This window comes from Acipenser ruthenus, chromosome 10 (assembly GCF_902713425.1).
Source record: "Acipenser ruthenus chromosome 10, fAciRut3.2 maternal haplotype, whole genome shotgun sequence".
In the NCBI taxonomy this organism is placed as follows: domain Eukaryota; kingdom Metazoa; phylum Chordata; class Actinopteri; order Acipenseriformes; family Acipenseridae; genus Acipenser; species Acipenser ruthenus.
In genome coordinates this window covers 36,986,663-37,037,502 of record NC_081198.1, presented here as the reverse complement: position 1 = coordinate 37,037,502, position 50,840 = coordinate 36,986,663, and the positions used below count along the sequence as shown (strand labels likewise).

The window sequence follows — 50,840 nt, the reverse complement described above, 5'->3', positions numbered from 1 at the left end:
CAGCGGGTGAACATGGCACACATGCCAATGCATGCATTATAGTTGAATAAGTAACAGTGTATTTAAGGGCTTAAAAGTCGTTGTCGAGCTGTGCTACAGGATTTAACATAGGCTTCAGTTTTTTCTGGTTTTATTCTGAAATGTATTTAGCACATCCACTGCAGTTTAATTTTCTGTCAGATTCATTCAGTCGTTCATAATAACTTCAAACTGATAATTATAGTTATAAAGGCTGTAATGTATATAAATGTGTGTGTGTGTGTGTGTGTGTGTGTGTATGTTTGTTTGTTCAGGGGTCAGGGGCCCGCAAGTGTATGTTTGCCTAGGGCCCAGTGATGGGTTAGTCCGACCCTGGTTATAGTATATTTGCACGGTGGGCTACAACCAGCTGAAACTAAGCAAATCCTCTAGCACGCTTCACGCCACCTGGGAACGCGCACTGTAACTCACCACCACTCACATGACCGACCAGCCTCTGCATTTGCAGAAAGAGAGCTCGAGAGCACTTGCGCGCTGCAGCATCAGTACCAGGCTCATCAATCCTGCTTGCAGCCACCGCCTTCCAGGCAACCCTCTGCAAACTGCAACAAGGCTGCTCAGGGGTTATTTTTTACTGGATAGAAATTACGATTTGCAACAGTAGTAATACATTATATCACATTTCCTACAAAAATGGACCACGAACTCTTCACAGCGCCAATGTGTTGAACCAAACGTTTTACAGTCCAAATATGAATCATGTATCTGATATATCTGCAACATCTATTTGCCAGCATCCTTTTCTCTTGGTTCCAGCCATTTGGTTTCGCGTCAACGGGTATGTATCAATCACCCTGTTAAGCATTTTTTAATGTTTCTGATTCTGTTATAATTGTGCAAAAATGTGCGCGCGTTATAATGCTTTTCCAGCTACTGAACTTGCCATTCGATGCTTGCTTCATTGCGTTTTATTTATTTATTTATTTATTTAGCACAGTGTTCATGTGCAGACAAAAAAAAAAACCTTGCTCTTGATTATGATGAGATGCAATCCAGGTTTTATTTAACAGAATATATAAGGGGGTACAATGTATCTTCTGTGCACGATTCTCAAATGTATCAAAATCTTCTGAGGATTCTATGTTTTGCTTATATTGATTTTTATTTTTATTGAAAAATCAATTGTATTTTTTTCAATATTATGATAAATAAAATGCATGAAATTCTAAAGATGGGCAGAGCAACATTGACATAAATCAAAGAGGTCCGTAGGCTGTATTTTCTAGAATTTTGGGATAGGATTTACATTTTAAGGTACGTTGCTTATACAGCAAGTTACGAGGAAGATACAGCTAACATCAAGCAAAATACAATGAAAAGATAAACAGGCCTTTCACTCAATTATTTGCAGATACATCTAGGTTGTACTATGGATTGGGACAATTAGCCTACTAAAAAAATATTTGTCACGGCATTATGATTAATATCTTATATAGAAATATTACGGGCATGTGTCGCGTTTTAAAACTGTAAGATATACACGATTAAACTGGAATGTACAGTGTGTATCTACGACCTGTGACACACTAGCATTATTGATCCTGTCAAATGCTACAGCATAGAATAAGTCATAATTAATTTACAAAACATATTGTTAAAACCGACAAATATATCTGCAGACGATGTGTCTATAACATTCCGCATTTAAATGTCACTTATAAATTTGCATGCAAATGTCACGTTAATTATAACTGTACGCAAACTAAACATTTGATATTGGTTGTCATGTTTTTAGCATCATCTTGGCTTGAAAATGACACCGTTCGGGACGCAGTATCAACACCAGCAGTGGGAGATGGTGCAGAGACATACAACAGCAGCAACAGTAGCGAGCATAAAGTTGAACGTGAAATCACATTCCCCTCCAGACTGATATATTACCTTAACGAGGACTCAGAGAGCACCTACCATAATCTGAACACTCGGGCAAGAAATCAACAAAAACAAAACCAGGTTAGTCATACGTGTGTGTGTGTGGGTGGGTGGATGGGTGTTTGGTGTATATATATATATATATATATATATATATATATATATATATATATATATATATATATATATATATATAATTTTTAATTAATTAATTTTTATTTTTATTTTATATTTGTCTGAATTTTAAAATAGCCAAATGTGTTTTAAAAAACTTAAAAAACAAAACAAAACAAAAAAACAACAAGTGTGTAATGTTTGATTGTTGGAAGGACATGTATGCCTAGTGGTTAGTTGGAGATCCTGATTTGAGCATAATAGCATAATATATTTTTGGCTTCAAACATTATTTGATTGTAAACTACAATTGTGCTGTGCTGTGTCGCTTGTCCCTTTGTTAAGGATGTAAAACATTTGAACGTTTGATCAGGCAAGATGCAGACACGTGTATTTAAACTGCTTGTACTGTAAATTAAATTTAATGAAAATATAATATCGTTGACTGGTGGAATGCTGATATGTCAATTTATATGTAGGAGCGTAATATCTTGCTTGCATTTTCTTTATAAGCAACTCACCAAATTTTCAATGAAAATACATAATTTGACCAGGTATGTACGCACTTACCTGTGTAAATGCACTGCTCATGTATGCACAGTCTATTCTCAGCTTCTCTTGTACTATGCTACTATTGAGTATGTTGAGCTATCTATACAGTAACAGAACATACTGTATGTTAGTTTCTAAGGGATAAGAACTAGGTCATATGAGTTTATTATGTGTATATTTACAATACTTCTACAGTAGATTGTATTATGAAAAAGACATACGTTTACTTCTTTAAAAAAGTTTAGTTTTCCCATTTTAGATTGCACATAGCAATGTTGTTTCTTGTACACAAGGCACAGATCTATATGAGTGACTGCTACAGAGTTTGTCAGCTATACAGGTTGGCAAAACGACAGTTTTAAACTGTAACCATAAGCAGAAAGTAGAGGTCATTCTAAGATAAACAAGGGGGCCACTTTGGGCTGCTGTGGGAAAAAAAAACCAAAAAAAAAAACCATTGAGCCGATTTGAAGGATATTATCTATCAAAGGTTGCCTGTGGAAATGCTGCATTGTGCAATTTGTAATGTTATCTCAAGGATGACAATCCCACTTAGAGAGGAATGGTGGGCGTATTGTTAATTCAGCAGATACACCATATTGCAGTGAGGGTACTAGAATCTTGGAGCTCAATTACTGGTGCCACTACCATCTGCCAGCCTTCATAGCTCAGGGGGTTATTTTTCCCCAAAGCTACAGCAGCAGAAAGCTGTGTACACTTAAAAAAAAAACCACTTTAATATGCCTGTAGTATCCTGCTCATATTGTAATAGGAAGCCACTGTACATTCAAATTAGATAGGAAACATTTGTTGTATAAATTAACTATGGCATGACATATAACGTGAAATAGGACTTTGATTTTACAAAAAGGGGTATCATGCATTTGCCATTGTTTGCCATAGTTTTAATATGCTTCATCAAATCTCTGTGCTATACTATGCTTGCCTATGCTAGACCACATTTTCTCAATGCTTTATTACGCTTTGATATGCTTTTTACCAACTTTTATAAGGGCTTTATTGCCAAATGTTGCTTTCATGCAACAAACAGTAACAACTGCATTTGTAATACTTATTGTAAGTGTCTGTCTGTTTTAGGTTTTGAATGTAATTATATTTTTTATATTTGATCACAGCACATGTAGTGTACACACACACATACAAACACATGCGCATATATATATATATATATATATATAGAACAGCTCCAGCAATGCTGGAACTCCCTGTCATGCTTTTAAAGTCATTCTTAACAGACAGGGCCCCTAAGAAAGCAGACGAGCATGGCAAAGCCCTGACTGTCTGTATCAGCAGCTCTTGCTTCGTAAGGAATCATGAATTATTTCTTGACCTTTATTCCAGGAGGGAAATGGGAATTAACAGGAGCCTTCCGATGTGCTGGCGATGCAGTCTGTCGAGCAGGAGCTAAGTGTCAGACTGCTGGGTAGAGTCTCTAGGTGCCTCAAATTCCAAGTAGTTTTTTTAAGGCAGTGTAATTTTTTTAACAGATTTTTCAGAAAATTGGCAATGTGTGAGTCCAGTTCCAAGTTCTGTCACATTATGCAACAATCAACCTAGTACACCCCCCCCCCCCCCCCCCACCCCCCCGCCTGACCCATTCCCTCCAATTACTCTACTGTGTATGCTACAATCTTGGTATCCAGACTGCGTTAATTTTGCCTAATGTTTAGTATACATTTCAAAGATGTCCCCCCCCCCCAATGCAGTATCTTGTAAAATAATCTGTTACACTGGTTACCATAACAACGAGGGACATTTATAGCTGCAATTTCACTGATGCTTGAGTATAAATGGCCAACTGTCACAGTAGATTTGCGACAGTTGGCAGATACTGCATGTAATGTTTCAGGTGTGTTGCCAGCACATCATGTGGCACCAGACAGTACATTCTGACAATAACCTTTCTTTCGTCATTGAAGACACAGAAACAGGATTTTTTTCTAGTGCTATTTGTATTCCTCCTGCTGCACTGGGGCTCTAGTAACTGAATTGAACCCTTATAGCCATCCAACCCTTATAGCTTGAGATCCTCATATCATTCTGTGAATAGTGCGTGAGTCACTGCTGTATAGCTTACAAATCCTGCTGTTATAAAAAACAGTGTGTGGAAAAGCAGTACAGGTATACTGCAGGTGTTACATTTTGTATGCAAGTCAAAAGTTTTTTTTCTTAATGGTTTTACCAAGGCTGGGTAAGGGCGTCTGCTAATAAATAAATAATAATAATAATAATAATAATAATAATAATAATAATAATAATATATTTATAATTCATACATATTCTCTGTTTCTCTGCTGGTTTTCTTTATTTGACCTTCATAAAATGTGACTGTGTCCTGGCACAGTAAACCCAGCCATTATAGATTTCACAAAGGTTCTAAGTGTAAACTTACTTTAAAAGACCAAAATAAACTAAAGACACTCACACAACTACTTTACCTGTTTAGATTAGTGATTTGTACTGATCCTAAATTGTTCTGCCCTAAAAATGCTTTGTCATGTCTTTTTCATGTTTTTGATACTTCACTAATAACTGTTTGAATAAAAATAATGTGGTGACTGTCATTTTTTTCAAACACTTAAGTTACTTTAAATACTCAATACACAAGTAGTTTTGGATCAAATCAGAGTTTAGATCAAGTGGCAATTGAGCTCTGATCTTAAGAGGGCTTGACTGCATTAGGTAACTGTATATGTTTACATTCAATTGTCAAAGGCAGGCCTGTCTTACATTGGTAAGGAGGAATGCATTGCATTGTGACTATTCTGGCATTGGATTTCAGAGGGTTCCACTATGGCAGGCACACTGGAGATCATGCCAGTATTGTAATAGTATTTAGGTGACTTATCCATTCCTTTTTTTCTTTTCTTTTTTTTTTTTTTTTTTTTTTTTAATTTAGTCGTTGCCAATAATTTTTATTATTTTCTCCCAATTTGGAATGGCCAATTATTATTTGAAGCTCAGCTCACCGCTACCACCCCTGCTCTGACTCGGGAGGGCGAAGACGAGCACACGCTGTCCTCCGAAGCGTGTGCCGTCAGCCGACCGCTTTTTTTCACACTGCGGACTCATGCAGCTACAGCGTCGGAGGACAATGCAGCTCTCGGGCAGCTTACAGGCAAGCCCGCAGGAGCCCGGCCAGACTACAGGGGTCGCTGGTGCACGGTGAGCCGAGGACACCATGGCCGACCTAACCCTCCCTCCCCCCGGGCGACGCTCGGCCAATTGTGCGCCATCCCCTAGGAGCTCCCGTCCACAGTCGGCTGTGGAACAGCCTGGACTCGAGCTCACGATGTCCAGACTATAGAGCGCATCCTGCACTCCACGTGGAGCACCTTTACTGGATGCACCACTCGGGAGCCCCGAATTATCCGTTTTTGTTTGGGAGCAGGACTCCTGAAAGGAGCAACTCAATATGTTCTTGGATAAGAAAAAGTGATGTGTTTTCTTGGTGCTGGGTCAGAGGCAGCACAGTGTCAGCAGTAAAAAGCATAACAGCGGTAAAGTAATACCATTGATTGACTGATTCATTTATTGACAGGTTTTACCAGGATACAACTGACTTAGACTAGAAAGCTGTATTTTCAGTGTTAACCCGCGGCCAGTGTCAGCCAGCTACAACATAAAGCAAATCAGAAACTTAACAGACAAGCCAAACTTCACGCAGATAGCCGGTAAAACAATTCACAGAAACACAGAAAGATTGTGATAGAACTGTAATATATTACAATCTTGATAACTTTTAATGATACTAAACTAGGAAGAAGGAACTCAGAAGGTTAATTAAGGATTTTTGTTTTATCTACACTGTACCTGTAAATGGATTTGTAAATTGAAACTACTTTATTTAAGCACTTGGAAAAAAACTAGTTCAAATTGTACTTACAGCAGTGATCTTGATACATTTGACGCTATAAGTTTTGTATCACTTTACCAGCACTATGATTACACATTGGAATTGGTTCCTGTTCCCTGGCTGTGGTGTAGAATCCATATTACTTTCAGTTTCAGTAGCCATATACTGTATTTCTTAATTATAATCTCAGTAGTGAGTAATGTAATATAGTATAGACATACAGTATGAACTGAGTAATGCCTCTTTTTGTTTTTGTACCAGGCTGTACATCTCGCCCAAGCAAGTTTTCAGCTAGAGGCCTTTGGCTCCAGATTTACCCTGGACCTGTCATTAAATAAGTAAGTATGGTCTTCTAGCTACACACTCTTAAACTCTGTTATTTGTTTTGTCTAAGTAAAGGAAACCGGTGACTGCATATCCGACAGGTCTAGACATATTTGCTGTTTTAATCTGTTACAGCTTGTGTTTCCTTTAGGTGTACCTTTAGCCCCAAAAAGAACAAAACAAGTGATTTTACTAACACATGCTTTTTCTTGTATAGCAGTTAACGGGGGAGTTTCCATGTGTGGTTATTTACATGTGAAGTTGCGATGCGCATGCACATTTGGGAGAACAGCTCGAGAGGATCAGGTTTGTGGTCGAAAATAACGACCACAGAGAGGGATTACGTAAATCTCATTAACTCGTGAGCATGACGTAAAACACAGGAAATCCATGGCCATTTTTCACATGGAAACCCGCATTTCACGTGAAAACGTCCACTGCTCCCAATCCTGACAGCCTTGGGAGCACACGTGGAAGGTGTCTGGCACAGATCTCTATAATCCTACGTCTCCACTGGTTTTCAGCCATGGTGGTCTGCAATAACTGGGTTGGACAGTTTCATTATACCTCCGGATTAATTATTTTCTTTTTTCTTTAATTAATAAGCCGTGTGATAAATTAGTTGAAATATTATTCACAACTAACAATATTCCACCCCACCAATGGACATTTGAAAAACTATTTGGACAAGAGCAGTAAAACACATTATTAAGCAACCAGGCATGAGGCATTTACAAATCACAGCTGTATTACATGAGCTTAACACTGTGCTTTAGAGTTTCACTCAAACAAGATGTCATCTGACAACCATGGATTTCCAGATGAGATTCTCTCATGTACCTGTTCTCTGTGCATGGAAACCACATTTTCCCGAGCTGTCTGAGAAAACAGCACAAGAACTCTACGTTTGGCTAATTTGCATATCAACCTCCTTTCCCCTTCATTTGTATGATGTCGGATGACAAGAGGTTCTTCTTGGGTAAAATAAACTGAGCCAATGGAAACCTGAAATGTGTAGGGTCATTTTTCATTTGGCTCGAGCACAAATTAGAACACACATGGAAACTCCCCCAATGATGCTAGTGGGTTATTTTGCTTGCCTTTCATTTCAACTTGTGTGAAGTTTTGGAGGTCTCGACTTCAAAGGACAGAAGTCAGTATCACAAAAGAACCACAGTTGGTATCGGGCACTAGATTGTCTCAGAAAAAAAACAAAAAAAAGATCGTAAGATATGTCTGCTCTAACCATTTTAATAGGATACACATTGCTTAGAAGTGATTCTTTTTTTTTATAAATAAACAATATATAGTAGTGCATACATGTGTTTTTTAGTATTGTTATTAATTTAAACATTTCCAAAATGTGCAGTATTTTGTTTGAAAGTTTTGTAAATTATTTTAGCCCACAATATATACTCAAAAGATAAACCTCTACTTTGCAGAGACTCCACGGGTCACTGGATTGCGAGCCTATTTAAAAAAAATTATGCTGATATTTGCAGGTTTTGAAATGATAACAGAATGGAGCAAAAAAATAGTAAATGCAGGTTTTTTTCATTCTAAGGTGCAATTTGCTAAAAAGACGTTGTCTTTTATTACAAGTTTCATAACATTGCCAGTTTAATGTCACTTACTGTAAATGGGGCAAATGTTACACTGGTGTAAATAGCTTTGATAAATGGGGACCAAAGGACTCTGACCGCATTTTTATGATCATCAGTACATCGACACTTCAGTAAAGATGGGCCGTTTGTTGCTAAAGTGTTTTAGATTAGAGTTTAAAGATTTCAGACACAGACATTGTTCCATGTTAGTGGTTGCTCTCACAGCAGTTTAAAGACAATGGCGGGCTCATTTCATATGTCAATGTGGTTCTGTGGGAACACTCATTTTAATTCATTCTTTTTTAAGAAACTGCTTTATTGTAAATCCAGGAGTTGGTCTGGATTTTCTGAGATCATTCCACTGTTTACAAAGACGGTTCCTAAGTAATTTTGTGGCTGCAGCGATTATATGCCAATTCTGCATCATAATCATAAAAAAACTCTTAACCAGCTATGGGAATTATGTCAGAGGATCGCTAAAACAACACATCCAGGATACTGCTCCACACTGCCAGGAAGCCATGCCTTGAGCAGGTAGTACTAATTTCTGGGACTTTTTGAAGTTCAGCATTTTTGATTTCCTGCAAACAAATGTCACTGCCCAATTTACTACATATTTTGGAGAACTCACTTGAATAAAAAAAAGCAGCAAAGAAAAAAACTTTCAGAAAAATAATCATTTAAGCCGTAAGTCTGACACTTACATTTTCAGTTCTAAACATGTACAGTACTGTACATTTATAAACCATCTTGCTGTTGGTAAAAGTTTTAAAATCTTCTTAAGCCATGTAGCCTACCATGCAATCTCTTCAGATATATTTTGTGTATCTTAAAGGTTGTCCGTAGCTTTTCATTTAAAAGGCTAATGTACCAGTCTGGCTGGTGAGTTGACTTTCTTAGGCAATTTCCTGGGATTTATAATTTATTTGTTATAATGTGTGATCCAGCAATATAAAATGCAGGGCTCTGCTACCCTATTATTGAGTTATTTTCTCTAAGTCTGCCTTTAACCAGCTTTGAGGTGCTTTGAGTCTGGAGAATCCTAAATGCCAGGACTGAACAGCCTTCTTCGTTCCATTCAAATCACTTGACACTAAACACCACGTGACCCGAACACCACGTGACCTGAACACCACCAACATTTAGTCATTGGGCTCTCACAAGCAGACTGCCAGTTATGCTGAGTTGTGCCAAATTGTGTCATGCACCTTTCGTGAAATAAGTTGCAGAGGATGATGTTCACAAAAACAGATGCACTTAACCTTAAAAAGTCTATTTTTTTCAGTTTCTTTGTTTCATTTACTTGAAGGTTATGAGATAGCGAAGGTTTTAGCTTCATGTTCAGCTCCAAGCAACCCTTCTACATTATTTTCAAATAAAATGTTCTAGACAAGCACAGAAGCACAGCCTTAAGCAAGAAACTGACTCATATGCAGATATTGTCACAAACAATTATTTTGTACAGCTATTGGCATGCCATTATGTATATACTACCAACAGGCGTGCAATAAGAAGCTGTTTCTTTAAATAGAAAGGGCAATAAGGAACATATCATTTAAAATAAGGAGGCCATTGTCATCCTGCTTTTTCACTAAGAATACATTGATTTAGCTGGTAACTGCCAGAAATTCAGCTTTTTTACAAAGTCAGACAATTGAACTTGACAAGTGCGTCTCTTAACATCTGCGTATAGTTTCTAATATGTGACCATCTCAGTGAAAGTAAAAATTCAAGTGGTATCAAGAAAATTGCTACTGCAGAGGCTTCCTGCCATGTCATTCATTCAACATTGTTTTCATTAATTATAAAATATAAGGCTTATTCTGCAGATAATGGCCTGTGGAGATTTGGGTTAGTTTTTTTTTTTTTTTTTAATCACAGCGGCACACCCCTAGTGGTCATTTTTAAAAACAACTCACCACAGAAATTCAGTATTCAGGAGAATGCTACTAAGCTTTATAAATATTGATCTCAGCAGAAACAAAGCAGAAAATGATGAAGGACACACATGTAGGTTTGAAATAAAATATTAAGAAAATGCAGATATACATGGAGACAGGGTGTCGTCATGCACACTTTTAAGATAATAGGAAACATAAAACATAATACCATAGAAATGGAAATACATTAGACCAAGTTTTGTGTAGGCTAAACAAAGGTTAGGTAGAAAGTACAATATTGTAGCGTGCATGGGGGAAGGCAGCAGTAGGGCTGGTAGGTGACGTAATCACACACGAAGACATAAGCCCGATATACACTCCTTGCAAAGGAGCCGGCTCTTTTGTACAGGAGTATCGGCGCTATGCTTTAGTGTGAGAGGTCCCGGGTTCACGCCCACCCTCCGCCTGTGTGTGGCTTGCCTCACCCTGTGTGATGCGCCCGCCTGTGGGAACTGAGGTTCGCTACAATATTAAAGAAGTTGCAAGAGCCTCATTAAAATGCATAAGATTTGCTGGATCTTTGAAGCGTGACCTGTGAAATGCAATTCTGTGAATCTAACAGTGAACTAAGGTCAGATTCAAACACTCTTGTCTTGAAATCATTGATTAATCTGGGTCCTCTGCTGCTGCTTTTGAGTGTGAGGACTGCGCTGTGATCTTGATTTGCTTTGCCTTCATTGATTTCAAGTAAAAATAGCACCTTTCACTGTCCTTCACAGACGTGCATTCTGCTTGTTTCTCATGTATCCAATGTTCCAAGTTAACAAATAATACAACCTCATGACCACAACTGAAGCCAAATGTACAAACACTTGGTAAGTCACACTTTTTTAAACAGATAAAAGTGATTAACATTCCTGGCGGAAAGTATTTATTTAGCAATTATTGAGATCAATGATATTTTTCTTATCCCTCGTATATTTAATAACATTTAGGGGTAGATGTACTAAGATGGGCCATTCGCAGCGCAAACTTATTCGTTTGACAATTCGCAAAGTACACGTTTTGTTGTATGTACTAAGAAAAAATATGTTAATGAAGAGAGCCACAATATACTAATTGAACTATTATTTGCGTCGTCTTAGCGAGAGTTGTTTGACATTTTTTCAATTTTTCCTATTCCCTCTTTGTGATGCCTGAGTATTTTTAGCATTGTGTTTTTCACAGGCCCTGCATTTTTTAACTGGACTGGCTGTTTTTTCATTGAAAACGGTCTCACTTGGGAGCTATGCCAGTTCTATTTTTGTAGCTTCGCTGATAGCTCCTCCATGTTTGCCTGTCCCTTGAGGAATCATGTGGACACACTGCACTTTCTTTGCAGCTTTAAGAACATTTGAGCTCACAGTTCTACACTTTATTGTTTAAAAGTTTAATGATTTTGAAATGTAACTCTGTTCTCAATAGGCAATTATACTGTACATTGGAAAAGAAAGAAGTGATCAATTTTAAATTATTTAAAAAAAAAATGGTATCATCATGACATAGTATATTATTATTACAACCTACCAAGTAATGTAATACTTATACCTTTTTTTGAACAATTACTTTTATTCTTTTTCCAATTTTCTCCCAATTTTGGAACGTCCAATTATTATTCAACCTGGCTCACCGCTGCAACACCCGAACTAACTTGGGGGAGACGAAATTCAGCACTTGCGTCCACCAAAACAAGTGCCGCCTGGCCACCCACAGGGGCTGCTGGTGTGCGGTGAGCCAAGGACTCCCCAGCCGACCTAACCCCTACTCCGCCCGGGCAACGCTTGGCCAATTGTGAGTGGTCCCCTGGGAACTCACGTCCATGGTCGGCAGTGGCATAGCTTGGATTCGAACTAGCAATCTCCAAGATATAGGGCACACCTTGTGCCACTCGGGCGCCCCATGTAATACTTATACCTGATAAAATATTTCCTTTTTTAAGTAAGAGACAGTCAAGTCCCTATAAACAAGTGTGTTGGGCCACAATAGCTTGACAGGTACAAGTTTGAATAATGTTGCAAAAGTAATTTATTTTCTTGTTCTTATTCACAGTGACCTGCTATCTTCTGATTATGTGGAAATCCATTATGAAAAGGGGAAACCAGTCTTGTCAAAGGTAAGACTTTATTTGTATGTTTTTCAGGGGGTAATAATCTGTCTTTAGATTCAAAAAGCATTCATTTTAGATTCATTTCATTTTTTCAATTTATTGTATGCAGATTGGGTTCCACCATCGATACCAGAATGATTGCTTTGGTATTTGTAATGCATGTTTGGAAGGCAAAATATGCTAAATTAATTCAATTGATAGTGGCTTTCTGAAGAAAAAAAAAACATGCACAATGGATCTATTTTGAATAAAAACTTTTATAGTTCATCTAGAAAAAAACGAACTGTTGGAATTTCTCAAGGAGGTTACTACTGCAGGTTGTTCTGGAAGATGGTGCCAAGGATACATGCTCTGATCACTAATGGGATTTTTCTCCCAGTTCTGCTTTCAGTTTAAGACCATTCAATCCATGAATTAGATTTTCAGTTCTATTCCTCCACTCTGTAGTAATGTATCTCAGTACTGTGTCAGGGGAGGTTGTCTTAAATAACCTCATAAACAAGCAAGTACCAATGGAAATCTCTGTGGGCTCAAAAGCATGGCAATCTAATTACTGGTATAGGGTGTGGTGATGAGCTCTTGGCATAAACTCAAACACAAACCTTACTAGAGAATTCAAATCCATGTAGCTACGTTGCTGTAACTGATCCCAAATCAGAAACCACTGAATGTGTAGTAAATGACTGTTGTATAATCAAATAGAAAAGCATACCGGCACTGTGGAGGAATACAGTAAAACCTGTCTAATCCAGCCCCTCTACAAACCTGCATTCTGTATCATTCGTCATTGTTTTTAGGTCCAGACCAAATCCCTATTGAAATGATTGGTGTGACACCCTCTACAATCTCTTTTTAAGTCTCTTCTGTCTAAAATCAATGTAAATGTGACTGTGTAGTCCAGCTCACACAGGTCACAATAATTGGTTTGTTTCCTTCTTATTAAAAATAATAAGTCAGTCTTCTTCTGGTAATCTTCAATCTAAAGAGTTTAATTCAGGAGCAAAGCAAATCCAAATACAATACAGAACGTAATCACATGCAGAAGCCTACAGGTAAACCTACAGGTCTCGACAGGTAGTACAGGTTAAAGACATTAATGTACAGGGCAGTTTATATCCCACGGGTAGTGGAAATCTCCTACTTTCACCAATGAACAGAGTTGGCCCCTCCTTTATTGGAGGCGTGCCAGCCGGCCCCCGTGAAGGCACGTTTTGGCCAAAGTTTTGTTGATTAGAACCAATTTTATTTGGGTTGATTGTGGTTTGCCGCTATGCTCGAATCCACTTTTTAAGTAGAAACAACTCATGCGTAAACAAGGGTCATCTGCCTGAGTTCACAACTGCTCTTTGATCATGACTCTCAGTTATGCAGGCACCTTTTGCCTACCGAGCTACAAGGACAGGGCAACGCTAAGCAGTTAGATTAAAACAAAAACAAAAGCAAGCCTCTACGTATCGACTCGCATTCTAAATTGTGCAGTTGTTGAACAGTAAATACTGTAAACGTCCACGCAAACATCTCTTGGAAGAAAATTTGCACTTATCAAAAAAGCTAAACGTTTACCAAAACCAACACAAAAAGAGCAAGGTGAAAAATTCAAAATCGCAAGGACAACCGTTTCAGACATTCTGAAAAGAAAAAGTGCCAACTTAAGCAACACGAAGAAAACAACTACAGAAAGCACCTAAATCTAGACAGCCTAAATCCTGCATGCAGGCTGAACAAGTGAATATCTTGCTTCTGGGAATGGTTTTAACAGGCCTGTGCTCACAACAGGTAAAGTTTTTGTTGAGGCATTGTTGTGTTTGAAGTTTGCAGAGTTAATTGTGTTTATTATACTACACATGTACTGTAATAAAGTTTTTTTAAGCGTTCAAATAGTTTTACCTTTTTTTAGGTACCGGTACAGTATGAGATTTTTTACAGTAATCCAACACACTGTTTAATCATGATGCCAGATTGTAAAAGTACTGTACCTCCATTCAGAATGTGTGCTAATATAAAAAAAATATATATTATTTAATTTGAAATACAAATGAATAGAAAAAGTGAACCAGAACATGTAGTTAGAGGTATACCTTCAAAGTATTATTAAATTAAAATTAAAATGTAATTTTTTTTTTTTAATTAAAATGCGTAGCTTTTTATTACCCGTTTACATGGTTAATGTTAAAGAATGGTGTTTGTTCTTTCACTTCTCTTTTGTAACCTGTATGAATAGGATTTGTTTGGGGATATCTAAAGAAGAAAAAAGCTTGAGCTTGGAGCAAAGAGACATTAAAATAAAAAAAAAGCTTTTTCAAACAAACTTTATTCACAACTAGTAATTACGCAAACCAGTAAAAAGCTAAACTGGTGTACTGTATGCTCCACCAGTACATTTTTTGCAACAAATATGCTTCTATTTTTAAAAAAAGATAAATCTTGTAAATCTAGTCTAATACTGTACTCTGCAAATGGTTCTGGTAAATAAATCTTAACAGAACTGTTACCAGCAATGATAACACAGTGGAAAAATACTGCATAGGGGCCCTGTAGGATAACACAACCGCGGCACTGCAATGGATTGTGGGTATTGGTTTATGCAACTGTGATGCTATCAGCTGATAAACCAGTGTAGTGCCACTGCATTGCCATTAAAGATAATTTGGTTAGGGTACGGTTAGACATATATTAAGGTCGCTGCCAAATCTGCATGACAGTATTCTACAGATTTTACAGAAGACTTTCCCTATATAGTAGCTGACATTCACAGACCGGTGTTGATCTCTTTGTCTGCAGGTCTCTCTGCTGCTAATCTGTCTTCTGCTTTCTTTTCCTATTGTTAGCTGATTTCTGGCTTCAGTCCCTATTCCGTTTTTGGGATAGTGGCATGCCAGGTCAGCTTTGCTAATTAGATATACAATACGGAGGAAGCTCTAGGGAGTGTGAAGCAGTGGGTACCTCTCTGCATCCTCACTTGCTTCAGCAGCAGTACTGTAAAGCACCTTCCTATAGGGAGTTGACGAGAGCACAGTTGATTAAAATTGCAGTACTTTAACTAACAAGTATGAACAAGCTATTTTTTCCCCCAGTTACATCTGACCTATTTGTCACTGATGGCAATAACCGTCACTTTACCATTAGTAGGGGGAAAACTACTAAAAAGCAAAACGGAGGAAAGGAAGGTATTACCGTATTTGCATAAATGAACTGTGAATTAAAAATAAAAAGATGACAAGAAGATTAAAATGTGTAATTGTCTGTAAACTAAGCACTGTAACGTGAATCAGGATGGCTGTAAAACAAGGGGGACTAAACCCAGGACTTGGTCTTCCAGGCTTTTGACTCTGGTTCCCTGACGCATATTGAATTAATCAATGAATATATATATTATATTAAACACTCAAGAACAATTTCTGCATATTTGACATATAATCCAGCGTCCCAGTCAGTTTAAGGAGTGGAGAATATGGATATTTACTAAGTGGTTCCGATTAAAATTAAAACACATAATTGTCATTAACCTCCTAGTAATAAAGGTAATTGTCGTTGAGTGATGTTGAACTAAATGAGCAGCGCTGTCAGTAACAGCTGTACAGTTTATTATAATTTTTTTCATACAATGATACCTAGTAAATGTATGCAGCTGTTTTTTTTGTTTGTTTTATTGTACTTATATATGCAATTTGAATAAAAGATGTGCAATCCTTGTATGTCTCATTTGGAGGTAAAAACAGAGGAATGTAAAGATGCATAATGATTGAAAAAATCTTGGCTTGTGCACAACTCTAGCAGTGCGAGTGAGGGGACTGCGGTTGCTGAATCATGGACTGCTTTGTTATATATCAGAGAGTGGCTGACTCAGCAAAATGCCTCCTCCGCAATATACAGGGAGCCGATTCCCACCTCCCTCAGGGATCAGATGGGAGAGAGAGAGAGGGAACAGAGATGGAGATTGGCTGGAGGAGATTTTTTTTTCCTGCTTACTAATGTGTAAGGTGGGAAGGCTGGACAATGAGAAACACCTGCCAGAACACTGTCAGTATGGTGCAGGGCCACCATGGGTAGCACTGATTCAGCGTTGTTCTGGAGGGATACTCACACTTTCCTTAATGATTACCATCTCTGATTTCTTCAGGGAAGTTGGGGGTGTAATGATCCAGTCTGATACAGAAGCATCTTCTCACCAAGTGCTTCCTGTCACTCCTCTGTGAAAGGGGTGCTGTCTTGCTCGTCGTGACTGAAACTCATGTATAACTGGGAAATGCAGCTTTTCTTTATTTGAGGATACACATCAGGGATTTAATTTGCATTGCAGATGAGTCGGACATGTGCTGTACATCACAGGTGTTTGTCATCGTTGGCCATACAGTATATAATTGTTTTTATGGTTGATGTTGATTATATGTATAGTAGTACGTAACTAAGTAAATTCACAAACTAGATATTTTATAGCCAGGTGTAAAATTATTAGTTAAGTAAATTCTGCTCAGCACAGCTTTAACATAAGGTCAAGGTAAACTCGCAAAAACTTTGAAATCATAACAATTACAGATCCTTCTTTTATAAATCCTGCATACAGTTGTAAATCTCACTTAAGAAACGTAAAATATATATTTTTAATTAACTATATTAATTAAAATGGATTGAAATGTGCATTGGCTGCCTGTTAAGATGATGACTGCTTTTAAAATCTTGTTGTTGACTTATAAAGCCTTGAATGGTATGGCTCCAAGTTACATTTACTAGCTATATTCCTGTGTGTAACTTGTGATCTGCAGCCTCTGGACTGTTAAGAGTCTCTCTAACCAGGCTCCGCTCTATGGGCGATCGGGCATTTTGCAGTTACACGTCTAGGCTTTGGAATGCTCTTCCCTTTGAAATTAAGGACTCGGGAAGTGTTGGTACTTAAATTGTAACTTATATTACTTAAATTATTACTTTTTAATTTTGACTGTTATATGTGTCTGTTGTGATTTTACTTGTAAAGCACTTTGAGATGTACCACATGAAAAGCGCTATATAAATTAAAGATTATTATTATTATTATTATTATTATTATTATTATTATTATTATTATTATTATTATTGTTTTATTTAAAATAGTAAGGGTTAAAAAGGTAAAGCCTGCTAATGAAGGGGTTAAATATAAAACCACAGAGTTCTGTAAGAAGCAGAGAAGTTATCTGAGATTATCAGCAAACAAAACAATGTGTCCAAGTCCATTCTGCATTCACGCTTAACTCCAATAACAGAACTTTTAATGTGTTTTAAAAGGTTAACAAACGCATTTCTTTTTTTGTTCTCATTTATATATTTTATATGCTGTCATGGTAACGCGCTTCCTGTTTTCACAATAGGGTGGGGAACACTGCTACTATCATGGTCAGATCAGAGGGAACGACATGTCCAACGTGGCTGTTTCGACCTGCAATGGACTCCAGTAAGTGCAAATTCAAGAGTTTCGCTTCCTTATGTGAATCAGGCTGGCTTAACCTTAAATTAACTTTGAAACTGAAACCAGCCTGTGCTGTTATTTCCAAACAGCTGTCTATATAATTGTGAAATAGCAGTAACGTAATAAAAGACACACGCCTGATTATATCTGGGTTCTGTACTCAGCTGGCTATTTAATTTGTACCTACTGGTCTCCGGTCCAATTGTTTTTAAAACTCAAAACCCACAGTGTTTTACTTCCAGTGACGATGCAAACCACACACAAAAAAAAATGTTACAGGTAAGTTGAAAACAATCGGAGCATAATTGCTGTTTAGGGCTGTTTGTGTGTAACTTTGAAAAAACATCACTGTAGTTGGTATAAACACCTGGACATGGTCTCGGGCCTTGTACACTTAGTCCTAAAGTTATGGCTTAAGTATATTTCAGTCATGCACGGGTAGCTATGAAGTCAGTCTGTGCTGCTGCAGTGGAACAGTCTCTATAATACCTGACTGGTGGAGGCACCAGATGAGGACAACAGCAGCCTTTGTTATTTGTAGGTGCCGCTGTTGTGGAAACTTGTACTGTAAGTACTGTTGCAATGACTGCTCAGTATCGCTACCATTTATCTCCAGGTGGGCTTCCATCCTTGGAATGTAATTAAAAATGGCAGAACGCAGCACTTCGAAAGGGACACACAGCACCTCTTGATAGATGGTGTCCTTCAGTGCAGAATGATTTTTCCACTACATCAGCACAAAGTAACCTTGTAACTACCCTATATTATATTAAACAGAGATCATTTTTCAGTTTTAAAATCTCAGGTGTTAGAACCATTAAACCAGCCTTGTTACATGATAACTTAATGTTAGGAAAAATTTATATTCTAAACACACTTTATGATAACAACCAAGAAATGTTTTACAAAGAAACATCAAAATAGACTGTGTAAAAAAGGCTTATCACACAGTATGTGAGGTGCTTGCAATAAGAACCACTTGCAAATCTCATGCAAAGTAGAGGGGGCAGAAAGAATTTAAATAAAATGTGAAGGGACTTAGAAGTTAACCCAAGAGATGTATCGTGTATAGAAACGTTTATTGTTAAGCATAAGCATTGGAAGGTAAAGTAGGTTCAGTCTTTAACGGTATACATCTATGCCTTGCCAGGCTACTGGCTGAGAGTATTTCTGCTGAATGCTTCAGACACGGTTTCAGTTTATCTGTCTTCTCTTTTCACAGTGGCATGTTTGATGATGGTACCCACACGTACCTAATTGAGCCATTGCAGCAGATACACCCACAAGTAAGCATTTTTTAAAAAAAAATTATTTCGCCCCCACACTTGTTTTGAAATTGCAAGCAACTTAGAAGGGTAAATGTTTAAATTAGTTTCCACGTGCATTGAATTGACAGTACTGTTTAAGCCCTGGCTGCCTTCAGATCTGGGGTCTGTGTCGTCCCATGACAGTGAGGTAAGCGTGTTGAAGTGATTGGAGCTAACAAGATAATTCCATCAATGTTACCTTCCATTCGCTACAAAGTTGTGAAAGGAACACGTTACAGCAAACATTCATATTCATTTAAAAACATGGCATCTGGCTCTGCAGTACAGTGTAAAGTGAGCTCTCAGGAAATCTGTTACACTAGCACTTCCTAGGTCATTCCACCTCAGCAATGTCTTCCGGGTCAAAGCCTATTACTGGCTGAAAGCCATTTAGATCAATTTTGTAGACTCCCTGTTGCTAGCCAGATAATGTTTCAGGCTGAGCCAGGCTAAACAGACCCTGAATGCCAATGAGCACTTAATAAAACAAATCCCCTGTTTCTTCTACCATAATATGGTGAAACATTATTTTTATTCTTCAGACATCAGTACAGCTGATATATTTAATAAATGGCAGCATTATTATGTAGACTCGCTGTACTGCTGTCTGTGTTTATAATCATCTGTATAGGAAGTATTGTAAGCAGTGCCACAGTATTACCAGTCAATCATAAAATGGTGTAGACAATGAGGGCCACTTATTAACTGCTTGCGTCTATGTTTTATCCTATGTCAGCTTTTTTTTGCCTCTCTTAAGACTATGAGTAAATTAATCATACTGACAGCTGCATTAATCATGCAGTGCCCACATTTAAATGCAGTTAAATATAGCAGCTGTTACGTGCAGTTTAGACGCGCTTCCTTTCAGTAAGACGCTGTTCCTTTTCACTGTGTTAAAGTTGAATAATTCATATTTTATACATTTTTATGCACGTCATAAGGTCCTGATATAGATAGGTCCAGGTATTAAAAATACATTTTTATGGCGTAGTAAATGAAACTTGTTTTCTCACCCTTTTGTCACAAATGTATGTCTGTTACATTTCTGTTTTTACATATATCTAGAGAACCACTTATCCTATTGTGAACTTGGTTACATCATTCTTTACCAGTATGATTAGACTATATTAGACTCTGGATATTTGAAAGAACCTGTCTGTGTGTTCATCCATCCATGTGTTTGTCATCCTTACATTTTTACATGTCCATACAATAGATGTGAGTCCTGGTGATCTACTGACACTGACACTGAAAGCTTTATTTTAGTTTTGGTGGTGGATGTATGTTACTGACAATAATGTGGCTTTCTTCCTTATTGTCCAGGAGAGCTCAGCGAGGCCTCACATTATAAGAAAGACACCGGGTGTCCATTCTGTGGTGCAGTTAGAAGATCTGGGTAATTTTTATTTTTATTGTTATTATTATTTCTTAATAATATTATTGTTATTTGGTCGAAATACATACCTCAAATACAGCAAGGTACCAGTGGTTCTGCTTTTCACCATAATGCCATTTCTCTTGTAGAAAGGTAGTGTTTATACTGCAGCCTTTTAACTATGGCTCTGGGCAACTGTTACGTGTTTTTCCATTATGCATATATAAAGCATTCAATCTGAGATACCAATTCACATAAATTATGCCTGGGGAATGTTATGTCTTTGGTCACAAAATCTTCTAGTCTAGTTTCACGTTCCTTTTTTCGATAGTCTTTCTTTTGGTGGGATCTATTTCGAATAGTTCCTTAAGACAGTTCTTATATTCAGAATGGCTTCTTTCGAGTTCTGTTGTGTTATTTCACTGACAGCAGCTATCACTAAAGGGGTTATGTACATGGTTTGCTTTGGTATTTCCTTTATTAATTCTAGAGCCCATGCCACTTCTAAAAGTGACTTGTCTCCTGTGATACCACATTTAGAGCTCCTCAATACAATATCCTGCAGAAAAATACTATCATAAAAACTCATTTTATGCTTAATGGATGCCAAAAATGCAAGTAAAGTTAAACACAGTACAATAGGCAGAGGTGGAAATAACTTCCACTCACAGCAGTTTGATACCCTCCAGATTTTACTTTGATCTAAATAAGCCATACTTCTAATTAGCCATGCATTATAAGCAGTGGTGTAGTCAAGCCGGAACGCGCCAGTACTTTTTTGTTTAGGCAGAACCTTGACTTAAGAATTAACTTAAGAATCTTTACTGATTTATTATGAAAATGCTTATATGGTGCCCGACAGGTCTAATTTCAGTGCCTGGGCACCAATGAAGCCATCTATTTTCCGTGTGGAAATCAAATCTTACCACTGGAACAAAAAAAATCATTGTCCGGTTCCCTACATACCAGTTTTCATGGTACAGTCCGAATCAGCAGCTCTGGTAACCCGTGCGTATTTGAAATGTTTGCAGAGTCTCAAGAGTCCACACAATTGTCTGATTCAGACAGTTGTCCTTGTGATGCAATGAAGAGAACATTAGGAACTTCTATTACAAACTAGTGCTACTGTAAGAAGGCTAACACTTTTTTTTAGTAAAAATGCTAACGAAGAAGACAGCTAAAGTACATCCTATGTCTGTGGACATAAACACGGGTTTAAAGCTGCTTTGTATATCAGTCAGTGCAGACACCTGGAGACTGGAATCAACGACTGCCCTTGTAACTGGCTTAGTATGGCACTTTGGGCCCTGGGGGTAACGCCATTTTTTTTATCTGATGAGATGGATCAAATGCGGTAGGTCCAGGAGGAAAAAAATGTATTCAAAATGTAGTGTAACATTAAATTGTCCAGAACTGTCGGCAGATAGTGTTTAAAAATACATTTAAAAGCAATTCTAATTGTACTGATACAGTTCTTAAATTGGTGACGAATAAAAAATAACTGAGCATTTGTGTGATTCGTAATTTTATTGGATGCAGAGCTCCAGAAAAGATGGGGGGAGGATGTGATATGCTACAAGGCATCGTGGTGATATGAAGTTCTGCGCTGGAGATGACCTCATAATCGAAAGGAATAGAAAAAAAAAACATGCATGATAAAAATAGCCAAAAAAGAAATAACCAAACCACCAAAGACAAGCTCTCAGACATTTTGGAGGATTTCTTCCTGCTTGTTGGGAATGCTCTGGGGAAGGGTAGCTTGGCGTTCAAGGCAAGCAGCAGACAGGAAATGCCAACTCAGGATATGCGGTTCAGTGATGCAGAGGCATGCTTTTATTTAAACGATAAATCAAAATACAGAACAAAAGTCACCTCTCTTCCAGGCAGCTATCATCTCTTCCCAAGCTCCAAATGATCTGAGGAGCTGTCCCCAAACTTGTCCTTCTTACATCAAGGCAAGCTAAATCGGCAATCAGTTATCCAATGTAGCCTATACATGCCAAATTAAACACACGCTAAAACATTTACATCTCAAGGGTGACTGTCCTGCCACCGTCTGGCTTGATTGTTGATTGTCTTAAATTTTTTTTACTATTTTTATTTGTAACACTTTGTAGTTAATAACCCACTTCATTAACACTGATTCATCCTTCATGCCACATAAAAACAGGAAATTTGGCTAATATAAATATATATTTTGAAAAACAAAGAGTCACTTTCACAATATGTAAAAACAATTCAATTCCACTTGAATGAATTGCAGTTGTCTATGAAGAGATGGGTTGACTGTCAGTGTTGAGAGAGTGTTTCCTTTTATTAAAGCCAGATAAAGCTCTGTGGGGATATAATATTAGAGAGGTGTAAGATAGCACTTTACGCAAACAAGTAGGAAATGCAGAACAGAAACAGGAGAAGAAACTCCTAGCCTAGTTTTTAAATGTAATTTGCTTTTCTGAACTTCCCGTATCTTGCTAAATTTTGCTACTACTATAGTATTTTTCTAAACCAGTACGAAGAGAAGGAAAGACTATAAGTACATCTAGTGGGTTAAGTGGAATGAAAACCAATGGATTTTAGCATGGAAAAATGCATTCAGATGGAAAATATCTTGCTTTGTTGTTAACCTCATTCCAAGTAGCTGAGTGCTGTACTCTTCTCCTGTTTCCTTCCTAGAGGACATTTCTTAGAGGAGTTGCGGATCCCTGCAGGTGGAGCAGAAACGTTTACATAAGAAACTGCAGTGCAGATAGCAGCAAGTAGAATGTGCGAAACTGAGTTTCCTAATTTAGTCTATCATTTTTTTTTAAATTCCCCTCAGCACCTTTATAGCACTACACAGCAGATTTGTATCATGCTGACTCCATACTTGCCAGATGTAGCTCAGTGTGTGTTTTGACAAAAGGGCATAATGTCAGCATCTGGTAAGCAGAGATACAGTAACTGATACTGTAAAATTCCATGTTGCAAAAAATGTAGAATGAGATACGGACGGCCACACAATGTTCATGCAGTACTGTGCTGCCACTCCTGAAAATTGAAGGGATGCACATCGGTTGAGGAAACTGAAGAAATACATGGCTAGATGATGGCTGCTGAGGATCACTTATTAATTTATTCACATCAGCATCTATTCTTAACCACCACAATATGTTATTGAGACAGGGGAGACATTATCACATTGCTGACACAAGGAAACACAAGAATAGCCGAGAACAAATAGATTTAGCGACACTGGGGTGCGGCAACAAAAGTGGTGATATTCAATCAAAAGTTACAGAGGCTCACTAAATATGTGTTTTAAATGAAGGGATCATTGACTGTAACACCATTTTTTTGGCATAATTGCAATTGCAGTCGTAAGTTTGTGGCGTGTTCTTTTAAAGTCTGGAGTTTGATTTAGTAGTACCTACAAACAGGGAAATAAGTCAGGTCATATATTTAATTTGTTTGTATGAATCACCCCCTCAGACATCTCAGTCAGACAAGTCTCCACTAATATTGTTAAGTGAGTTTATGATGAGTATTGTTTACAATGTGTTTAGTTTCATCATTAAATGTAGTCCAAGATGGTCCTAAAAGTCAGCCAAAGTATTGTATTTGCACAGTTATTTTACAGTTTGGACCTACCATATTTTACAGTGATTCACAATGTTTGCCTGTGATTTACCATGATTTCATTTCATTTTATTCTTTTACTACAGTTTACCATAGTCAACATTTACTGGGGTGGTTTGAGTCATTGACCAGTCAGGCAATAAACTTACAATAGTTACGGTAGCACTGCTCTGTGGTATCAAGCTACCTCCCTTAGAGGGTTTCTAGTTTCAGCTGACCACCGGCGTGGTTAATTCAGGGCACCGTTGCTTACCCTTAAAACTATTATTGCGAGAATGGCTCAATCTGTCTTGAGGATGGCTTTCATTCTTGGGATAATATGTTAAATGACAGAACAAAGAATTCGAACACAGAAGTATCTTTTAATAGATGCTGCCCTTCAATTCCGCCATGTAAAGTGGCCAAGTGACTTTCCAATATGTTGTGGCTGCATTATGTTTTCACAGTGTTTGAAGGGGACGCTTGGTTATAACTTTGTTTTGTAGTGTTCTGCCATTATTCTGAGCTGTTACTTAAGGATTACATGTACCACATCGCATTTCATCAAGTTGTTTTTCAGAAGGCTAATCAGTAAATCAGATTTTACCAGTATCTCTACTAACAAACAGGAATGTCATGTCAAATACACTATTTTTGTTATAGCCTTGAAAACCAAGGTTATAGGAAAGGCTCCTTCTTTAGTTGGTTAAGTGTATGGCATTTCCCTTTGAATGTGATCGTTACCAAGTGGCTTTCACCGCATATAATGTACTGGAATTGTAACCATTTCCTGTGTTTGTTTTCAGGGGACACAGAGAAGGCAGTGTCTCAGTTGGCTCTCTTTAATGATCTTTCTTGGCTGAGGAGAAGGAGGAAGCGAGCTGTAAGTACTGTGAATCCACCCAAAAAACAGCTGTGGCTCATCCCAGTGGGTGTATGTCGTTCAGATCAAATTGATTGAGGACTTAGGGTATATATTTAAAGTGTTTACCCTAGTCTTTTACGTAAATTTTTTGAAAGGAGAAAAAAAAACTGCTAATTTTTTGCATGCCTTTATTTTGTGAATGTTTCATCTTTTCTCTGATGTATTGTTTGAACATTAAATAATATATTTTTTTCAATTATTAAAATAATTATATAACTCTTGAGCACCCAACCATACCAGTATTCATATCTGCAAGCTTTGTTTATCTTTTAAAAAACTGTGTTTTTTACCTCTGTACACCAGAAATTCTCCCCTGAAGAGAAGAGTTGCAATCTGTGCAGACTTGAGTCACGGGCCAAACTCATCAGGACAAGAAATGCATGCACCAATAAATCACAATGCAGAATCATTTGTTTCAGGTTTTTAAAAAGATGAACAAAGCTTGCAGTGAGAATACTGGTATGGTTGGATTTTCAGTAGTTATATAATTATTTTAATGTTTAAACGTCCAAAAGGATACTAAATAATACATCTGAGAAAACATGCACAAAACAAAGGCAAAAAAAATGTTACTAAACTTTCATGCCTATCAATGTTCACTTTAAATACTACTATTCACAGTCTTGTAAGCACTCTTAAACTCTCTGCTTACTTCTCAGTTTTGCATCATTTACTTGAAGACTGGCATAAACTCTTTGAAAATGCGGCCCTTAGTTTTTGTAAAATGAAGGTGTTTTTGTCATTTAAAAAAATGAGAGACTGAAGTACGGTAATAAATATGGCCCTATTTTTTGTAGCTGAATACAACATGACAATCTCAATCAATTATTTAAAAAATATATTTTACATTTTACTCAGCATTACAACTGCTATTGATCAAAAGCTCAGTGAGACACTGGCTTGGCAGCCATGTACTGTCTACTGAACACATTCTTCCAGGAGCATTGGAAATCAATGGACCAAAGTTTAATACTTAACAGGAAATATTTACCGTATTGCTGAGGCAGTAACTTTTAAAATCAATAGAAGGAATGCTTTCCACTGGCATTTTTTTATTTTTTATTTATGGTCTCCACTATGTTCTTGCTCTAACAGTATGTCTCTTTTAAAATTGCATTCAGTAGTCTTGTAAGCCTTTAGAGAGTAGAAGAAACAGCTTCCAAGCTTGGAAGGTTCCTGTTTTCGGATGGGATTATTAAAACACTATGGGACACATTATTAAGCTTTTGCCCCAGCATAGAATAAAAGTGAAAAAAATAATTTTGCAAGTGAGCAACAGATGAGTAAAACTGCCCCAGTAATGCTGATCCTATTGCAATCTTTAAAATTTCCTACATTTTATCATGAAGTAGGAAAGGATCAGGGTACACACAGGATTTCTAGGAATGCAGGTTCGGTGCCACAGCCTTTCATACTTCAACCACATGCTTAATTTACCACAGTTTATCATGGTTTGCCCTTTTTTTAATACACTTCCCCATTCCTCTATGGGCTTTACAATGCTTACCTATGCTTTACCATGCTTTCAGTAATCATTATTATTAAGCGTTTACTATGGGAAACCTTTAAAAGGGAAACTGCTTCCAAGTTATCACTCATCACTTTCAGCAGAGAGTGAGCATGTGGGGTGCACTGGACATAGCAGGCTGATACCATAGCAGTTACATAAACTGATAATTCCTCATGCAATTATTATATTTTTCATTCGTTTTTTAATAGGTGCCTCGTAATGTTTTTGAAGAAATGAAGTACCTTGAACTCATGATTGTCAGCGATCACAGGACGGTGAGTCTCATAAGAGCATACGAACATAAGAAAGTTTACAAACGAGAGGAGGCCGTTCGGCCCATCTTGCTTGTTTGGTTGTTAGTAGCTTATTGATCCCAGAATCTCATCAAGCAGCTTCTTGAAGGATCCCAGGGTGTCAGCCTCAACAACATTACTGGGGAATTGGTTCTAGACCCTCACAATTCTCTGTGTAAAGAGTTTCTCCTATTTTCTGTTCTGAATTCCCCTTTATCTAATCTCCATTTGGTACCCCCAGTCCTTGTTTCTTTGTTTCAGGTAGTCAGTCCCTTGGGTCAACATTTTCAATACCTTTTAGAATACTGAATGTTTGAATCAGATCGCAGCATAGTCTTCTTTGTTCAAGACTGAATAGAATCAATTCTTTAAGCATGTCTGCAGATTACATGCCTTTTAAATCTGGAATAATTCTGGTCACTCTTCTTTGCACTCTTCAGAGCAGCAATATCCTTTTTGTAGCGAGGTGACCAGAACTGAACACAATATTCCAGATGAGGTCTTACTAATGCATTGTAAAGTTTTAACATTACTTCCCGTGATTTAAATTCAACACTTTTCACTATATATCCGAGCATCTTGCTGGCCTTTTTTATAGCTTCCCCACATTGTCTAGATGAAGACATTTCTGAGTCAACATAAACTCCTAGATCGTTTTCATAGATTCCTTCTTCAATTTCAGTATCTCCCATATGATATTCATAATGCACATTTTTATTGCCTGCGTGCAGTACCTTACACTTTTCTCTATTAAATGTCATTTGCCATGTGTCTGCCCAGTTCTGAATGCTGTCTAGATCATTTTGAATGACCTTTGCTGTTGCAATGGTGTTTGCCACTCTTCCTATTTTTGTGTCGTCTGAAAATTTAACAGGTTTGCTTACTATACAAGAATCTAAGTCATTAATGTAGATTAGGAATAGCAGAGGACCTAATACTGATCCCTGTGGTACTCCACTGGTTACCTCGCTCCTCTGGTTACCTTGCAGTAAGTCTAAGATAAAAAAAAAAGTTATTTTATCAATGTTTTCAACAATTTAATTGTATATATATATATATATATATATATATATATATATATATATATATATATATATTCTTTTTTTTTTTTTTTTACTGAATTTAATATTCCCTATTTGAATGGCATGGACTTACAACATTCAGTTTTAATGCACTGGATAACCTCCCTGTATCAGCTTTAACTTTATTAGTATTGCGTTAAACTGATCTACAAAATTGATACAGGCTGCATTGTTTTCCCTCTAAATGTAATATTTCCCTAGATGAAGCAGCAGAGGGAGCTGTTTTCATTCTAATTTAGACAGAATTGAATTCCGCATGCTGCACAGTCCTGGTATTTAATTGGAATATCCACAAGAGGGCAGTAGTTACACATTCTCATTGTAACCTGCTGGTTGAGCAGATACAGAGCAGGCTAATAAGCTGCTGTGACGCAATTGATAAGCAGGGGTCCTACAAATAGAAATAAAGAGTTTGTAAATGTGTTCCTAAATAAACCACTACAGCAGTAAATGTGTGTATGCCTGATGTCCTTTGTTAAATATATAGTATACAGTAAAATGCTTTTGTGTTTCTTTTCTGCAGTACAAGAGACACAAGACCAGACAACACACTAACAACTTTGCAAAATCTGTGGTAAACCTTGTGGATGCTGTAAGTAACATTAGCTGTACAGGCAGATGCAGAATGAAATGCATAGCGTGGGGCGAGAAGTTAGAATTTAGAACCCCAAGGAATAAGTCGTCATGTTGCAACATCCATATTGAGCTAGTACCTGAAAGGCCTCTATTTCATGGATCTAGACATCAGATCTTAATACCACTATTGTTTTAATCTTTAAAAAGGCCACTTTGGGAAAACCCAGTATCTCTTAACAGTTCCTGGCAGTCTCTTTGGTGTATTTAATGTTCTATTTGAACAGTGCTGGTATTTAGATCAGACCTTTCCTGTGGTAAACTGTTTAATCAGTTCTTTAAATTACATTTGCCTTGTCTATTCAAGTTAGACATGATTTGGTAATTATGTCTTGGTTGTCTTTAATTAATGGAAAGCATCTACTTATAGTTTACCAGATGGTCTTGTACCGTATTTAGGGTATCTTTTAAATTTAGATTCTAGTCCATTTTTAAATCCTTTAGTTTGATACAGAGTATTTTGTACATCCTTTGGGTAACACACGTATGCGGATCAAATAGTCTTTGATTTGTTTGCTGTGTACTGCAGATAAGTAAAAAAAAAACACATAATAGAAAAACCCTGGAGCCTTCATTGAAATCTCTGGAAAGATTCACCAGTTGAACGGAATGGGATTTTATTAGACAGGGAAATCTATGAAGAGTTTGGCTGAAGGGCAATATGCCATAATTTTACTTAAAAAAAAAACAAGCTAAGCAACAGAGGTACTCTTTAGCCACGTCCCCCATTTTACAGAATCAAAGCTGAAAATGAGTACAGCTTTCACCAGCTCAGTCTAAAGCAGCCCTCAGACAGCAGTAAGGAAGATATTGTTTGATGTCTAAAGGTTTTTAATCTAAGCATATCATCCTGCTGAGCCTGATGTTTCATGAGGGTCATCAAGAACAGCTCATTTAATTGAGAGCTTTTCAAATTCCTGATTGCAGCACCCACACCCAACCACTTAATTGAATTTCACTATCACTAAATATGATGTGGTGTGTGAGGTTCTTTTGAACACATTGGGATATCGTTCACAGAACCAAGATCATTTTTTCGTCCTCAAAACTCGAAGACACACTAATGCACCAATATGTTTTTTCATGTAGTCTATGATAGTAGACATGTAAGGGTATTGAGAATTCAACTCACTTTAAGCTTATCAATAGGATCCATTTGTTCTGTCCTGCAGTCATTGTAAACCTAAAGATTATGCTGTTTAAAAATTAAGAAACTAACAGTTTTATGGCCAACACATACTCTATTCCTAACAGATGATCTTGAACAGCTACCTCTGAATGTCTGCAAAGCCGTGGACTGAAGCCACAAAAAAATAAAACAACAATCTCTACAAAAATGTTTGCTAAAATGTAGATACAGTACATGTAATGATACAAATGTTGTTGTTTTTTATTTACCTTCACTAATGACGATCTGTTTTTCCCATGTGTCCTTTCTGCTTTGGCCCCTGTGTTGTGTTTCCACTTGCGCAGACTGGCCTGACTCTGGCACGCTTCTTCTCTCACACCCAGTGTTCTTCTCCTGTCCCTGTACTGTCTTTGCCGATAGGTGTTTAAAGAACAGCTCCACACCAGGGTGGTCCTGGTTGGTGTGGAAATCTGGACGGACCGGGACCAAATCCCTGTCGGCGAGAAGCCCATGGAAATGCTTCGGGATTTCTCCAAGTACAGGCAGCACAGTATAAGACAGCGTGCAGATGCTGTTCACCTGTTCTCGTATGTACTAATTCTATACATGTTAATCTGATCTGTCGTCACCCCTTCCGGTTGTCATGCCATACGAGGATGTGGGGGTTAGGCGCTGTTTCCATGATGACTGGCTGTCCACTGTGGGCAAAAGGCTGGCAAACACTCACCACCAAAGGTTATTTAATCAAAATACCAGCGCCCTTAGAGCACCAAGAATGTGCGCAGTAGTATATCTAGTGTATTTACACCTGTAAAAGTATGGAATTTAGATCCCATACTGTAGCATTAACCTTGTGGTCGACCCGCCCTGCAATTACCATCATGTTGTTCTGTGATGAGGTTGCCATCCAACAGTAATACATACTGAAATCTTACTGAAATCTTACATTTTCCTGAGCTGTGTGTGGAATTGCTGATCATTACAAAAGAAGAACACAACAGTTCTTATTTGCATTCACTATTTTAAAGTGTTACTAAAAAATACAACACACTACAGATCATCAGTAAAAGCAGGGAATCAACAAGTGTTTTTTTTTTCTAATAATAATATAGCTGCTTTTATTTTAATATTCTGTCACATAAATATCTGTTTTTATTCCAGAAATGTGACGTTTCACTATGCAAGGAGTAGTATAGCCTACTTTGGTGGGATTTGTTCTGCGAGCCGTGGTGTAGGAGTGAATGAGGTGAGCATTCAGAAAGTTATGCTTTACTTTTGTTGCTGTGCATGGTTTCACTGCAATAGACGTAACAGATGACGCGAGTGTAGATCTCACACTTAAAATGTCAACGACAAAGCATTCTGAGTGTGTAAACCACAACAGGTTCTAAGTCTTCCATGACTACCTCTAATCAAGTTGAGACTGCACTTTCTCTTGTGCTCGTTGCATTACAAAACAAAGCGTGTGCGAGGAATAATGTACAATCTCAACCTGATTAGAGATCACCAAACACTTTGAAACATACATCACGTAAACAGAGACGAGACGGACAATACCCACATTGTGCATGTTTTATTTTATGTCGGATAGTATGATGTGACTGCATCAATTTCTATATAAATACAGTAACAATAAAAAAAAGTGTTTAAATTAAAATAATCAATTCCTTTCTTTGAACACCAGTATGGTTCAACGTGGGCAATGGCAGCTGCATTATCCCAGAGCTTGGCTCAGAACCTGGGGATCCAGTGGGACCCGGCTTCAAGAAAAAGTACAGTATCCATCTTTACCTTACTCAGTGTGTACAGCTATAGAGATACAATTAACAGGAAACAGTGTTACTTCTGGGTCTGTTGTATCCTATTGCATATCTGCCTGCTCAGCACTGGTCTATTCATTTGATCTAAACAGTGTATCTTATAGCACATTCGATTTTAGTGCTATGGTTTAAAAAACGCACTATTTAAATAATGTAAACACCTCTGTTTTGGTTTTACCTCACTGCCACATCTCTAGGGACCACTGTAAACCTAACAGTAACGTTTGCTTAATAACCATTTCAAACCATTTAATACAGTGCAAATACCGGATATCTTTCTGTACTAAATCTATCCAGAATCTCATGTGACCCATTGCTGTGGATCTTTACCTTTAGAAAGTGCACTTTGCTTTATCGGAAGTGACAAATTTAAACGCATATTACATATGCTTGTCAGTTTCCTTTTTACAATGAAGTGTTAATCAATATGTGTTTATTTCTAGTTTTGTAACTTTAACATATGTCTTTCTTATTAATTAAAAACCATGGAGTACTTTACACTTTTCAGTTAAAACGCTTTCAAAAGAACCCTTAGTGTCTTTTATTGTTTGTGCAAACATTATTGTAGGTTTCCTATATTATCTTTGTCAGAGGAAATGTTTGCTGTTTATCTTAAAACTTACCAGTCCAGGAATCAGAATACCATTTCTTTGTCTGTTATTTATCAGCTGTAAACAAGCATTTTTACTTTCATTCTTGCAGAGGAGTGTGGGTGCACAGAGTCTTGGGTTGGATGCATCATGGAAGAAACAGGGTAATAGAATCTGTATTGTGTGACCAAATCATGCAAATGACAGAAGTCTGTATCTGGATTTCTTTCAGGTGCATTGACAGTCAGTTGAAATTGCAGAATGATGAATTTTATTTAGAGCATCGCACTATGTAAACTGATACCAACAATATAAGCTTGTGTTATGTGACTGTAAACCATCTACAGCATTTTATTTATATGAAGGGATAACCTCTTTTTGATCCTCTATTTGTTTCTATATTGAATGTTTAAAGCATAGCATATCAATCAGATACAGAAAATTACGAACATTATGGCAAGCATCTTACATGTGAAATTTATACTCTTGAAAACATGATTGCATTTTTAATTAGTAGTATTACACAAAATATATATTACATGTTTACCAGTGTTCTTTACTGGTCTTGTCCCAGTTACATTTCACCAGTCAAACTTCCACCATGCGAAAGAGCAAAGCTAAGCAGACTACATTTGGGGGCTGGTTCGTGAAAGTGATTTACAGTATAATCGTAAATCTCGAAAAACTACTCACTTCTAAATCTTTTGTAGTCATTTTTGTATTACTTTAGTATAAATACACGTTAATTTGGATTCATATGTTGTTTTTTTCTGACTTTATGTGAACGAAAAGTCACAAATTCGCCCGTTTTCTCATTTGAAATAGGTAAATTTCAAAATATCACTGTCCTGGTCACAAAAGCAAAGTTTGTGGGGAATAATAGCCATTTTCTATACTTTTGAGGCATAAGCAATTAGGAAATAACACTTACTACCCAGGAACCAAAAAAAAAAAAAAAGAAATTGTTACACGGTGTTACTATTAATACACATGTAATCCTGGGGAAAGTGTCTTGTCAGTACTGTTAGACAACAGTCTGCCAGATTCTGTTTTTTTAATATACTTTGTTCATTTAGTAATTAACTAGAATTCACTGGAATGAAGCTTCAGAAAGGTTTCATGCAGCTTGTTGAGTTCTGGTATATAAGTATTGCTGAAGCCTTGCACTGAATATTAATTAGAGTTAATAAAAGGCTACACTTTGAAATGTAATCTGTCCTTATTTATAGAGTGCAACACACTCGGAAGTTTTCCAAATGCAGCATTTCAGATTACAAGGAGTTTTTGCAAAAAGGTGGAGGATCCTGCCTTTTTAACAGACCTACAAAGGTGAGCTCATGAAGCAAGTAAACATGTTGAAAGGCTGAAACCCGCCCTACCCATCAATTTAACCGCTTCCCAAATAATTGTTCTCAAGAGATTATACATATTTTCTCATATTTTTTATTAAAATCAAAGAAACAACAGACTGGTTCTGCCAGTACATTTTTCAATACATCAACCCTGAAACATACATGAAAACTTTTACTATATTGAGCAAGAAAATGACCTACTGCACTTATTTAACTGCAGAAAACTACAGATTCTATTCTTTTTATCTACATCGTCTGTATATATTTTTTTATTTAAAACATGTCCATGCCAGGATAAACTCATTTTCAAGAGTGTCCCAGAGGTATATTCTGAAATAATTATTAAAAAACGAGTAAAAAAAAACCCAGTAAAATGTTTTCTCCATAAGGTTGACGAGTGCTAATGTAGCTTAAAACCGTAGTGGATTTTAAAACCTTAGTTAGCTTGGTTAGTGCTTTGCAGCCAGTGTGGTTCATTGACAGGTATCTCTTTCTCTTCCAGTTGTTTGAGGCGACAGAATGTGGGAATGGATATGTGGAGCCGGGGGAGGAATGTGATTGTGGTGTGAGAGTAGTAAGTACAGCCTTGGTTACCAAGAACACATGATAAGCTAATGAGTACCTTGAATTTGCTGGCCCCCTTTCCCAGACTGGCGTCATCATCTTATGTACGTCTCCTCATCTCATCACAACCTGTATGTGCCTCAGGCAGCCGCTGTTTTAGCCCCACGTACGCCCCATGGTTTTCTTGTTATTTGAAATCTAACATGAATGAACTCTCAAAATCCTGAGATATTTTCTTTCTTCCAGGAATGCTATGGTGATTGCTGTAAGAAATGTTCTCTCTCCAATGGAGCCCATTGCAGTGATGGGCCGTGCTGCAATAACACTTGTCTTGTAAGTAGTAAAATAGGCACTACGGAATATGCATGCCTGAGTTATATCACTGCTGCATTGAGGTATTTTTATACACTACAAAACACTGGACTGTATACAGTGTTGTCCCTCATGTTTTACAAGGGCTCTATTTCGAATCTAGTGCAAAGGCATATTAAATATATTAAACAGTATAAAACTAGCCAGAACAGCAACTAAACACTCAGAGCTTCTTGCTTGTTTTATATGGTTACATTTGTTTTATTCCTCTCAAAATGTCCTTTTGCACTTGATGTTCCTGTTTCACACCCGCTTACATATTATTTAATTTGAGCAATGTTGGACTATTAAATAAAGAACTGTGCATCTTAGAAAATGATCTTGTGTAATGCACGCCTGACTCAAAACTTACATGGTAATTGCGTAGGCTGTCAGTGTCAATGTATGCCAGTTTATGAACAGTCATCAGGTTTCAAATACTTTTTAAAATGTCTGTTTCTTTTGCTTTTAGTTTTATCCAAGGGGGTATGACTGCCGTTACGCTGTCAATGATTGTGATATCACAGAAATGTGCCCTGGGGACTCTGGTCAGGTACGGGTTTGGTAATGTTTACTGGATGGGACAAATTCATATCTCAGCTGTTATTTCATTTGGTTATTATTTTGCTAGTAAAACAAGAGTTTTAGCCTAATTAACGCCTAAAATAGCTAATTTATTTATTTATTTATTTTACCAGTGCCCACCTAACCTTCATAAGCAGGATGGATACCACTGCAACTCTAACCAGGTATTTGATATACAAATGCAGTGTTCTGCACTGTAGTAAGTTTTACCTCAGAAGTCTGAATGTTTAAATTGACGAATCATGTGGTGAAACAGACCACTGTATATCTTTGAGATTACAAAGAGAGTGTGTTGCCTTTATCATGGTACTGTATACACATTACGTTTGTCGTTAACTTTTTTTATGAAGAGAGAATATACCCAAACCTGCAGCATATATACATTCGGATTCAGCTCAGGCTAATCTTAGTCCATATCCTCTACAATCTGAATTTACTGAATAAATACATCAGACCTACTGTAACCTCAAAAAGATATGCTTTAGATGTGAAAATCTATGGTCCATAGGATTGCAGTGTGTTTATTGGAACGCCTATGTGTTATTTATAAGGTCAGCAATGTTTTCTAGAGTAGTTACTATGGCATTATGAGTATAGACTGCAGATTAGCAGACCCACTGAAATGTACCTTTGATCCACACTGGCTTCTTCATAAAGCTGAGCTGTTCATGTCTTGTAAATACTACAGTTCTCTCATGCATGTTTATCCTGTTTCTGTTTTAGGGAAGATGCTATAACGGAGAGTGCAAAACAAGGGATAACCAGTGCAGATACATATGGGGAGCAAGTAAGTGGCACAGAGTATTTCTGCTTTTATCCTCTAAGGAGATTTACAGTAATTGTAGTGGGATATACAAGTGGCTGCAGATTTCACTTTATCAGTGCTTATAATCACAGATCTAGTTCATTTACAATTGTTTGTTAATGAATACTTTTGCAATTTTTGCAATTGGCAATCCCTAAACCTGTTTTCAGCCATCCCGTTTATCACTCATCTTGGATTAATGTTACTTTCGGTGATGTAGTCCAAGAGTAGCCGTAATCAGGGTCTGTAAAACCAGCTGTAATTACTGATAGTCCCTAATCAACTTTCATCCTGGCAGAGGCAGGTGGATCTGACAAATTTTGCTACGAGAAACTAAATACAGAGGGAACAGAGAAGGGGAACTGTGGGAGAGATGGAGACAAGTGGATCCAGTGCAACAAACAGTGAGTTTTGCTTGTAATAATTGTAATGATCCAAACAAAAAAGTGTCAGTTCTTAATATTGCAAACCTTTCACTCTGTGATTGTTGGCCCATTACTAACATTGCTAAGTACAATTACATTTACAGTATTATTTTAATGTAATAAAGTGGATTAATAAAGCAGTGCCTGCATCCTTGGCCCACTTTTCACTTGTGAACTTGAGCAAGCAAGAATTTGCAGAAACAGCAAGATGTCAGGAACATGCCCAGTCTTTTAAAAACCTCTACCGTAGTGAGGGGACGTGTGCTTGACCACAGCCACTCCTCTCCTCATGCAAAGGCAGTAAAACCCTTAGGTGAGGAAGGCCATGCTGAGACCATGATGAACATTTTGACCCACAGGAATATAAGTATATTTAAAACGTAAATAATTAAATGAATACATTAATAAAACCTTTTGTATGTACTATGGTTGGAATGTGAACATAATTCCACATGTTGCAGATGTAGTGGTGTTGGCCTTTGAAGACCCACTTGTGTTAAAAATAAAATACAATCAAAGCTGCACATTTTAATGGTCTCTTAGTAGAAGCGTCTAGAAAGCTTTGATGATGATGTTGCATCTGAGCTAGCAGCTGTACTCACTTTTGCATAAGCAGCCTATTCGCCTATTATTCTAAATGAGGTATTAGTTATCCAGCATTCTCCAACACACGCACAGATTCCTGCTGTATAAATCCTGTGTGATGCATCAAAAGCAGTTATTTTGTTCATGGTTGAAAGGTCCGGTAATTATTCTGCCCTCGCAGGATGCCTTAGATCTAAGTCTTTTTGAATTTGGGAAATTTGTATTATATTTCAATTGCCCCTCATTGAAGGCTATTTCTTAAAGTCTCTGAAAATAATATTAATTGTGTTTAGCCATTCTATATCATTGAAGACTTTATTATAGAAGTGAAAGACTATTTGATTATCCTCACGGTGTATTCGGAATACCATGAAAGACTGCAAAGAACCTTTAAAAAATGAGAGACAGTATTCATTCAAAGAAGATTGATCATTAAAAAAGATTTCTTGTAATCTTCAAAGATATGCTAAAAGTAAATACAATTCTCATCCTGTCCTCTGGTCCTGGTCTCTGTGCTGCACCTGAAGTAGGGACTAGGATTAACTTTGTCAATTGTAGCTAGGATTTTCAGTTAATACACCTTTCAGTCAGCATGACAATGTCCTTGCTGGCAAAATTCATCTTGAAATGAAAGCACACTAAAGCCACAGCTTGATAGCCCTTCTGCTATGAAGAAAACAACACCAGAGGGTCTTCATTTTGTGATTTTCATTCCCCCTCAGCCTTCCCTTCTCGGTCCAACCTTCTGGTACTGTTCATACAACTGCATTTTCATACAGAACCACTGTATTGTTTTTGTAATGATAATGATTTTTTTTAAAAACTGAATACAGAGGTTTAAATGAGTTCTTAGCTGAAACTGGTAGCCAAGCTCTTATATTCCTGTTAAACAGCTTTCAAAGCAATCCGAACGGCTTGTTGAGCACTCCAGGAATGTTAACCGTTGTTTGAACTCTTATTTTTCCAGTGATGTTTTCTGTGGGTACCTTCTCTGTACAAGTATTGGCCGGATCCCGCGTGTTGGCTTTATAAAAGGTGATGTCACTCCAGCATCCTTCAACCACCAGGGGAGACTTGTAGACTGTAGGTAAGTGAGCATATGTGCCAGATTCTTACCTACTGAATCCTTATTGCTATCAAGTGGGCCTTTGTCAGGTACTATATTGGAAAAAGAATGACTGAGGTGACTGAATTTTCTTTAACGTATGAGTTTGAAACATATGAAAGCGTAGTGCTAATTTCAGAAATATTCTCTTCTTTACCAGTCGCATGCACATACACTGTCATTCATAAATTAGATTTTTTGAATATTATATGACAAGTGGAATCTGTCTGTGATTTACTTTCACTGAGTTTCCAAATCCAGTTATCCAGATAACACGGCACAGTACAGTTTGGATAAACAAACACCATAAAGGGTTTATTGACAGAGTACTAACAGCAGATCTAGAGTCGAATAACTGATTCGATTCAATTCAGACTCAGCACTGAGGCAATACTTAATTGATATATATATATATATATATATATATATATATATATATATATATATATATATATATATATATATTTTGTACCTCTAGTTACACTTAAGTAAAACCTTTATAAAAGTTTTATGACATATATATCTGTACTCCCTTATCATCATTTCAGATTTATTTATTACTGTAGTGTAAACCCTTGTTCTTATCATTGCCCCCTCTAAAGTATCCAATGTGAAAATCCAAGAGGAGTTAACTGGAGCATATCCTGTAGCATACTACATAAGGAGCGGATTCAATCACTAACTAGAAGCACAGTTCAACTGTGTATCCTAATGCAAGACTAGGGTGTTGACAGAAGCAACATGTAACTTTACTAAATAGCTCAAAGTAGTCTGTTAAATGGTTAAGTTTAGTATATATCCAGTCAAATCTGTATTAAACACCAGCTATAGATGGACCACCTGTCCGTACTGACCACTCTGATAAATCCCTATGTTCAGTATGAATTTCTTGTGCTAAATCACTTGAATATCAAGACCACTTTTTGGGGACATCATTGACACTGTTGTCCCTCCTCTCCAGTGGAGGACATGTCTTGTTGGATGATGAAACAGACCTAGGATATGTAGAGGACGGAACGCCCTGTGGCCCGTCCATGATGTGCCTCGATAGAAAATGCTTGCCGATACCGTCCTTAAATATGAGCGCCTGTCCCAGTGGATCAAACGGGCCGGTGTGCTCAGGACATGGGGTAAGTTGTCCGGGGAAAGAATGCTTCTGTAAATGTGTTATATTACATGTGGAGATAGAAGAAGATCAACAGCACCCTGCTACTTAACTAACAGTTTGCTTACAAAAATAGTACAGGAATGTGGGGATGAAGAACTTCACTCACCAGGTAACCCTTTGCTTTTGATAGATTACTGTGGTATACCCTGAAGCCCAGCAAATTGTAATAACGCATCATAAAATCATGGTAAAACATGGTAAATAACATCTAAATATGGTAAAGTGTTGTTAAAAAACATGGTTAACCATGGTTCAGGGTGGTAAATATGTGGTATATACATTCATATCAAAGTTTATTGCAATGTAAGTGTGAGAAGCAATAATGCTGTACCTCATCCTGCAGGTCTGCAATAATGAAGCCACATGCACATGTGACCCAACCTGGGCTGGAACAGACTGCAGCATCTATGACCCGGTTAAGGAACCCCCGCCTAATCCTGACGATGGGCCTAAGGGTTTGTTTAATTTCACTTGAGTTTTAATTGCTTGCCTTAAAAGATTGTATTTACCTCAATAGTAAGGACTAGGGGATCATTTCAATTGCATGGATATGTTTTTTGAGGCTTTACAGATTTGCATGAACAGGTACTGTAAAACTGTAAAGAAACACAAATGTATAAGTCACAAATTCAGTTGTTTTATTTCCTAACAACCTTGTAAGCAATCCTAATGTCACGGTAGATCTGTACAAGGCATGCTACATCTGTTAGCTTCTAGAATCTTTGAAATTAGGATTATTAAAAATCTTTTTTTTTTTTTGTTTAAGAGACATCAATTAACTTCACTGAATACAGTATCAGACATATTCAGTTATATTAGATATTGTATATTATTTACACAAATGATACACACTATTATCCAAACAACATCAGAATGATTGAAATAATACCACATTGCAGACTGAATATGTACACCTAATGCATTTCAATCACCTGAGAAATATTTCACTACAGTGTATGAGTTCCACCAGACAGCTCAACTGTTAATGTTTTGTTTTGTTTTGTTTTGTTTTTCCTTGCTCTTCAAATGTGTTTCTTTGTACAGGTTAGGCCAGACAAAAATATTTCTTTTCTTTCTGGCAAGGTGTTTTGCAGAACAAGAAAGCGATGCACACCTGGTATATAAGTGTTGTTTTGCAGTAATGGCTACATTGCACACTGAGACTAATTGTATCTGAGGGCTCTTAAGGGAACATGCACTGCTGAGATATAATGTACTGTATATAAGGCAGCTGTTGTATGCAGCAGTGCTTATTCTACTTAGAATGCAAGTTTGGTACCTGTGCTGTGACATAACCTTGACACAGAGGTGGACACATTCGAATGAAAAACATCTACCTATGTTTAGAGACAATATAAACCATGCTTCTTGATTTCTCCATTTAAATCAACCTGCTAAAAATACTGCTAATATCATATGGATTTCAATTTCAAATGTGAAATCTGTTACTGTCTCAAATATTAAGTAGTAGTGAGTAGTGTTTCAAAACACTATTTTTTTACTGTCACACATTTCCCTATAGATCAGAAAGATCTAGAAAGAAGAGAGAATCTTGGTCTGTCCTTCATTGCAACTATTTGGTTCTGTTTTTTGATGAAAAAGCTACATTCAATTGAAGAAATACTGTTTAGTATTACCATAAAATAATAAAATACTAATGGAATTATTATTGGAATTAATTCATTTTTTATTTATACAACTTGAATTTTAGTAAAACCGACAAGTGATAAAACACGGGAGTTTTCTTTTTATCTAATCTTGTCATGGTTGCACTAGATAGACATTACAGTAAATCCGTTTCAGCTATAGAAACAAAGAAACAGGTGGTAATCTTTTTTGTAAAATTATGCCTTTTCTCTCCATACAGTCAGCATGGCCACTAACAGACAGATAGGTGCTGTAGTCGGGACCATTCTGGCCCTGGGGGTGATATTTTGAGGCACAGGGTGGGGAGTTTCAGAGTTTCAGAGTTTTTGAATATTGGTGCCTTAGTGTTTGAGGTACATGTGATGACCCTGAGCCCTCTGTGCACCGTCCCAGTGGCATTGTTTCATGTGGTGACCGTATTCGTCATGTGATTGGGCGTGTCAGTGTCATGTGATCTTTGTCATGCAGTGTTTAACCCTCTCCTTTCTGGGGCATGTGGGGCATAAACAAAAACCCTAATACTACTGTAGTGATAATTAACACATTGCTATTTTATAGATGGGTATCAGTTTTCTGCAGCTTTATTTCTTATGCAAAATTTATAAAACAGAATTGTTGGTTTCCGTAAACAAATATTTGGATTAAACCTTATTCAATAATTAATTTACATGTTATTTGATGGTTTTAAGCCATATTTAGATATACTGTTATCTTGGCGATAGATTTTCTTCATTCACGTAACTTAAAATAAAATAGAAATAATTTCGTTTTTCTTGCTTAAAATTTCACATTATACTAGATTTAAAGATAAAACACTGGAATCAACTACTGTACTCTTCTACTCTGAATTCACTTGTGATGCTTGCTTCCATAATTCACGTAGTGTAATTGAAATGTTTGAACGTACTGTTTATGAATATATGAATATGTGCTATTCTGTACAGTGTGTGAGTTGACATATTTGGAGCATTCTTGGTCTGCCTTTCCATGTTGTGCGTGCTTATGGTCCTATAATATAAACAAGTGTCTTCACTAAATTAAAAAACATGAGGCTGAAGAGAATCTAATTTAGGCAGAAAATCATACTCCATACTGTCCAAATTACAGTTACAGAAAAACAGCTGGAGGTCCGGCCCTCAACTCATCTTCAGCAGCCCCCCACCCCCTCCCCACCCCCTCCACCAGTAATAGTAAAATAAGAGTCATGCTATTAAACCCCAGTGAAGGATAAATGTGGACAGGGAGGAATAAAAAATAAATGTCATTTTAGGATATGTATTTAGCAACAAAATGATTTCCCTTCAATGTGACCTGCGTGGTTTGGTTCTTACGTCTTTTTTCCCATAATCCCTTTGTCACAGGTCCTAGCGCCACCAATCTTATAATAGGTTCCATCGCAGGCGCCATCCTGGTGGCTGCCATTGTCCTTGGGGGGACAGGATGGGGGTTTAAGTAAGCAGTGCCGCATGTCTTCTCTTGAGTGGCTATGGCATTTCTTCTTTTGCTTACAAAACTGAGTTTCGAGTTCCTGCTACGGATATCAAAAGACTCATCTGAAGCAGTTTAAACTCAGGTTTATGCAGGTCAGAAATGCCACACATAATCCAGCAGTAAGAAAAAAGAAATGGCTTTTTTTTGTTACTTCAAAAGATTATAAATCCGTAGCAGAACCTCAATGGATTGGCCTAGCTCAGAGCTTGATGTGCATGTTTCTTTCAGCAGTATGAAAGGATATTAGCATATGCAAGCTTGAATGAAATCGCCACCAGCATCATTTTATTTTATTTTATTTTATTTTTTTAGTGTTATTATATTTACATTTTTTAACATGAATGTCTTTGTAGAGTTTAACTTTTTTTTTTTTCCAGGGAAACTTATTCATTCAACAAACCTTAAAATTATTTAATTGTTTAAAATAAAGGTTTATACTGCAGTATGGTATTTATATTAGATACTTTAAGTAAAATGGGGGATCTTAAATTGTTTCACTTGATCTTTTTCTTAGAAATTGAGTGAATTCAAGTATAAACTCAGTTATGCCAAAACTTGTTTTGCAGACAGATGTTTCCGATGATAGGTTGTTTGTCTCAAACTGAAGTCTTTTTTTAATTTATAGTTTCCTGTCTTCTTTAATGAATTTACCCCATCAAGAATGTTAAGGGCACATGCATTGTTTATTAACAAGGTTTGCTACTTTACAGAGGTGGGCATTCATTATAAATGAATTATTGGAACAATAGCGTGTTCCGCTCTCTTAAAACACACTGCATCCTGACTACTCATCAGCACTGTAAGATATACATTCCTCTGGAGTTCATTATCCATTTGGATGACACACCTCTTTGGCAACACTTTGATTTCTGGGACCTAGGTTTGATTCTGACCAGGTGCAATAACTATACCTCGTGGTGTCATGTATTTGCCACTCCAGTACTGATACCTAATGGAGCCTTTTCTGCAGTTGGAGATTTCTAATTCGTCTTGAGCATTCTTTGGATTGGAAGCTCACTGGGTAGTTTCCTCCACCCGAGTCCCACGTTTACAATATAGTCCATTATTACTGTTGTATAGTGTGAGAATTGTTACCTGAAACTATAAATGTTTTTTTTTTCCATCAAGTTTGAGGTACAATCTTAAATGGATATTACTGTAAGTTTTGCTAAAATAATGTTCTTTGAAATTCAGGACCTGAAGAGCTTAATGAATGTTTGTAGTGTTTAGATTTCATCGGGTCAGTTGTTTGTTTGTTTGTGCAGTGTCACAGTATTAGATATTAAGGGTATCATTGTTTTGTTTTTTGTAATAACTGGCATACAATAGTGAAGGTTTAGCAATGTAAAAATATTGCTGTAATATTATGGCTAAAGCTTTTGCAGTGAATAGAGTTGCTTGAAGAAAGCAGTAACTATACATTTTCTAAGTATGGTTCCATAGTTTGTTAAATGTCCATTGATGATAACGTTATAAAACGTACTGTAGGACATTAATTGTAGTCCATCTACACGTACAGGAAGTAGTTTTTTCCATAGTTTTGGACTTTGAAATTGACTTATCTTAGGAGTCAGTTCAACATCCACAATCAGTTCAAAATCAATTCTGAAGTATTGGGCAACTCATTTTTATTTACTTCTAAAGAAAAAAATCCATTATAATATCTGTATATACTCAGGGTCTCTTAAAGGGTTCCCGTTAAGATACCCAAGCAGAAATATTAGCAGATGACAGCATTTCCAAATATGCTAACACAGTGGATTTGGAAAATGAATGTATAGCTGTTCTAATATCATAGCTCACTTTATAACAATGTTATGGCACTATTGTACCGCAATAGATCATATCAAAATATGGAAATTATACCACAGTGGAGCCATTCAACCAGTGGCTTACCATTATAGCTATACTTGTACTACCATTGTCCCTCAATACAGATTCCATTGCACTGCCATTGAAGATAATTTGGTAAGGGCAGCCCTATTGTGCAAGCGCCTTTAAGAGTTAGTGCTGATCCCAAGTATCATCTCTTTGTTTAAAGCCTGTGGTTGAATTGACCACAGATTAATTTACTATGGGATGGGCAATTTGCCAACAACTGAAAGTATAGGCCCAAACGTGCATTTTTTATTTTCCATAGGCATGCTGTGATTAGGCATGCTGTTGAAAAAAGTAGACTCTACTCTGATACGCCACTAACGACTGCATGTGACTTCACAGAAACAAGCTAAATATTAAAGAGCTCTGCTTATCTTCATGTACTAATACAAATATGTTGTATGTAGGTGTTGTAACATTCTTTAAAACATGTTAGTAGCAGCTGACTTCAATCAATGGCACATTGGTGTATGCTTCACAGAACTGTAATACACATTGTTCTTCAACTGCATTGCATGCCCACATGGTGGCAGTAGGGATGGTTATGCCCTTTATTAGGAAAAGATGCATGCTTATCTGCTTGATGCCCCACATTAAGCCCGATTTTGGGGAGGTAGTGGCAAACCTTTTTGTTGCTTTGTTATGTCTTGCTTTTGTTCATAGATTACACTTTGTTTATTTTCTTGGGGAAATGGACAGCCCATTTCCCAAGTGTAATTTATAAATAGTTGATTCTGGTATTGAAAAGAATAACATTCATAGTACAGTATGCCTTATTGCCAAGCCATCTGAAAGGCAACTTGAAAGATTATGTAACTGCTTCCAGCATTGTTAGTGAATGTGGCACTCAATTCAATAAAAGGTGAGCATTTAAATGTTTAAAGGCTGCTTTCACAGCCCACAATTAGCACTTACCTTAGGTAAGGGCAAGGTTTGTGAAATGTCACATGACTGGCGCTAATGGGGTCTATTCAATTGATCTAAACAGCAGCACATCTAAATACCACTGCCATTTAAATCAATAAAATATGAACCTTGATTAAATATTTGAACAACAGTGGCCTTATAATGTGCTCTTATTTCTAAAAAAATATTCAAGGTTGAATTCTTATCCTTTTGCTGAATGTGGCTTTGGAAGGGCAACATGTGTGCGGTCTATACTATGAATGGAGAGACATAGAAATGACCTGACCCTTTACTAACCGTGTTTTTCAATCTGTTTCCTTGTTTCCTCTGAACACCGGAAGAAATGTCAAAAAGAGGAAGTACGACCCTAACGCAAGCGCTATCTAGAAGCATATGGTTGTCCTCAACCCTGAAGCAGTGGATTCTGGGTTTCATGGACATGTTGTAACAGCTGAACTGGAATTCTTATTGATTATTTTGGTGACGCTTTACTTAGAAAACTGTAGAAGACAAACTGATAACTTCATGGCAAAAGAAGAACAACAATAACAACAAAAGAGTACAGACATCCTTTGTGTTCAAGGGACTGTGCTACAATGTATGTACGTCGAGATTCTGCATTCTCATATCTAATAGGCATGACTTATTTTAAAGACATTAAAACTCCCATGGCATGAAGATCTCTTTCCGAAGGTACCTGCATGGCAAAAGCTGAGAAAAAAGAAAAAAGAAAAAGGAGAAAGCATCACAAACATGGTCATTGACGTCTGGCGAAGCTCCTCCTTTTAATATCTTCAGCAGGGTTTCTCATCCAAACTCAGGACCACCTTCTCAAAGTCATCAGTGTGAAATTGACTGCTAGAGACAAATTTGCCTTTCTGGATGCAGGGACTGAAAACATATACAGTATAAATAGTTAAAGATTGTACATAGGAACAAAAAACAGGATTTCAACATATCATTTTACACTGACATAGAATTATTTTTTACTTTTTAGCATGTTGTATAGCGGGTGTTTTTGGGCTTGCTTATGTGATAAAAAAAAATTATAATAAAGAACATGGCTATACATTTTGACAGACCAAAACAAGAAAAACATAAATTTAAGCCTATTTAATGCTATTTTTCACCCCCCCCCCCCCCCCCCCCCCAAATATGCAACAGGAATCTAAAGCTAAAAAAAATACCCACTGGTGACTGAAACCAAAGAAAAATGCCCTTTGGGGCATGTGAGGTACGAGGTCTGACAACACGGGATGGTTTATTTTTCATTATATGTCCCCCTATTATTCTTTATTTAGTGCTGTTCTTTATTTCTTGCAGTATGTGAAGGGCTTCAAACAAGAGTGTTTTAGGAATTGTTCTTCCTATAATCAATATTTAAATATGTGTCATACATGAGAAGTCTAAATAATACCCCTGCGATTCACTAATTCAATAATGAAAAGCTGTCATTAACACCCACTATACTGGCTTTGCCTTCTATACTAATACATTCTTACTAGAAATGGCAAATTATGGCTCTTGCTGGTATGCTGCATGTGTCCACAAAATTGGGCTTACTTTTCTGTATGAAAGTCCAAAATCCGCAAGAATACGCTAAAAAAAAAAAAAAAAAAAAAAAAAAAAGCGATAGGTGCATGTCGACAACAAACATTTAAGTTTTATTTACTATGCAAAAGAAGGTACTGCACAACAATAAAAAGCTAATAAAAGAAAAATATAGAAAAAAAGAATAATGGGTGAACTTTTATATGCTTAACCACTTATACTTCAATGTTTAATTTCAGCTTTAAACTTTTAAAGAGGTTGAATTGTTAAATCCAAACGCACAGGGAAGCTGTTGTTTACATCATGAGGAGTGTGTCGTGTTATTTCTTTCTGTTGTTTGACAGATGTATTCATGTTATTTGTTTTGCAAGTTACTGATATCAGAGGCTGAAAACACTACAGTGTTTTTTTAAATCCTTCTCTGGTAATATTTTACAATGGAACAACCTTTTAAGTCAAACCCAGATATCACAGAATGTTGACAAATCACTATTTTTTTTTTTTTTTTTATGAGGCCATTATGCTTTCTGTGTTAGCATAAGATGTTCAAAACGTCCCTGTTGGGTTTCATTATTATGGAGTGCTCAGAGTACTCTGTTTCTATGTCAACATAGCTTCATGTAAAAAAGGAAGGCATTGAGTAATAAATAATTAAATTATTTTATTTCCTGTGTCAACAGAATTTTTATTTAAACTGACAATAATATCTTTCAAAATATATACAGTAAAACTTCGCTTTAAGATGTCCTCACAATCATGGTTTGTTCATATTGACATCAATGTAAGGCAGCCTTCAATATTTAGCAACCCCTGTATTCAAAATAATGGCCACCGTTAGCTGTCCTAAAGGTATTAATCCACATTTAGATTACCTCTTCAGATCAACATGCTGTAGACTAGTACCAGCAAAACAGGTTCAAACTTTTTGAAGAATATCAATGAACTGCACTTACTTAAGTGAACTTTTAACAACTAAAAAAAAAAAAAAAACCTATGCTCCACTCTGGCTAGTCCCGCACATCCCAAAGCAATCATTCCCTTATCCCACCCACTCAGGAGCCAACCTCTGATCATAGCCCAAATCAAACCCATGAAAAACACCCATGAGCCCCTTAATTGTCAACCACAAGCCCCATAGTGCTATAGGCTTTTCCCAACCCAATCACTGCCAGAGACACACACATTGGTGTGTGTCAATGTGGAACCACCTGGGGGGAACAGACTGGTCCCTAGTCCAGTTTCCCCTTTTACCCCAATAGGGGTGAAAGCATGTTACACTATCAAGTAACACATCTAAGGAGTTTAAACCAATGACAAACAAAAAAGCAAAATAAATCACACTCAAACATCCAATGAAAAAATCTGCCAGTTCCAAGTAAACATGAACATGGAAGAGAAGACCACTCATCTCGTTTAGCAAGAAAAACACCTGTAACTGACAGACAGGAGAGAACAAGTCTGAAACAAACCAACCTGGTTGAAAAGCTAAGTTAAAATCTCGAAATGTTAAAATTAACATTATACTACTTACACACATTTCCAGTATCTTTAAAAAAAAAAAACAGGTTGCCGTGTGTATACCAGGGTGCATTAAAGGACATAGAGGTAACAAAATAAACCCAGACAATCTTGCTTCGTATCTATTACTTTCACTTAGTAGTTCTCACATGATCCTATATGAAAGATGCATACATTATAAACGTATTTCATTAAAAGGTATTTTTCCTGTAGCAATTAGTGAAGACTTCCAATCTATACAGACAAATGCTTTCAACATGCCCTATAATGTGCATCGACATTGACACCAGTCAACAGTATAATTTGTGATTGAGCTGGAAGTAAAGTGCCGTTGGATGTATCACAGCATTTACCCATTCTGTACTTAGTTTATACAGTACATCAGGATTTTCCAACTTAGAATCCCTATGGAAGTAAGTGGGGCAGTCAGATCAATCCGTGTATAATCATCCACAATTCACTTCACCTTATAACAAATGCAGTGAAAAAAAGTACTTTAAATGATGGCATATGGGGGAGGGGGGGGGGCAATGACATTGACACCTTACGCATCCCTGATGAGTCATCAAACCAAGATACCCAGCAGCACCATTTTAAAAAATGCATTACGCAGGTCCTGCTGCATAAGACAGCCTTGTTAATCAAACAAGAACAAATATGCTGTTTGATAAAGCAGAAACTCAAAGCCAAAGTTAGCTGAATACTGGCCCCTTTGAACTTCAAACACAAGACTGTGGTAGAAATGTCAAGCATCATCAGTTGGACAAAAGAAAAATCTAAATCAAAGCTCTTCTCTGGCTTTCTTTTTTGTTACAGCGACGCAACATCATTATCAGTCTCATATATACAGATTTTATACAGTGTGCTCGTACGTAAGTACAGCAGTTCATTTTCACTTTGCAAAGGACTGTTTAATCAAATTTAGAAACCTCTTTAAAATGTGACCCACAATTTCTACGTCTGAGATGCAGGAGACCTTAGACCAGTGGAGATCAGTAACTACTCCTGGAGGGCTTCTGCACTTCTTATGGTATTCAGTCAGATGTTATAAGGCAGGTTTATTATTATAAATATATTAATATCAATTTGACTGGTATCTTGCAAATTGCATTAAGTTAAATGGTCTGATGTTTTATATAGTAGTTAAGAAGGGCTTATTAAATCCCTTTATGAAGTTTACTGAGTTATCCCTTATGAAAGTTTTCTCCAGTGAACTTGTATGGTAATTTAGCAGTTTTCCCATGGTTATCCCATGCATCTACCACAGTTTACCATGGTTTGTCTCGTTTTTTTTTGTTTTTGTTATGCTTTATCATAACTCTCTGGGCTTTACAATTCTTACCTATGCTTTATTACACTTTGCTATGCTTTTACTATGGGAAACATTTATAAGTGGTCTTATATTGAAGGTCAATTAAAATGTATAAAAATACATGGCAGAAGGACAGGTTACCATATATTGGCTTCACCTATTGAGCCATAGCCAGCACAATTGACAGAGATCATGGTGCGATTTTGGATCCTAAACTAAGGTTTTGAAATACATTTTTATATTTTAATGATCAAAAAAGTGGTCGATCTTAATAGTACCAATCTAAAATGTATAAACCTGATTTGTTTGCAGATACCATTTCACTATCCAACCCAAGTATATTAAGCATGAATAAACAGAGTTAAAGAACATCAGTATTAAGACCCACTACTGTTAAATCATTGAAGTAGACAACGCTGTGTATGCATGAAATTACATTTCCTTCGTTTTTCACTGTCTCTTTACATTTCTATAATGTTTGTGGTCATCATGAGTGGTTCTTTTTGGAATTACACAGATAACGTTTTTTTTTATATATATTAGTCTGTGTAAGGTGCTTTCATCAGAGTCCAGAAGCTGCTCTTCATTTCTAGTTGCCTTGCTGCCACAGTCAATGTGTCTTTAAAGAAGTTAGTACCAGCGAAATGGGTCAACATGTGTAAACAAAAAGATTTACTGTTGGATGCCCTTTGATAAAAATAGACATAGATTTAGCAAAGGGCACTCACAGCTGAACTTTATTCACAGAAAGCCATTCCTTTATCTTGCTATAAAAAATCTTAAAAAGGCTCTCCCAAATGCTGAGAGTGTCTCAAGGGCAAGAATATGTATTGTTGATTAGTTTTTCGACAGCAAGTGTAATTAAACTCCTGGTTGTTTTCTGTAGTCTGATTCATGTGGCATTTCATAAAAAGTAAGAATGTGCTCTCAAACAGCTTTTCAAATTGCCCATATGTGTTCCTGTGCTACTTCTTGGCATTACTGATAGAGGCTGGGAACTTTTTAATAGAACCATTAATTGTTAAATGCCACAAGAGCTCATTAGTGTTCTCGTTAAATACAGATGCATGATTCCTAATATGAACACATTAATGTATTCACACCCAGTTCATTTTTTAAAGATAACATTTCAATTTAAGTATGGCCAATAGTTCTCAGAGCCTAGCCATTCTGTAGAGCAGTGCTCCCCAACCTTTTGAAATGGGGGGGGGACCCCATTTGGTGCATGACAATGAAAAGCATTTAACATATACTTTATTTTAACTGCAATACAACTGCAAGTGCCAGCATGTGGTTATATTTAATTCTGTAGTAAGGAAAAAAAAAAAAGTTTCAGAAAATATGGAAAAATAGAAACTGCATATTATGGAAGCACACAGCTTGTTTATGTAAATGCTGTTACCTACAGTGCTGTGAAAAAGTATTTGCCCCCAGTCTGACTTTCTGCATTTTTGCTCATTTTTCACATTGTATTTGATCAGATTTTTTGTG

At 36.9% G+C, this 50,840-nt stretch overlaps 1 protein-coding gene across 2 annotated transcripts; it reads left to right on the top strand.

Annotated features, from left to right (window-relative positions):
- Positions 1-478: 478 nt before the first annotated feature.
- adam23a (ADAM metallopeptidase domain 23a) lies at positions 479-47,183 on the top strand. Of its 2 annotated transcripts, XM_059032161.1 has the most exons (26): positions 480-817; positions 1,775-1,992; positions 6,716-6,792; positions 12,351-12,414; positions 17,751-17,833; positions 19,071-19,134; positions 20,479-20,551; positions 24,931-25,007; positions 26,769-26,834; positions 28,458-28,526; positions 30,117-30,283; positions 30,858-30,942; positions 31,381-31,468; positions 32,219-32,270; positions 33,336-33,435; positions 33,961-34,032; positions 34,269-34,355; positions 34,846-34,926; positions 35,072-35,122; positions 35,682-35,745; positions 36,062-36,167; positions 37,741-37,860; positions 38,840-39,008; positions 39,390-39,501; positions 42,055-42,145; positions 45,310-47,183. In XM_059032161.1, exons 1-26 carry the CDS (start codon positions 739-741, stop codon positions 45,353-45,355), a joined length of 2,361 nt encoding a protein of 786 aa, XP_058888144.1. In that variant the 5' UTR covers positions 480-738; the 3' UTR covers positions 45,356-47,183. The 2 variants fall into 2 exon arrangements, with proteins under 2 accessions (XP_058888145.1, XP_058888144.1); XM_059032162.1 differs by lacking the exon at positions 42,055-42,145 and having other exon boundaries at positions 479-817.
- Positions 47,184-50,840: the final 3,657 nt, after the last annotated feature.

Bases quoted from the DNA above. Each gene is read 5' to 3' on its own strand.
- adam23a (XM_059032161.1), top strand. From the start codon at position 739: ATGTATCTGATATATCTGCAACATCTATTTGCCAGCATCCTTTTCTCT. The intron at 34,356-34,845 runs GTAAGTAGTAAA...TTTTGCTTTTAG, and splicing joins GCTGCAATAACACTTGTCTT to TTTTATCCAAGGGGGTATGA. The intron at 35,123-35,681 runs GTATTTGATATA...TTTCTGTTTTAG, and splicing joins ACCACTGCAACTCTAACCAG to GGAAGATGCTATAACGGAGA.